Source organism: Lethenteron reissneri, chromosome 47 (genome assembly GCF_015708825.2).
Source record: "Lethenteron reissneri isolate LAM-NWPU_2019-01 chromosome 47, ASM1570882v1, whole genome shotgun sequence".
NCBI classification, from domain to species: domain Eukaryota; kingdom Metazoa; phylum Chordata; class Hyperoartia; order Petromyzontiformes; family Petromyzontidae; genus Lethenteron; species Lethenteron reissneri.
The window spans coordinates 3,555,053-3,626,697 of NC_083825.1; the positions used below are offsets into that span (position 1 = coordinate 3,555,053).

The window sequence follows — 71,645 nt, forward strand, 5'->3', positions numbered from 1 at the left end:
TAGTGGTAGGGGTGCTGTAGTGGTAGGGGTTCTAAAGTGGTAGGGGTTCTGTAGTTGTAGGGGTTCTAAAGTGGTAGGGGTTCAGTAGTGGTAGGGGTCTGTAGTGGTAGGGGTTCTAAAGTGGTAGGGGTTCTAAAGTGGTAGGGGTTCTGTAGTGGTAGGGGTTCTAAAGTGGTAGGGGTTCTAAAGTGGTAGGGGTTCTAAAGTGGTAGGGGTTCTAAAGTGGTAGGGGTTCTAAAGTGGTAGGGGTTCTGTAGTGGTAGGGATTCTAAAGTGGTAGGGGTTCTAAAGTGGTAGGGGTTCTAAAGTGGTAGGGGTTCTAAAGTGGTAGGGGTTCAGTAGTGGTAGGGGTCTGTAGTGGTAGGGGTTCTAAAGTGGTAGGGGTTCTAAAGTGGTAGGGGTTCTGTAGTGGTAGGGGTTCTAAAGTGGTAGGGGTTCTAAAGTGGTAGGGGCTCTAAAGTGGTAGGGGTTCTAAAGTGGTAGGGGTTCTAAAGTGGTAGGGGTGCTGTAGTGGTAGGGGTTCTAAAGTGGTAGGGGTTCTAAAGTGGTAGGGGTTCTGTAGTGGTAGGGGTTCTAAAGTGGTAGGGGTTCTAAAGTGGTAGGGGTTCTAAAGTGGTAGGAGTTCTGTAGTGGTAGGGGTTCTGTAGTGGTAGGGGTTCTGTAGTGGTAGGGGTTCTAAAGTGGTAGGGGTTCTGTAGTGGTAGGGGTTCTAAAGTGGTAGGGGTTCTAAAGTGGTAGGGGTTCTGTAGTGGTAGGGGTTCTAAAGTGGTAGGGGTTCTAAAGTGGTAGGGGTTCTAAAGTGGTAGGGGTTCTAAAGTGGTAGGGGTTCTGTAGTGGTAGGGGTTCTGTAGTGGTAGGGGTTCTAAAGTGGTAGGGGTTCTAAAGTGGTAGGGGTTCTAAAGTGGTAGGGGTTCTGTAGTGGTAGGGGTTCTAAAGTGGTAGGGGTTCTGTAGTGGTAGGGGTTCTAAAGTGGTAGGAGTTCTAAAGTGGTAGGGGTTCTGTAGTGGTAGGGGTTCTAAAGTGGTAGGGGTTCTAAAGTGGTAGGGGTTCTAAAGTGGTAGGGGTTCTAAAGTGGTAGGGGTTCTGTAGTGGTAGGGGTTCTGTAGTGGTAGGGGTTCTAAAGTGGTAGGGGTTCTAAAGTGGTAGGGGTTCTAAAGTGGTAGGGGTTCTAAAGTGGTAGGGGTTCTAAAATGGTAGGGGCTCTAAAGTGGTAGGGGTTTTAAAGTGGTAGGGGTTCTAAAGTGGTAGGGGTTCTAAAGTGGTAGGGGTTCTAAAGTAGATCTTTGTCTTTGTGGTAGGGAATTCTGTATGTGTGTGTGTGGTAGGGCTTCTATAGTGGTATGGGTGTGTGGTAGGGGTTCTATGTATGTGATAGGGGGTCTATGGTGGTAGGGGTTCTGTAGTCGTATATGGGTGTGGTAGGGGTTCTGTAGTGGTTGGGGTTCTACAGTAGTCTGGGATCTGTGTCTTTGTGGTAGGAGTTCTGTGTGTGTGGTAGGGGTTCTGTGTGTGTGGTAGGAGTTCGGTAGTTGAAGGGGTTATGTGGTGGTATAGATTCTATAGTGTTAGGGGTTCTATAATGGTAGGGGTTCTGCGTGTGTTATCGGCGTAAGGCACTACCATGAGTAACAAGGCACATAACAATACAATTTTATTGTACTGCACCTAATATTTGTCCCGTTACAATCACATTAACGTCCCCAGCTACGACCAGGCCTACCTCAACCCCTTTCACCACCCCAACCCCTATCACCACCCCAACCCCTATCACCACCCCAACCCCTATCACCACCCCAACCCCTATCACCACCCCAACCCCTATCACCACCCCAACCCCTATCACTACCCCAACTTCTATCACCACCCCAACCCCTATCACTACCCCAACCCCTATAACTACCCCAACCCCTATCACTACCCCAACCCCTATCACTACCCCAACCCCTATCACCACCCCAACCCCTATCACAACCCCTATCACTACCCCAACCCCTATCACCACCCCAACCCCTATCACAACCCCTATCACTACCCCAACCCCTATCACTACCCCAACCCCTATCACCACCCCAACCCCTATCACAACCCCTATCACTACCCCAACCCCTATCACTACCCCAACCCCTATCACCACCCCAACCCCTATCACCACCCCAACCCCTATCACCACCCCAACCCCTATCACTACCCCAACCCCTATCACTACCCCAACCCCTATCACTACCCCAACCCCTATCACTGCCCCAACCCCTATCACTGCACCAACTCCTATTACTATCCCAACCCCTATCACCGCCCCAACCCCTATCACTACCCCAACCCCTATCACTACCCCAACCCCTATCACTGCCCCAACCCCTATCACTGCACCAACTCCTATTACTATCCCAACCCCTATCACCACCCCAACCCCTATCACTACCCCAACCCCTATCACTACCCCAACCCCTATCACCACCCCAACCCCTATCACTACCCCAACCCCTATCACTACCCCAACCCCCATCACTACCCCAACCCCTATCACTACCCCAACCCCTATCACCACCCTATCACCACCCCAACCCCTATCACTACCCCAACCCCGATCACTACCCCTATCACTACCCCAACCCCTATAACTACCCCAACCCCTATCACTACCCCAAACCCTATCACTACCCCAACCCCTATCACCACCCCAACCACTATCACCACCCCAACCCCTATCACTACCCCAACCCCTATCACTACCCCAACCCCTATCACCACCCCAACCACTATCACCACCCCAACCCCTATCACCACCCCAACCCCTATCACTACCCCAACCACTATCACCACCCAACCACTATCACAACCCCAACCCCTATCACTACCCAACCCCTATCACTACCCCAACCCCTATCACTACCCCAACCCCTATCACCACCCCAACCCCTATCACTACCCCAACCCCTATCACCACCCCAACCCCTATCACCACCCCAACCCCTATCACCACCACAACCCCTATCACTACCCCAACCCCTATCACTACCCCAACCCCTATCACCACCCCAACCCCTATCACTACCCCAACCCCTATCACCACCCCAACCCCTATCACCACCCCAACCCCTATCACTACCCCAACCCCTATCACCACCCCAACCCCTATCACTACCCCAACCCCTATCACTACCCCAACCCCTATCACTACCCCAACCCATATCACTACCCCAACCCCTATCACCACCCCAACCCCTATCACTACCACAACCACTATCACTACCCCAACCCCTATCACTACCCCAACCCCTATCACTACCCCAACCCATATCACTACCCCAACCCCTATCACCACCCCAACCCCTATCACTACCCCAACCCCTATCACCACCCCAACCCCTATCACCACCCCAACCCCTATCACCACCCCCAACCCCTATCACTACCCCAACCCCTATCACTACCCCAACCCCTATCACTATCCAACCCCTATCACTGCCCCAACCCCTATCACTGCACCAACTCCTATTACTATCCCAACCCCTATCACCGCCCCAACCCCTATCACTACCCCAACCCCTATCACTACCCCAACCCCTATCACTGCCCCAACCCCTATCACTACCCCAACCCCTATCACTACCCCAACCCCTATCACCACCCCAACCCCTATCACTACCCCAACCCCTATCACTACCCCAACCCCCATCACTACCCCAACCCCTATCACTACCCCAACCCCTATCACCACCCCAACCCCTATCACTACCCCAACCCGATCACTACCCTATCACTACCCCAACCCCTATAACTACCCCAACCCCTATCACTACCCCAACCCCTATCACTACCCCAACCCCTATCACTACCCCAACCCCTATCACTACCCCAAACCCTATCACTACCCCAACCCCTATCACCACCCCAACCACTATCACCACCCCAACCCCTATCACTACCCCAACCACTATCACCACCCCAACCCCTATCACTACACCAACCACTATCACCACCCCAACCACTATCACAACCCCAACCCCTATCACTACCCAACCCCTATCACTACCCCCAACCCCTATCACTACCCCAACCCCTATCACCACCCCAACCCCTATCACTACCCCAACCCCTATCACCACCCCAACCCCTATCACCACCCCAACCCCTATCACCACCCCAACCCCTATCACTACCCCAACCCCTATCACTACCCCAACCCCTATCACCACCCCAACCCCTATCACTACCCCAACCCCTATCACCACCCCAACCCCTATCACCACCCCAACCCCTATCACTACCCCAACCCCTATCACCACCCCAACCCCTATCACTACCCCAACCCCTATCACTACCCCAACCCCTATCACTACCCCAACCCATATCACTACCCCAACCCCTATCACCACCCCAACCCCTATCACTACCACAACCCCTATCACCACCCCAACCACTATCACCACCCCAACCCCTATCACCACCCCAACCCCTATCACTACCCCAACCACTATCACCACCCCAACCACTATCACAACCCCAACCCCTATCACTACCCAACCCCTATCACTACCCCAACCCCTATCACTACCCCAACCCCTATCACCACCCCAACCCCTATCACTACCCCAACCCCTATCACCACCCAACCCCTATCACCACCCCAACCCCTATCACCACCACAACCCCTATCACTACCCCAACCCCTATCACTACCCCAACCCCTATCACCACCCCAACCCCTATCACTACCCCAACCCCTATCACCACCCCAACCCCTATCACCACCCCAACCCCTATCACTACCCCAACCCCTATCACCACCCCCAACCCTATCACTACCCCAACCCCTATCACTACCCCAACCCCTATCACTACCCCAACCCATATCACTACCCCAACCCCTATCACCACCCCAACCCCTATCACTACCACAACCACTATCACTACCCCAACCCCTATCACTACCCCAACCCCTATCACTACCCCAACCCATATCACTACCCCAACCCCTATCACCACCCCAACCCCTATCACTACCCCAACCCCTATCCACCCAACCCCTATCACCACCCCAACCCCTATCACCACCCCCAACCCCTATCACTACCCCAACCCCTATCACTACCCCAACCCCTATCACTATCCAACCCCTATCACTGCCCCAACCCCTATCACTGCACCAACTCCTATTACTATCCCAACCCCTATCACCGCCCCAACCCCTATCACTACCCCAACCCCTATCACTACCCCAACCCCTATCACTGCCCCAACCCCTATCACTACCCCAACCCCTATCACTACCCCAACCCCTATCACCACCCCAACCCCTACCACTGCCCCAACCCCTATCACTACCCCAACCCCCATCACTACCCCAACCCCTATCACTACCCCAACCCCTATCACCACCCCAACCCCTATCACTACCCCAACCCCGATCACTACCCCTATCACTACCCCAACCCCTATAACTACCCCAACCCCTATCACTACCCCAACCCCTATCACTACCCCAACCCCTATCACTACCCCAACCCCTATCACTACCCCAAACCCTATCACTACCCCAACCCCTATCACCACCCCAACCACTATCACCACTCCAACCCCTATCACTACCCCAACCACTATCACCACCCCAACCCCTATCACTACACCAACCACTATCACCACCCCAACCACTATCACAACCCCAACCCCTATCACTACCCAACCCCTATCACTACCCCAACCCCTATCACTACCCCAACCCCTATCACCACCCCAACCCCTATCACTACCCCAACCCCTATCACCACCCCAACCCCTATCACCACCCCAACCCCTATCACCACCCCAACCCCTATCACTACCCCAACCCCTATCACTACCCCAACCCCTATCACCACCCCAACCCCTATCACTACCCCAACCCCTATCACCACCCCAACCCCTATCACCACCCCAACCCCTATCACTACCCCAACCCCTATCACCACCCCAACCCCTATCACTACCCCAACCCCTATCACTACCCCAACCCCTATCACTACCCCAACCCATATCACTACCCCAACCCCTATCACCACCCCAACCCCTATCACTACCACAACCACTATCACTACCCCAACCCCTATCACCACTCCAACCCCTATCACCACCCCAACCCCTATCACTACTCCAGCCCCTATCACTACTCCAGCCCCTATCACTACCCCAACCCCTATCACTACTCCAGCCCCTATCACTACTCCAGCCCCTATCACTACCCCAACCCCTATTTATTTTGCACTCAAGGTGGAAGCCATACGCAGTGTGCCTATCCATTCATTCGCGAAGGGGGGTGGGGGGGGGGTCTTCATATGTAGGATAATTATACCGTACCTCGCGGAACTCATTCACAAATCCTGACTCGGAGGCCTTATCCATTCATTCACGGCGAGGTTCATTGAGAGAAGACTCCAGCCGCGGGCTCATTCACAATGCGGCTCATTGACTCAGACGCGGCCTTGGGCTTGCCGTGGGGGTCACGGACAAAGATCCCCCGTGTAGCCTTAACAGACTGTGGGGGCAAGTGCTGTTAACGAGTAGCACCTATGAAGGCCGGAACGGCACACGAGAGGGGGGGGGGTGGATGGCCAGCACCACGCCCGGCCGCCTTTGTTTCCCCAGTGGCGATGTGAACTCATCGTACCAGCTAATAATTTGAGGCTGAGTCGACGTAGAGGAGACCCAGAACCGCTTCAGAACATCATTCACCGGTGTTGGTCGTGAGCGGGAATCGAACTCAGTTTCGCAGGTAGTCATAGTGCAGCGCGAGGCAACCGCTGCACCACCGCTCCCTCCACCACCACCACCGCTCCCCTCTCCACCACCACCACCACCACCGCTCCCCTCTCCTCGACTCCACCACGACCGCCGTGGCTCTACGTGGCGCTGGCGGGGCCCAGGGGCGACCCCACGCGGCGAGACTTGGCAGCCGTGTCCGAGGCCCCCCTCGCACTCCAGAAGTCGTTTTTGTTCTCCACCAAGACACGCGAATGATCGGTATTTTGTGTTTATTGTCATTTTTTTTTGCAGTGAACCATTGCACCGTGACGTTACAGAGGGCGGGAGGTGAACGCGCGTTCGCCGTTTGTTGTAGAGGTTCGGAGCCAGCGGCCGCCCCGGTTATTACCGCGGGCGTACGAATCCATGCCGGTGACGCGAATCAGAGGGCCCGAATTGGGCAAAGGAGAAAACGACACCGCAAATGACTCAATTGGGATCACACGCGAAGACACAAACAGCAGCAATCGCCGCCCCCCTACTGACAGAACCATGGCCCAGGTCGCCCTACCGTACCTCGCAGCCCTTGTCTCGCATTATGTCCCCTGTATCACTTGATACAGCAATCGTGCTGTGACGGTTCCACCTGAAGACGGAAGCATGTGTTGCCTCCGAAACGTCGTGATTTTTATTTTATTTTTATTTTACTTTCATTAATTTTAATTTTTTACCTACGTGACTTTACCGAAAAAAACCTAAGAATATGTCCCCTCTCGCCCACTGCGCTCTCAATATCCCTACGCCTCACTGTCCCCCCCCACCTCATTGCACACAATCCACCGTTCCCTGACTTGTCCCCTCGCACCGGAGCGAACTTCCCCTCCACGTCAAGCAACGAGCACCCTACCTGTCCAGTTTCCGCGTCTCCCTGGCCCATCCTTCCCTCCTCCATCCAGTGGCGGATTACCCGGGGGCCGTCCATAAATGACGTCACGCGATTTTGGACGATTTTTGACCCCCCCCCCCCCCCTTCGTCACACGACGTCACAAAAAGTCAGAGCCCCCGTCAAATATGACGTCACAAAGCTCTGCCCCCCCCCCCCCAAAAAAATATAAAACATGATTCAAATCGCTTTAAACTATTGTCATTGTAGTGCGTATTTGAAAATGGCGCTGCACTCTGATGCTGTAGGAGTAAACATTTATTAAAAAGTCGATTTAATTAAGTAGAACGTGTTGTCTATCATTATTTAAAGTTGCGCATTTTGATGTGACGTCATATTTCTCAACCCCCCTCGTCACACATCGTCATAAATGTCTGACCCCCCCCCCCTAGGTGCGTGACGTCATTTATGGACGGCCCCCGAGTAGCACAAGCAGCTACACATGTAGTAGCTACGGGCCCCGCACTTTCAAGTGCCCCCGCGCTAAATGCTTTCAAGCTATCAATTCCGGTTCAGTGATTCTGCACTTGCTCTATTACTATAGTACTATACCGCCTTCAACTTGTATGAACGACCGGGTGTTTAAGGTTAGAGATTTGTCGTATTATCTGGCTGTATAGCAAATGAAAAAATACAATTACTTTACTGTGCAAGTAAAAAATGTGTTTTAATATTTTTTTTATATTTTTAATGCCCCTTTAACACATTCCTGCGGAGGGAGCTGGTAGGAACGTTGGGTTGCTCGGTCAATGGCCAGGGTCAACGGCGGCGTGGTGTATTCCGCAAATATGGCCGACTGTGAGGGCGGGCACAAGCCGGCGTGAGTAGGTTAAACGTTGAGTTTTATAAGGGCACCACGGGGTGACCAGCCCCTCCCCACCCAGCCTCACTCTCTCCACACAGCCCCTCCCCACCCCTCCCACCCACCCTCCCCTCTCCACCCAGCCCCTCCCCACGCAGCCCCACCCCCCACCCACCCTCCCCACCCAGCCCCTCCCCACCCTCCCCTCCCCAACCAGCCCCTCCCCACCCTCCACCTAGCCCCACCCCTCCCATTTTTGGATGCACGACGGACGGACGGACACAATAATCCCCTGTGGGCTGGTGTAACCAGGAGGTTCCTACCAGTATAGCATATGCTACAGGCCCTGCACTAGCTTAATCCGGCACTGCCCCCATCCCGAGGTACCCACCGTAATTCCCATAGCCACTAACCTCCCTCCCCATACCCCATCCCTATTCACCGTATCACCTTTAACTACCCTCATTGTACCACTCATAGCCCTTGTAATGCACTTTGGATAAAGGCGCTATATAAATAAAAAGATAAATGGAACCTCCTCTATCCTGGTCTCGTTAAACAACGTGAACTTGACCTTGCCCGTAACATCTGGCGCCTGTTCACGCAAGCCTGATGAGACCCCGCATGTGGAAACCGGTCCCAAGTTTTGCTTGCACTGCACTAATGCGGACTGAAATGGTGCACTCCCAAAGGCCGTCTTTAAAGGGGTAGGCACGCGAAGCAGATCTATTGTCTGCGTACTTATCCAGAAACTAAGGTTGTGAAACACGAACCGGTGTCAACAGGCAATCCATATTCTTAGGTTTTTTCGGTAAAGTCACGTAGGTAAAACATCAAAATTAATAAAAATAAAATAAAGATCACGACGTTTCGGAGGCAACACAAGTCTCCGTCATCAGGTGGGACCGTCACAGCCAGATTAGCTGCATCAAGTGAGGCAATGATTCAAGATGTAATCCCTTAAAAGCGAGTTGAGGGGGGAGGAGAGGGGGGGGGAGCTCATCAGAATGTGGTAGCCAATGAATGGAACGTATCGGGAGGGAGGGGGTGGGGCCAAAAGGGTGGGCGACGGCGTGGAAGCGATTGTGCGCAAGAGACAAACTGCTGCACACGCCAACGCATTGGACAGAGAGGGGGGAGGGGGAAGCCTGATACACATGATAGGCAATCCGTTTTCAGAACCGTTTATCGCCTCCAAAAGTCAGGAAATCGGCAATCGATTCCAGTGGAATTCTAGTGACGAACGCGAATGTACATTTTTTTTAACCTTGAATTCATTTGATTTCATTATGAGCTGTTACTTCGTTGACCCACAAAAATAAAAATAAATTCGTGACGAATCTGGGACCCCTTGAGCTGCTTGGGTCCCACCCAAGTTCGCCTTCCTTTTCCTGTGCCGAGCGCCGCCATTGAAGCCTGGGGCAGGGTTGCCACCTGTCCTGTATTTCCAGGGATTGTCTTCTTCTTGAGGGTAGGTCGCCGTTTATCCTGGAAAATCTGTCATAAGTTTTCGTGGGAAGTTATAACCACCCCCTACCTGGTGTGTTTTTTTTGTTGCTCAATAATCATGCGGCACTTGAAGAGCCAACGCCATCGGAGGGTAATTCTCCTCTCTTCTGGCATTGCCCGAGTCTCCTCTTTGCGCGCGATTGCTGGCAATGCGTTCAGGAGCGAGATGCCAATGTCTGGGTCTGCTGGCCAAGACGAGAGGGGCTTCGGGAGGCAAGGGTGAGCTCGCGTGGATTTTGCCGTCCCTCCTCTGGTGAAGGAGCGCAAGACCACAGTGGCGTATCGCAATACGGTCCCTCGCTTGTGGAAATTCCATTTTGGGAAGATGGGTTTGAGGAGTTTGGAGATGGACTGTGGAGAGACTGTGCAAGTGCGGGGACATATTGTGAAAATTAAAAAATAATCATGGCGATGGATGTGGATTTTTAAAGATTGATTCTGGAAAAAAAATACCACAGGGCAGAGCGCACGAGCCCGACGCCAGCTCGCACAGGAAGCCCCGAGCGATATTTCATCTCAACGCACCGCGCCACTTTGGCAGTGGGCTCTGCGCTGGGAGCGTAGATCTCTCCGCGGCCCGGACGCTGAAGAGGGACCTGGGGCGCAGTCCAAGTGAGCCCTGGCTGAATTTCACTGCCAGATATTTCAAGGGTCAGCATAACCCCCCCGACAGCCAAGCATCACGCGTCACAACGCACGCAGCCGGTTACTCCTTTTGGCTTCGGTTGCGCAGCCGTTGGGCGGCTTTTGAATTGTTCGCGTCGAGGTTGGCCGGCGGTGGCAGCGGACGGCTCCAGGAGCAGCCCGTTGAACGACGGGAGTTGAACAAACATCACCATACAAGGGCCACGGAGCTTGGGCGATTGCTGGTGCGGGTTCGGGCCTCTCTTCCCGCTTGTCCGCGGGCTTTACGCAAGAAATAAAAAATATCGATGGCGTTTTGCTCTGCGCCGCCCACGCATCACATGATATACGTGTGCCGTAAATATCTGTTGTTATAAGAAGAGCATCCGACATTCTGCCAGCGAATGATTGAAGCGGGCAGCGGTGTGCCCTGTGCGAGACAGACTTGCACAGAGACCACAGATTTACATAAAGAAACGCATCCACTTAAATACAAGAGGAAGTTTCATCAGCAATGTGTATGGAGGACGTTTACGAGGCAGTTGTTGGATCGGTGGATGTTTGCAGGATTAACAAGTAAACCCGTAAAAACAAAGTTTTTCACTATAAATCCTTTATATGCGTGGCATCGGGGCGGCTAAAGTCCTCTCGTCCTCTGGCTTGAGATGGCTTCCACCTATGGGTCAGATGATTGTCTGGCAGCATTAAACAATTGTTAATTAAATATTTATTTATTTTTCCCTAAACAGTGTAAAATTTGGGAAATTTTTTTTTCACGAAAAGGCATTGTCATGCACAACGAGTCTGTGTGCAAAATGTCAGCTCGATTGGATCACGGGAAGTGGGTTAAAAAACGACCGAAAGATTTGCACGGTCCTAAGCAAGCAAGTGAACTTAATATAAAGGATTTAAAAAGGTAAGGGTACAGCCCCGCAATTGCTCACTCATGCCACTGCTGGAGGCAGGTTCCTCCACGACAGCGACGGTATGTTGGCCTACTCTTCCACGTTGACCAGACGTGTTGGAAGGTGGGCCTCGCCACACGTTAACCCACCGCACGCGACCTGCCGATTCATCTGCGACAAACCCATTTACGCTGCTGGGCAGGGGACGGAGAAGCAGCGGATCGGCATCTCGGACGCTTGAGCCGAATGATCGTTTATCCAACGCCGGCTGCAACGAGGCCAGGCGTGGCTCACAACCCGAAGGTCACGACCTCAAATCAAATCTCGCACCACGAATGAGGAGATGTGTCAGACGAGATGCCCGCCAAGCACGGCGTGTACGCCATGGGGCGAAGTAAACTGCACAAACGAGGTAAGGAACAACATCGAGTGGCGGTGGGGGTGTGAACCTATCCCAGGAAACTTTTTTTATGTTACCAGGTACTACCAGGTAAGGCCCACTGAGCTATGTAGAGCTTTTCAGAAGAGACCTGGCTACACGAATTATAGCTCAACGAAGTGGATTATCACGTGGAAATGTATCGCAGCTAAATACTCTAAATGCGTGATGTTGATGTGTGTGAAGGGAAAAATCGGAGGACTCGGGAGAATAATCCACGCGATCATGGGGACAACATGCAAACTCCAAATATACAGCAGGGTTGGAACGGAACCCACGACCTCCTGGATACGAGGCGAGGTAGTTAACATCTCGCCACCGTGGCCCCCCAAAAATAACGACGATGCCTACACGGAGCCTTCTTGCTGTACACTCTTCAAGAGTTTCGGGACATTTTTAGTTGCAAGATGTATACTTGTGGTGTTATTATATCGCGGATATATCGCGAGTGTGATGCACTCCACACAGCGGATACTTTACTTTCTCAATCAGGAACGAGAGCGTTTGCGAGTTGCGTCTCTGTCGACGGGGGTGGGGGAAGAGTGGGTGTGACGCGCCGTGGCTGTGACGATGGAGATGCGGGAGGTCCCAGCGTAAACACAGAGGGGGCAATTGCCCCGCATTGACGATCCGCATTGGAACGAGCGTACAAAACATCAGCCACATTTATTAAAAACACCACTTTCATTTCAGCCCATTTCACCGCTGCGAAATTTTTAATTTATTTCTTTAAATTCCAATATAATATTTTTTTCCTTCTCATCACCTTCCCTTGCCTTTAAACGCATATTATGCAGAGCACGAGATTGATTTCTGACAAGTAGTACGTTCGCACAGATCGATACGCAACAATAGTTTAACAGAGACAACAGACTTTGTACACGAGGGTTCCTCTAAGACATCACACGGCAGGCGAAGGCTGACACGACCCAGAATGTGCAAATAATCGGTCGGGACAACTCCGCTGGTCCCTTGAAACAGCATGCACGCCGTGCGGCACATGGTACCGCCGAATCACCGAGGCATTACACCGGGCACACGGCCATCCTGGCGCGTCTACACTAGCACGGCACGCATAGGTACGCACGGCCACCACTTGCGGGATTTACAACCAACGCCTTGAAACCGTTTCGGAGCTAAATCATTTACGGAATTAAAATCGCCGCTGGTTGCCAAGTTGATAAGTCACACGAGCAGAACCATGGGCCAACATTGCCTCAACGTTGGCTCAACGTTCCGCGTTAACTGGGTAGCAAGAAGGGGGAGGAAGCATTCGCAGAGCCGACTGCACGTCCGGCGACGCCAGCGATTTCCACGCTCCCCCGGCGCTTTCTAAGCCCACACTACCGAGCATGGAGGGGGGGGGGTGGCGGCATCCACGCTCCGCTCCGCTGGCACGAACCGCAAAGGCGGCGACGGTTTTCTCAAGAGAGAGAGATGTGTCTGCCTGGCACTGCCCCCCGCACTGCTCGCCGATTGCTCCCCAGTAAACACGGGACATTGGGCCCAACGTCCCGTGTTTTCTGGGTCCCCCCTCCCGACCCTAGCCCCCCGCCTACTCCCGACCGCCACGGATTTTATTCGAGCTTCTTGTCTTTCTGCGCCGTCTTGCCCGTGTAGTGCTCCTTGTACTGCGAATCGGTGCCCAGCAGCCGGTCCCACCACGTGAAGGTGGAGGCGTAGTTGCCCACGAAGTTCATGTGGTGGAAGTCGTGGAAGCGAGCGCCAGCGTAGAAGGGGATCATGTGCAGGGGGTTGAGCGGGATCTCGTAGCCGCTGCCACAGGGGATGGGAGAGCAAGCGACAGGCACCCACGGTTACAAGCACAGCAATAATAATAATCATGATACTACTCGCAGTGAGGAGTCGTGTTGATGGAGGAGCCGCCGCCCACCGCGACGCCCGTGGCGTGGCACTTCTCACGAGATAAGCGACTTGCATCGCATCGGAACACATTTAAACGAAACTATTGTTTATTTTACCAGGTACGGCCCACTCAGGTGTAGAGCTCTTTTTCAGAAGCAAACCTGGCAATCACAAATGATAGCTCAACGAGGTGGCTTATCACGTGGAAATTTATAGCAGCCAAATACTCGAAACGCATGTGTCTTAAATGTGGGGGGAACAACCAGAGGACCCGGAGATAAATACACGCAACCACAGGGAGAATGTACAAACTCCAATATACAACAGGCATTAGGGTCTGGATCGAACCCACGGTCTCCTGCACACCCGGCAAGGTAGTTGACATCTCGCCACCGTGGTGCCCTGAAGATCACCCCCAGCTGCAGCTGGACCTGTGTGGCACGAGGCGACTCGGCACCTGGCCTGCAAACTGGGCATCAGTCTGGTAATAGGGGGGCGATGGCTGCTAGTGTATACGTGCGTGTAATACCACTAGAGTTCTTTGCGTTTTTCCTTTCAAACGTGCTAAATTTGTACGTACGTAGAACTTCATTCGCACCATACGTAGCCAAAAGTGCTCATGGGGAGGTACGGATTTTGGAACCATGCACTGCGAAGCAGACGGTGCGTAAGTACTGTTTCGGAAAATGCACCCGCAGGATTAACTAGGGCGGCCACGGGGCTCGAAACGCACAACCAAGACGGGTATCCAGCAAAAGCAGCGGCAAAGTCGGCCAAGGAAAACCGAGACAAATTTGGCCGTGCGTTCTCCCCGCTTATTATTTTGGCAAAATAATCCACGGAGCCAGCTGGTGCTCGCTGCTGGCGAGCCCCCGCAGTAGCCTTGCGCAAGCTCGTGGAGCCCACGCCAGCTGGACCGAGAGCCAAGGTTCGTGGGGCAGGCCCCGACGCCCAGCACCCAGGCCAAACAACAATAATCACAACAGTAAAATATCTAGAGTTTCACTCTCGGTGAGAGAGTGAGGATGATTGAGAGCTGCGTGTGAAACCGCAGAGAATTGAGAAAGGCAGCCTCTCTAGAGCCGGCGCCAATGATTGCCCAAGCTCCGTGATTTTATATTGGTATATTACTTAGTGCTTTATACACGTGGTAGGAAACCGGAGTGCCCTGAGAAAACCCGCACGTCAGAAGTGAGGGGCAACACTCAATCCCTGTACAGATGGAACAGATTGTAATACACCTACTTGCTGTGCTGCCACCATACGGTGGACGATGGCGGCCTCGATATCCCGAGGTCTAGGCAGGGAAGTAATTACAAATCTGTGCGCGATCCACCAATTCTCACTGCCACCGCAGCGCTGCACGACAGGCCACGTTCAGCAGCAGCACCCAGCAATACCAGCACTCCCGATTCATTCATTCCCCGTGTGTCATCGCCCACGGCCCGCTCTCGGTGTGTGCGTGCTCACCGTAATTACTGCCAGTGTTTGTATTCTGCCACAAGCTGACATGAGCATATACATTCCTCAGAGTCCTGCAATTACCCCAGCCGAACGCGTGATCTATTCTGTATGTGTCTTGTGTCTGTGTGTTGTATGTGTATGGTGTATGTTTTGTGTGTTTGTTGTATGTGTGTGTGTTGTGCATGTTGTGCATGTTGTGCATGTTTTGAGGTGTATGTGTGCGTTGTGTACGTGGTGTGTTGTGTGCATTGCGTTTTCCAGCTCTCCGAGTGAGCTTCACTCCCACATCATGTGACGCTGGGCCGGCCCGCAGCGCTTGGCCACGCAAAAGGAAAAACGAAACAAAAATTCCGAAGAGAGCGGAGAACAAGCAGGCGGGCGGGCGTGCACAGCAGGGCGAGTTTATTTGTGCGCGCAAATGAAATTCACAAACGGCCGAGTCGGAGCCAAGCACTCGGGCACGGCCTGCGGATGCAGGTGTGCGTACGTCTGCGTTTACCGTCTGCGCGTGAATTTGTGTGTGCACGTGCTTAGGTCTACGCTGTACGTCTGCACGTACACGCGCGCCTCTCCGTGCGTACATCTGTGTGCGCGGTACGTCTGTGCGTAGCATCTGTGCGCGTGGGGTCTCGTGTGCGTGTGTGCGCGCCAAACCTGTGCACGTCAATGGTCTCCATGAGGCGGAACGTGACCCAGGCCCAGAGCAGCACCAGGTGGTTGCAGAAGATCATGATGCCGATGAAGAAGCCCATGCCCAGGATGACCGTCTCGGCCGGGTGAGCGTACTCCGCCTGCATCCCGAACGGGGACTGCACGGCCACACGCAGGGAGACACACACGCGCGGGGTTAGGGGTATGGTTAGGGATAGAGTCGGGTCAGCGATGCAGAGTTAGAGTTAGGAATGCAGGGTTAGGGGTATAGACACGGGGTTAAGCGCAGCGCCGCGTGGTAGTGATGTGGGGTCAGGGATGCGGGTAGGGTTAGTGATGGGGTCTTCTGATTCTCACCGAGGAAGGGACTGCTTGACTCGCGCCTGAAATTTGGCGATTTGGACGAGGGGGTTGGGAGATCACGTCAAGACTTGTGAAACAACAAAAGCCACTTGGGCTGTTAAGTGGCTGTAAACATTCAGTGCAGCAAGTGGGCTTGTGAACCCACTGAGTGTAAGTTATCCCCTCGCGTGGATTTTCTGTGGGCAACCCGATGCTCCTCCCACGTGGAATACCAACATTCCTTTAAAAGGAATTGGCCAAACCCCCCTTTCCCCCCCCCACAGCGCAGGACACCTCCTGAAATGTCGTCTTGAGACTCGGCGAGGTCTTTTCTGGGTTAAATTACATAACTCGCATTCCATTACAGGGTCTCGCGCGAAAAGAGACTCAAGCCCTTCACCCAGCAAAAGCCTCGGCAAGTCTCAACACCCTTATTCAGGAGGACTCCTGGCTACTTTGGGATGTCTGAACAATTCCCATTACCGCACCGGCCGTTGAAAATTCAGTTACGAAACAACAACAAAAAACCGTCCACCCAAACGATTTTACAGCAAACCACGCTGACGCAAGTAATTGCCCGATGGCCCTGACAAAACCTGCTCTGCTCAAGCGACGAACCTCGACCCGCCACCAGATAAGGTTTCTCAAGGTCGCGCCATAAACGAGGCCACGCTGGTGGCACTGCGCAGTGACCTAACCCTAAGCGCGTATCTATGTGACCACCTCTCTCAATCACTGCCGTGGCAATGACCCCACAAACTCATGCTCTCGCTCACTCTGCTGAGTCGCTGCGATTCGAATGACTTTGCTAGTTCGAGATGAAGGTGCAGCCCTGCAATTGCCCGCTTATGCCACGGCTGGCGGAAGGGCTACAACTTGTAGAGCGAGGTTGTAGGGGTGTAATTGGTCTGCTCTTCCATGCCGACCGAGCGTTTTGGAATAGGTGGGGTTACCCACATTTTACCCCAACGCACGCAATCTGCCGATCGATTTAACTGCAGTGAACCCATCTACACTGCTGCTGGGTGGACAGAGGCGGTGGTGGGAGGATTTTAGAAACCTGCCCGCCATTGTTTCAGCTACTGTGCCCAGAGAAGGAACAGAACCGCTGACCTCTGCATTTTAAGTCCAGTGTGCTGACCATCACGCAATGGCAGCACGCACACAGAGAGTACCAGACCAGACTGATACAAACACACAGAGCCTTGCTGCTCCCTAGTTAACTTCGACATTCTGGACCCACTGCAAAGGACTGCACTACGGCTCCCAACACCACACGCACAGCAAAAAACACACGCACACACAGGATGATACAAGGTTAACACACACAGCACGCCACACATACACTACAGACACACGAAGGACAAACATATCACTCAAACACAGTGGGCAAACACCGAGTTCTTGGATGGCGACCAAGCTCCGGAATTCCCGCGTTTATGCATTCCCCTCGCGCGAGGACTCATTCGCTTTCCCAGCAGCAGCAGCAGAAGCTGCCCAGTGTCGGCCCGCTAGACAACCCTCAGTGAACACGAGTGCAACTCAACATGCCCACACGTTTCACACACACCAAGAACAAAAGTCCCACTTACAGCCTTTTCAAAGTTGCTGGGGCAAGTGCCGTTGAGCGAGCGCCTTTGAAGGCTGGCACGGCGCACGAGGGGGTGGGTGGTGTGGCCAGCACCACGCCTGGCCGCCGTCGTCTCCCCAGTGGCGATGTTTACACACCGCGTATCACGACGATTTGAGGCCAACGACGTTGGCAGTGAGCGGGAATCGAACGAGGGTCACCACGCCGGGTTTGTAGCGCGGTGCGCCAACCGCTACACTGGCACTCCCCACAAATACAAAGATCCCCCGTAAAGCCTTAACAGACTGTTGAGGAAAGTGCTGTCAGAAAGCACCTATGAAGGCCAGCACGGTACACGAGGGGGTAGGTGACTAGCACCACGCCCACACACACACACAAACACACGTAGTGCCAAGCAGGCTGGTAATACTCTTTGGTTCTTTCGGTAAAGTCACGTAGATAGAAAATTAATAGATAACTACGTTTCGATCACAACACAAGCAACCGCCATCAGGTGAGGAGACAAAGACAGCAGGAGAACCGCTGACGCTGTGTTTGTCTCACCTGACGACGGTTGCTTGTGGAGCGATCAAAACGTCGTGATCTATTAATTTTCTACCTACGTGACTTTACCGAAAGAACCAAACAGTATGGATTCCTGCAAGTCACGAAAGCTTCAAATCAAGATCAGGCTAGTAATGTCTGGGGTTTGGCCGTCTGTGCGTGGGGGGAGGGCGGGTGATGGGGGATAGGGCGGGGGGGTAGTCCTCACCTGGAACTGGTGGTGAACCTTGTGGATGTACTTGTAGATGCTCTTGTGGTGCAGTAGGCGGTGCAGGAAGTAGTGCCACGTGTCCTCCACCACGGCGCAGCCCAGGCACTGGGCAATCACCACGTACCTGCACAACCACACGCACATGGGCGGCAGGGTGGCACAGCGACATCACTCGTGCCTCACAGCAACAAGGGACCGAGTTCAGCTCTCGACTCGGGCACCCTTCTGCGTCGAGTTTGTATGTTCTCCCCTTTTTCTCCGGGTTCTCTGGTATCATATCATAGACTAAATGATCATGCAATGTAAACATCCCAATGCTTAAAACTTGACCCGCAAATTACTCAAAGGGGATTACACAGAGCAGTAACATCGGCACCTTGCTGGACCCCCTCCTTTGAGTTATGCCACGTAAACAATATCAACTCCTTTTCAGGAGGACCCTGACAAGTTTTTGCGGTTGGGCGAGAAGATTGCTACGCGTCTTTCAAACGAGTAAATTGCGGTGTCATTTTTTTTGCCCCCACAGAATTGGATCGTTACGCCAGTACACAGTGGCTAGATCTTGTGAATAATTTTAATGTTCACTGAAGTAGATGACACATAGTATTTAATTGTTAATACACCTTGCTGTAATAACCAGTGCGGCCTGCCAGGTCTCAACTGAAAATGTCCGCAACAAGCGGCAAACGCGCCACCACTGGGGCATGGCGCCGCCAAGGTTGTACATTGACAATTTATCGATTGGAGGCCTCGGTAAACCACAGGGGAGCGGGAAGGCAGCTAGAATGGGATGGCAACAATTGCCCAAGTTCTGTGGTCATATATTGTGATGTTTGGGAGAAAAAAAAACTCCATTAATCAGTGTTCATTCATTTTAATCATTGGTGCTGTGAAGTGCTTCGTAAGATAAATTTCTGCAGAAATAATAAACGATAATTACGATTTTTACTTTTAAGTTGACATTGAGGACTAGGTAAATTCGAGACATATCGTGACACGAAACACAGAAACGTGGATCTGAGAGTGCTGGGCAGTTCACACGGGATGCAAAGTACCGCCAACTCTACTTGGGTGCAACAGAAGTGGGCGATGAGCTACAAAGTTTCTCCTACGGGGTTGTGAGGGACAAGCAAAAACCGCTTTGTTCAGCAGAGTTGGCAAGGACATGCAGCCAAGGTGGTGACAAGAAGGATGGTCACTCTCTCAAGTCTGTCGAAGGACAGACGGACGGGAAAGTTATCTGAGAGCCATGACAATAGATGCGCTGGTAGCAGGGACAGAGGCGAGGCAGCGAAGCGATGACACGAGAGGCGCGAGAGACAGACATTGCTGCAGCACAAAGCAGGGTTGACAGCTGCGATTCGGAGACGATTCGGCACTTAAGTACAAGTGTCCGAGATGGATGCAGGGTGTTTCGTAGATATCATTGGGGAACAAAAGGTAGTGCTGGGTGGGACACATGCAGGATGAGGGGAGGGCCGATTGCTGAGACAGCCATTGGAGCAGTCTCCCCTAGTCCGGAGACCACAGGGAAGCCATAAGAGAAAATGGTGGGAGACCGTTAGGGCAGATCTACGCGTCTCTGTGCGAGTCAATAGGTTCCTGTATGACCATGTAGGTTTCTATTTGAGTCTATATGGCAGAAGATGGTGGGAGACTCTTGGGGCAGTTCTTGGAGGTTGCTGCGATTCTACGGTACAGCAGCTGTGGGATTCTGGCGGAGGGGAGAGCGCGTTGGCAACGAGGTGTGGAGGCGTCATCGCTGGCTTTGGCCGACGTCTTGATTTTCATCTGGAGTTATTACCCTTTAAGGTGAAGCAGTGCCCCCTACCGGAACACTGCGTCCCTAACTCCCACAACAACCCCCGTGTTGAAAGAGCGAGAGGCGCGTGTGTGCAAGGCGCGACACGCACCAGCGCGGCATGGCGTCCCACTCGTAGGGGATGCTGAAGAACTCTGTGAAGTAGTAGGTCCCGCAGATCATCGGCAGCTGGATGAAGAAGTGGTTGAAGAGCAGCGTCTTGAAGCACTTCCACTGCTTCTCCATGGTCTCCGGTTTGTCCTGCGGGCGAGACGGCGCGTGTCACACCTCTCCGCACGGCCACGCTCGCTCAAATGAGACACATGCGTTTCCCCACCCCCCGCCCTCGGTAATGAACTCTGAACAATGATCACTGCTGCTGCTGCAGCCAGAGTATGTAAGTTGAACTTCTTAAACACCGTACGTAGCCAACCGAGCTCATCAGAGGTGCGTATCTCGGGGAGCACCCAGTTGCAGTCAAGGTTGATTAATGAGTTTAACACATAGCAGGCTTTCGCGACCAATATTATTCATAATCAACGTTTTTGGGTTTAGATCGCGTTATTTATACATGTGTCGTAACCCTCCACCACCTGACAAGGCCAATCAGTAAAAAGTGTCACGTTGACAAAAGACAAATAGTTCACTGCTTTAGCCCACCGGTGTGTTGAAGCGTGAAACCACAACATTTACAATTTGAGTAGCACGACGTTTCGCTGGTAATTGCATCCAGCATCATCGGGCAATTCGCCAGAATGGTGAGGCTCTGCTCTGGCTCCCGGTCTTATATAGAGCAGCAGCAGGGTGACGTCATCATTAACTCATCAGGTGCACCGATTTGAGGCGGAGGGGGGGTTATTGTGATTATGAAAGGTTGATTAATGATCCGGCACTCACCCAATTCACTCTGGTCACCTGCTCACCGGTAGTGAGTCACCTTCTATCGTTTAGACCAGGGGTCGGGAACCTTTTTGACTGGGAGAGCCATAAAAGCCAAATATTTCTAAATATATTTCATTGAGAGCCATATAGTATTTTTAACGTATGGTTTTGCTGATGGCCTTGTAGTCTGGTTCATACGTGGTGAGGTTGAGCTTCATGCAGGCGTGACCCGTGAAATTTATCTTCAAAACTAATTTCTGTTTACTTTAAAATGACACAATAGTATTATTAAGCAATATCACAAGTATTTTAAAATCAGTTCCAAACTGATTTTTTTATTATTAATTTTTTTTCAACTCAAAATTGTCTGGGAGCCATATGCCGTCACTGGAAGAGCCATATATGGCTCGCGAGCCATAGGTTCCCGACCGCTGGTTTAGACCACGGTTACCGTCCCCTTCAACTTGACTCGGCGATTCCTCCACTCATGTTGAGGACTGTCTACCAGGTGGTTTTGTCTCATCGACGAACTCGCCCAAACACCTACCCACCCACCACACTGGAGGTTACATCTCTTTTATTTTTGCTGGAAATCTAATATTATTCATCGTCACCAGTCAGGGTCTGGATGCAGGCCACCCCATGGCGTCTCCATCTCACGCAGAACTGAGATGTCACAACCCATCTCTTGCATAACACTCTATACTATATATGCTTGCACTATTTGACTGGCATTTCGATGAATTGTCACCGAATTCAGGAATCGATTACTTTCTATCATGGGTTTTTCCATCTACTTGTATTGTTTCATATTTGGTCTGGTTTGTACTTTTGCGCACACCATTTTTAAACACTCAAAAGTGGTTTCCTGCTCGAATGAACCTCTTCTGATTTACAACCATGAGCCAGCGGTGGACATTCCACGTTGCTATGGCAGGGGGCAAGTCTGTCTATTAGGACAACTTGAATTCCCTTCACACAAAGTGGGGCCCCCTATTTTATCGACCCCGGAGTTATGATGGGCCAAGTAAAACCCGAACATGAGCATATCAGCTGACACAATATTTACGTAAACCTTGCGAAATTATCAATGACCGCTTCACATGCCTAGTGATATTATCGCATGTGCCACTGGCGATTCGACTAATTTTAGAAAAATGAATTAAAGCGATTAATTGACAATTGTTAAAGTAATCAGATATTAAAAAACAATTAATCGATAATGTATGGACTTCTATCGCACCGTACGTAGTCAACTGTGCAAATCGGAGGTGCGGTTAAACATTTCATATACAGGTAGTCCCCGAGTTACGATGGTCCGACTTACGATATTTCGATCTTACGATGGCGATACGACAAAATTGTAAAATATTTAAAATTTCGTGCGGCAGGCAAACGCAGCAGCGCACGAGGTACGATACTGTACGTGAGGACGCTGCCAGGATGTACGCATCTCCCGCCTTGTGTGATGCAGACAGGATTGTTTCCTGAAAATACTTTCTATTAAATCGCAGTTCATATAGGTAGGCTAAGAATTTACTTTTTTTTTACTTTACATTTTACTGTGCAATACAGTATTGTAATTAATAAATACAGTATATAGTTCATACAGTACGGTACTATAAATTGCTCTGTTTTGCTAAATTATCACCATTCTTTAAGACTCCTGGGTAGGCTAGGCCATCTTCGACTTACGATATTTTTGACTTACGATGGGGTCATCGTAACGCATCTCCATCGTAATGAGAGGACTACCTGTACTGCGTGTGGCTGGTAGAGGTCACGTAAACCATACCTGCCAACCCATACACGGTTTACCCGTATTCTTGTACGGGGAAATTGAGTTCAGGTCAATACGACCATACATCCGTTTCAATCCGGGCAAAAAAAAAAAAATCATGTTTGTCTATTTGTGTGTTTCTCCCTTGTGATGGGACTTTGTAGGATGAACGTTGATATTTATAATGACTAATGAGGTCTGAATTGGTCTGTAATAATGCAGGCACTGATAAGGGGTGGACAGGTATGAGATTGATGTTATCTCGAGTTTAAGAATACGAATATATACAGCGGCCTTAAAACTATACTCAATGGCAAGGCCACATTCTTATACGGGTGAAGCGATGGCGCCGTGGTTATAGGGGCCGTCCATAAATGACGTCACGCGATTTTAGAGGATTTTTGACCCCCCCTCGTTACACGGCTCACAACAAGTCAACCCCCCCCTCAAATATGACGTCAGAAAGCTCTGCCACCCCCCCCCCCAAAACCATATTTCCATTTTGAAAATAAACCATGCTTCAAATCGCTTTAAACTATTGTCATTGTAGTGCGCATTTAATGTGGCGCTGCACTCTGATGTTGTAGGAGTGTTGTTATAACAATTAGTGTTGTTATAACAATTCTATATTTATTTAAAGTTGCGCATTTTGATGTGACGTCACATTTCTCAATCCCCACCCCTCCTCGTGACACATCGTTACAAATGTATGATCCCCCCCCTCCCCCCTAGGTGCGTGACGTCATTTATGGACGGCCCCTAAGAGCCTTTTAAGACCCGGGGGGGAGGGGGGGTAATGAATTGGCAATGATATCTGGGTGAGATGCAATGCGAGTCCAGACGTGAGGACCGCTAGGCTATCGTGCTGATCGATGATCCAGGAAATCGACCAATTTGCTGGCGGTTCAAATCCGCCAGCGTAATCAATCGCTTTACATCGATTTCGAATTCCCTCCCCATCGATCTTATATCCGTGCCGAATTTTAAAACACAACACGCTATGTTTAAATGTCCACAGCGCAACCCACGTGATTCACCTTGACATCGACTCTAATCAAGTTTAATGTTTTACCAGGTAAGGAGCCCCCCCCCCCCCCCCCCACTGAGCTATACATCGTTTTTTGTTGTTAAAGAAGCGACCTGTCCGTCACAAATGAAAGCTCCAAGAATTGGCTTCCCGTCATCGTGTGGACATTTAAAGCAGCCGAATTCTGCATGTGGTGGGTGGAAAAACGCGGTGGGATAGAGACATCGCAAACTCCAAATATACAGCAGCAGCAGGCGTCAGGGTTGAGATTGAACCCACGACCTCCTGTACACCAGGCGAGGTAGTCAACATCTCCTAGCCACCATGATGATGATGACAGAGAGACACGCAAACTCCAAATATACAACAGCAGGCGACAGGGTTGAGATTGAACCCACAACCTCCTGAACACCAGGCGAGGTAGTTAACATCTCCGAGCCACCGTGATGATGATGAAAGAGAAACACACAAACTCCAAATATACAGTAGACGGTCAGGGTCGGGATCGAACACACGACCTCCTGAACACCAGGCGAGGTAGTCAACATCTCCTCGCCAGTGGTGATGATGATGATGAGAGAGACACGCAAACTCCAAATATACAGCAGGTGTCAGGGTCGGGCTCGAACCCACGACCTCCTGTATACCAGGCGAGGTAGTTAACATCTCCTAGCCACCGTGATGATGAGAGACACACAGACTACAAATATACAGCAGCAGCAGGGTTGGTGATCAACCACGACCTCCTGAACACCAGGCGAGGTAGTCAACATCTCATAGCCACTGCGGCATGGGGTGGTGGTGGGGGGGGGGAGCAGAGAGAGAAACAGGTGCAGGAGAGGACCCGTTCATCTCACCGCCTGGATCTTGTACTTCTGCATGGCCGGGATGAACTGGAAGATGAAGCCGGGCAGGCAGAAGGAGAAGTAGACCAACTCATGGACCAGCAGGGACCCCCACGTAGCCACCTGGAACTTGGTGAAGCGCTCCAGCATGTGGCTCCAGAACATGCGCATGGGCGTCTGCAGAGGATTTTCTGGCAGCAGCGAATCCACGTACTGCACGGCCAGCGACGCGGACGCGATAATGCTGCTGTAGTTGTTGGCCTCCATTGCTTTCTTTGTTGTATTCCGGACGCTTCGATTGTCCGACGGTTTAATAACACCCTGAATCAGTAAAGTCCCCGGCCTCCCCCCCCCCCTCCTTCGACGCTTCTGCCTGCGGTCAACGGCGGCTGATGCCAATGGACTACCCACCCCCAACCGCCCACCCGCGCCTTTTATAGCGAGTCGGGTTTCCCCAGGCCACGCCCATCGCGTGACGTCACGCAGGCTCACGCGAAGGCGAGCTCGGCGCTCATTGGCTGGCGCGGTCGTGCGACTCGCCTTGCAGGGCCGCGCGCTGCCCCCGCGGCCAATGGGATTGCGAGCGCGCGTGGTCACGTGGGCGTTGCTAACAGCCCGTCTCTCCCCCCCCCCCCCGCGGGTTGTGAGGGAGGGGGTACCTTAGCAACCGGCTTCGTCAGCCATTAGTGGTTGCGTCACACTAAAATAAATAAACAATTGCAGGGACTCCTCTACTTACGAACGCGGTCGGTTCCTTTCGATTCCAAATGTGTACGGCGTGTACACTAAACACGGGGAATGGATTTAAGAGTTGCATAATCTGCTGTAGATGTAGATTCCACTGGTTCTTCACGTGCTGTAGATGTAGATTCCACTGGTTCTTCACGTTCTGCAGATGTAGATGCCACTGGTTCTTCATGTTCTGCAGATGTAGATACCACTGGTTTTTTTCATAATCTGTAGATGTAGATGCCACTGATTCTTCATGTTCTGCAGATGTAGATGCCACTGGTTCTTCACGTTCTGTAGATGTAGATGCCACTGGTTCTCCACGTTCTGCAGATATAGATGCCATTGGTTCTTCATGTTCTGCAGATGCCACTGGTTCTTCATGTTCTGCAGATGTAGATGCCACTGGTTCTTCACGTTCTGTAGATGCCACCTGGTTCTTCATGTTCTGCAGATGTAGATGCCACTGGTTCTTCATATTCTGTAGATGCCACTGGTTCTTCATGTTCTGTAGATGTAGATGACACTGGTTCTTCATGTTCTGTAGATGTAGATGCCACTGGTTCTTCATGTTCTGCAGATGTAGATGCCACTGGTTTTTTCATGATCTGTAGATGTAGATGCCACTGGTTATTCACGTTCTGTAGATGTAGATGCCACTGGTTCTTCATGTTCTGTAGATGGAGATGCCACTGGTTCTTCACGTTCTGCAGATGTAGATGCCACTGGTTCTTCATGCTCTGTAGATGTAGATGTTACTGGTTCTTCATGTTCTGTAGATGCATATGCCACTGGTTCTCCACGTTCTGCAGATGTAGATGCCACTGGTTCCTCATGTTCTGCAGATGTAGATGCCACTGGTTCTTCACGTTCTGTAGATGTAGATGCCACTGGTTCTCCACGTTCTGCAGATGTAGATGCCACTGGTTCTTCATGTTCTGCAGATGTAGATGCCACCACCGCCATCTATTGCGCGGCAGTTGAATTTATGAGTCTCGGTCCCGAACAGGCAACTGGACATACGGTCAGGTTTGTTCGTATCTCTAAAAATGTGTAAGTCAATTGTTTGTAAGTAGATGAGTCCCCGTACTTTTTTCACCCAGCAGCATTTATACATAGTATACAGTGTACAAGTCATATCAATTAATGCTGTAACCTATCAGTCATACATCACGTTACTTCAGTAATGCGGCTTCTGCGTTGGCTCAACCACAATACCACTGCGTTTTAAAATATATAATAGACGTTTTGGGCGAAGGCCCTTCATGCTACGAACGGATGTTGCCAGAAACGTCGAATGCGTTGACTTTCTTATTTAAAACAGTCATTTCAACACTATTACCTCCCAGTATTTCCACAGAGTAATATCCCTTAATTACCATGACCAACCGGTTCTACAATATGAATTAAATACTTATGGTGATTATCCAGCATAACTGCATGTCATTTCAATAAATGCCACAAAAATTAGTGCTACGTAACAACACTCCTTATTTGGTTGAAAACATCTTAACACGTAGAGGATCGCAAAGCTTAGGCAGTCGGTTGGTATCGTCGGCCCGAACGCCCGGCTTGCTGCTGCTGCTTTCCTGCTTTTCTATAATTCCTCCTCGTGCCTCTTGAGTCGTCCTCTCTCCGAGTTACAAGTTGACATCGCCAGTATAAAGCACACCATCACCACGAGCCATGACCAATCCATCACTCGGTGAAGAGGTCCAAGCTGCTGCCACCTCTTCATTATTTTGCAATGCAAAACACCCATTAGCTGCACGTGAAATACTGTAGGTGATGTCAATAATTCATGGGTGGTTCGTGGTTGCAGAGATATAGCGATTTCAAATCGGGTCCATCTTTTTCAAACACCCCGTATATACCGTAGCTCCTCTTGCCTGGGCACATTTCAGTTTCATTGATTAGGTATAGCCCTGTGAGCCATTCGGCTCTTGAATCGGGTGCAACCGCAACAAACAAAAAACAAAAACATGAACAAGAAAACATCTTAAAGTGACTATGTGCAAACAGAAAATCCAAGAAAAGACAGCAAAATATTGCAGACTCGAACGTGTAACACCGCAAGGAGTACTCCGTATCAGTTGACCGAAGGGGGGGGGGGGGGGGGTGGGGAGGCCCAGGACCGGTTCAGATAAAAATCGCCATTGGTGTAGGTGGCCGTATTCTTGGTTCTTTCGGTAAAGTCACGTAGATAGAAAATAAAAAAACTAAAATGAAAGCAAAAAGACCCACGACGTTTCGATCGCAACACAAGCGATCGAAACGTCGTGATTTTTTTGCTTTTATTTTTAATTCAATTTTATTAGTTTTATTTTCTACCTACGTGACTTTACCGAAAGAACCGAGAATGTGAATTCCTGCAAGTCACGAAAGTTTTACGGCAAAATTTGCAGTCGATAGCAGTCGACACGGTCACGTGAAAGCCCCAACGCAGAAGGTCCCCTGGGTTTGATATCCCACGAACCTCACGGCAGAGGTGTGGACTCGAGTCATGTGACTTGGACTCGAGTCAGACTCGAGTCATGAATTTGATGACTTCAGACTCGACTTGGACTTGCATAACAATGACTTTGTCCCACCTCTGCCTCACGGCCCCCACCCTCGACCCCATCCGCTGCACAAATCACGGCAGTGGATGCCGACAGCAGCCTCACGATGCTCACAAAGGGGCCGTCCATAAATGACGTCACGCGGTTTTGGACGATTTTTGACCCCCCCACCCCCTTCGTCACACGGCGTCACAAAAAATCAGACCCCCCCCCCCCTCAAATATGACGTCACAAAGCTCTGCCCCCCCCCCCCCCAAATAAAACATGCTTCAAATCGCTTGAAACTATTGTAATTGTAGAGTGCGTATTTAATGTGCCGCTGCACTCTGATGTTGTAGGAGAACACATTTATTAAAAAGTCTATTTAATTAAGCAGAACGTGTTGCCTATATTCATTTAAAGTTGTGCATTTTGATGTGACGTCACATTTCTCAAACCCCCCTCGTCACACATCGTCACAATTGTCTGACCCCCCTCCCCCCCTCCCTAGGTGCGTGACGTCATTTATGGACGGCCCCTACCCGAAAATAATTACCACACTTGGAAACTACACCACCCCACCACCGCATTGCTTAAGACTTTAAAATTAGCCCGGAGAGAAATGCGATGACCCCCTTCTCCCGGTCTAATTCTGTCTTCACGATGCAAGAGCGCTCTACTGGCCGAGCCGGGTAACTCAGCCTCCTCCCTCATCCTCTTCCTCATCCTCACCACCCTCCTCACCACCCTCCTCCTCCTCCACGGTTCACCATCACTGTGAGTCCCAGCCGCGTCCGTCGGAGCACAAGACGAGTTTCCTACCCCTCCCCTCTCATCTCCTCTGCACGAGTTCGCCGGCTGCCTCGGTGGGTGCTTTGTGTGGGGTGCCGTGACCGGTTGGCCTGTCACTGGCTGCTGGGGTTTCGTTACAGGGTGTCTCTCCTCTCGTGGCCGGTGGCCTTAATGGTGTTGCGTCGAAAGTCGCTTCTTCTGTGTGGCGTGACTTGTGGTGGTGGTGGTGGTCATCGTATTGTGTACGGGCCTTCTTCTACTTCATGCATGGTGTGTCTCGTCTTATGGTGGCGTCGTGTGTAGCGCCCTTTCGTTAAGGTGTGGATGATGGTGGTAGTGTTGTAGTGGGGAGCGGTGGGGGTGGTGGTGAGCGCACCGCGCTACGAACCCGGCGTCCCGAGTTCGATTCCCGATCACAGCCAACACCGATTAGCTGAACGGGTCCTGGGCCTCTCCTAGGTCGACTCGGCCTCAAATTAGTACCTGGGTGCGATGTGTAAGCATCGCCGGCAGGGGGAGACAAAGGCGGCCCTACTTGATGCTGACCACCCACCCCGACCTCGTGCGCCGTTCCGACCTTCATAGGTGCTCCTCGCGAACAGCACTTGCCCCAACAGTATGTTGAAGGCTATACGGGGGATCTTTGTCTTTGTTATGGACGTATCATCTGCAGCGCCTCCCAGTGAGTTGCTGCTCATTCACTCGCCGGTCAGCCATCGTCGAAACGTCGCGTTCATTTGACAGTCGAGTGCATGGGCCACGTGCGGGGTGGAAATAAGTATAACCCGTAAAAACAAAGTTTTTCACTATAAATCCTTTATATGCGTGGCGGCTAGAGTCCTCTCGTCCTCTGGCTTGAGATGGCTGCCACCTATGGGTCAGATGATTGCATTGCACCATTAAGCAATTGGTAATTAAATATAATATTTTTGTCCTAAAAAGTGTAACATTTCTTTAAAAAAATTTCACGAACATTAATTGTCACGCACAACGAGTCTGTGTGGGAAATGTCAGCTCGATTGGATCACGGGAAGTGGGTTAAAAAACGACCGAAAGATTGGCACGGTCGTAAGCAAGCAAGCGAACTTAATATAAAGGATTTAAAAATAACAATCCATGGAAAGATAATTTAATAAGGTCGGGGCAGTGCCCCACTTAAACGACCACCGCCTTATAATTCTAAATATAAACACGTGAAACTTAAAAAATAACCGTGTTAAAGTATTTTTTTCTTTCAAAAAAAACTTAAACCAATCGGCTCATGTTATTCGTATTTGTGAAGTCGTATTTTGCCATTTTTAATCCATTCTGTTAAAATCCATTGGTAAAGAACGTGAGGATGGGACATGCGGTGTGAAGAGCCCTTGACACCCACCGTCCAATATGTGGTCTGACAACCCGTGGCACCCATCACCTGATAGTAATCGACAACTTTACCGATGATCGGCTCAGTTACTCAACTAAAAGTATAACATGAATGTAGTTGAGGGGTGGGGGAAGGTAAAACAAAATCTCACTTCAGTTCCCACGTGTGCCACTGAACGGGTGGTGATGGGCGTGGCTTGGTGACATCTTCAACATCTTAAGGCGCGTCACACTCGCCGTGGTTTTCAGGGGGTTTCCAGCATTCGGGAGGCAGAATGTCAGGGCGGCCACCATTTTTAAAGGGATCTGAGTGAGTAATTGACCACAAGAAAGTGATTGCTTACATTTTTTTCGTTGATTAATTGGCTTAATCTTGATTTGAATTGAACTAAAACATGAACTATATATATTTTTTTTACCAAATAAGGCCCACTGAGCTATATAGCTATTTTTTAAGCCACTTGACCACAAATTATAGCTCAACGAAGTGGCTTATCACGTGGATATTTAAATCAGCCAAATACTCCGAACGCACGTTTATTCTAAATGTGAAGGGAACAATCTGAGGCCCCGTAGAAAAATCCACGCGACCACGGGGAGAGAGACACCGCGAACTCCAAATATACAGAAGCAGGCGTCAGGGTCGGGATCAACCCCTCGACCTCCCGTGTACGAGGCGAGGTAGTTAACATCTCGCCACCGTGGCACCCGACTTGACTAATCTTAGATTGACTAATCGTAGAGAACGTTCTGGACTCCCGCCCCCAGGTCGCCGCATCTCTGCCGGGGCACGATGGCTGCAGGAGTGGTGCGTGTGGTGCAGAGGCTGAGGGAAACCCTGGAGGAGCACACAGACTCCATCGGTCAGTGGTCACTCTGGGTCACGCGGGGTCACGCGGGGTCACTTGGCCTCAACGGTAACTCTCAGTCACTCGGAGTCACCCAGGGTCACTGGGTCATGCAGGGTCAGATGGTGACTGGGTCACAGGGTCGCACAGGGTCAATGGTTACCACTGTTCGGTTGTCAATTGGATCATTACCCTAGACTTTTCCGCAGAAGAAAATGTGACATTCATATTTGGTGAGAACATTACTGTGGGAAGGAAGTGATGGAACCCAGTTATACTGGTAGGAACCTCCTGGTTACACCAGCCCACAGGGGATTATTGTGTCCGTCCGTCATGCATCCAAAAATGGGAGGGGTGGGGCTGGGTGGAGAGGGGCTGGTCACCCCGTGGTGCCCTTATAAAACTCAACATTTAATCTACTCACACCGGCTTGTTTCCGTCCTCACAGTCGGGCATATTTGCGGAATACACCACGCCGCCGTTAACCCTGGCCATTGACCGAGCAACTCAACGTTCCTACCAACTCCCTCCGCAGGAATGTGTTTATGGGAAGGAAGAGATGGAACCCAGTGATTTGGGTTGCCGCTTTCTTAGCGCAGTACAAACTTAACGATCTGCACGTGCAATTTGCACGTAATTTGCATCAACCATAAAACATTCGATGCCTGAGCGTGAGAATAAATGTTCGCAAAGATTACTTGAAAAAGTTCTTGCCAACAGTTTGCTCAAAATAAACCTGCACAAAAGCCTTTCTACAAATTGCAATCTTGCTATCGTAAATATTTATAACGAACACGGCTGTCAGTTACACATGGAATAGCTTTTACACGAGAATTTATTTAATACAAGCAAAACTCTGGACCGGTTTCGACATTCAGTGTCTCATCAGCAAGAGTCAGGCTGGTTTCAACCAATGCTGATGAACTGCCAAATATTTGCAAACCCCGACCCTCTGTTAGATATGGGTCCTTGAATTGATGTAGTGGCAAAACTCGACTGCCAGAGGGCAGCAGAGCCTCAGGATTTGCAGCTCAAATTCACGCGGCACCTGCCGTGTGACATCCATCTAAACACAATTCACTTAAAGATTCAATATTATAAAAAAAATGGTATTGTTTCCTTTGTGCTGTGTGTACTGCCTATTTCGTCAGCACTGTCTTGTCGATTGTTTTTACACCGTACTGTGGCGAAGTCTGCAGTGGTTGTCCTATGGGGTAACTCGCCCCCGTCGTAGGAACGTGGAATGTCCACAACTAGATCTGGGATATTAACAGGAGATGAGCACCCCCTCAATGCTCAATTACTGAGCATGCCAGTGGGTCAGTGTGTCTGTGTGTTTCCGTGTAGACCTGCCTGTGTGTGAGTCGGTGAGCGTGTCTTTGGGGCCGTCCATAAATGACGTCACGCACCTGGGGGGGGGGGGGTCAGACATTTGTGACGTGTGACGAGGGGGGGGGGGTGTTTGAGAAATTTGACGTCACATCAAAATGCGCAACTTTAAATAAATATAGACAACACGTTCTACTTAATTAAATAGACTTTTTAATAAATGTTTTTTCTTACAACATCAGAGTGCAGCGCCACATTAAATACGCACTACAATCACAATAGTTTAAAGCGATTTGAAGCATGTTTTATTTTAAAAATGGAAATATTTTTGTGGGGGTGGGGGGCAGAGCTTTATGACGTCATATTTGAGGGGGGTCTGACTTTTTGTGACGCCGTGTGACGAGGTGGGAGGGTAAAAAATAGTCCAAAATCGCGTGACGTCATTTATGGACGGCCCCTTTGTGTCTGCGTGTTCAGCGTAGCAGTTAGCGCGCTGCGCTACGAAGCCGGCAACCCACGTTCGATTCCTGATCACAGCCACCGACAGTTACGATTATCTGAACTGGTCCTGTGCCTCCCCTAGGTCGACTCAGCCTCAAATGAGTACCTAATGCGGTGTATAAACATCTCCACCAGAGAGACAAAGGCGGCTGGGGTTGGTGCTGGCCACCCACCCCCTCGTGTGCCGTGCCGGCCTTCGTAGGTGCTACTCGCTAACAGCTCTTGCCCCAACAGCCTGTTAAGGCTATACGGCGGATCTTTGTCTTTGTAGACCTGTCTGCGTGTGAGATGACGAACGTGCCCGTGGCGGTGAACGTGATGCTGGCGGAAGTCGCGGACGACGTCCGGGTCGCATCTCTGGCCGACAACATCCTCAAGTCGCTGCCCAGCAACTTCCTCAGCACCTTCTCCCACCTGCATGGTACAAGGAGAGCCTCAAGACTCTTTCAGGAGGGTCCTGCTAAATGTTTGTAATTTGGGGGGGGGGGGGAGCGGGGACGATGCCGCTGCTATGTATGATCCCAATTGAGTAATTTTCAGGTCATGTTTTCAGCTCTTTGGATATTTTTTTTGCCAATTCCAGTGACATTGTACGTCTTATTTTTTTGGTGGCTATGGGAAGAAACGGGAGAACCCAGAGGAAAACTCATGCGGAACTCGGAGAGAGAGATAATGTACAAACCCCACCCAGAAAGGTGGTGCACCTCGCCCGTTTTGCGGATTATACTTCACTTCGTAAAGTAAGGCGTACCTCGATCTTGTGCTCAGTGCCAATGAAGTTACGCCAATTTGGGAACACAAGAGCAAAGACTAAAGATCCCTCTTATATCCTGAAGAGACTTTTGGGGGAAGTTCTGTTAGCGAGCACCAATGTTGGTCAGCATGGCACACGAGGGGCTGGGTGGCTAACACCACGTCCGCCCAGTGGCAATGTTTACATATTGCACAAGGGACTCATTTAAGGCTGAGTCGACCTAGGGGAGGCCCAGGACCGATACATATAATCGTCACTGGTGTTGGCCGTGAGCGAGAATCGAATTCGGGTCGCCGGGTTCGTAGCGCAGCGCCGCTAACCACGGCGCCGCCGCTCCCCACAAATCTGGTATCACACGCGCACGCTCGCTCGTGCCAGACCACGTGACGGGGGAATAGGCGCCCGCCGCAACCCGCAACCCGGGGAGAATACGGCAATCGTTTTGTCCGCGCGGCAGTTTGACCCGCGTTTCGCGAGAGTAAGACTCGCTTGGGGTCGTGGCATCCCCGGCGTCTCGTGCGTTATAACCCAAAGAGCGCGCAAAGGGCGCAGCACGACCGCCCCGCATCCTTCCCCCCTCCCGACAACGCGCCCACGCGTGCGTGCCCTTTCCTCTTCCTCTCCCCCGGCGACGGTGCTGCGATTCCTATGCGTTGCCGCTTCCTGTTCTCGGAATAAAGATATATATAAAAAATAAAACCTCTGGCCAATTCGATAGGAGTAATGAAAATCTGCTGGTGTTCAGGTTGTTTGTTTAAGAGTCAAAGTGCATGGTCCGTGATGAATTGTGGAGCCGTGCATTTCCCAGTTTGTTACGGGCGATGGGGGCTAGGGCGGCGGGCGGGGGTGACGATGGTTGTGAGCAGAGTTGCGTAGCGCACTGGTCGCCGGTTCGACTCCATCTCTTGGCACGGAAGTTGAAGCAACGCGGCAACTTTCCTAAATCCCCCCGCCATGAATGGGTGCCCCGCAGTTAAACCGATCGGTAGGTCGTATGTTCTGGGGTAAAGTGTGGGGAACGAGAGCACTTCGAGTGCGTGATTATACTTTTTAAGTCGGCGGTGTCGAAGGCGATGCTGATGATGCTTTGTTTTATTTTCCCATTTTGTCAGAGCTGCACCTGCAGGGCAACCGACTCAAGTCGCTGCCGGATGCGGTGGCCTCCCTGACCGAACTGCACTTCATCGATGTCTCCAGGAACTGCTTTGTGACCTTCCCGGAGAGCCTCACCGCCACGCCGAGCCTACGCACCATCGACCTGTCCCACAACTCCCTGCAGGGTGAGCTCGCTCGCTTCCCGCGTCTCTCCCCACGTACCTCCTCGCGAACTCTCCCCGCGAACTCTCCCCGCGAACTCTCCCCGCGAACTCTCCCCGCGAACTCTCCCCACAAACTCTCCCCATGATCTCTGTCTTTATAAAAGGTCTGTCTTTCCGACGTCTGTCTTTCCGACAGACCTGTTCTTCACCTGAGGATGGCTGCTTGTGTTGTGGCCGAAACGTCGTGAGAATTGTATTTTATTATGTTTTATTTTTATTATTGTATTATTTCCCTTTTACGTGACTTTACCGAAAGAACCAAGAAGAGCAACAACACTGTTCCACTGCTGTGTAAACCTGGAATGACCCTCCTGGAAAAGAGACTTGAGACTCGGCAAGGCTTTCCTGAGTAGATAATCCTAAATAAGGAAATGTACGTGCATGCAACCCACCACACGGACAAAAAGATAATGGCCCTCCCGTTTAGCCTTTAACAGACTGTTTGGGCAAGTGCTGTTAACGAGCACCTATGAAGGCCGACACGGAACTTTAAGGGGGTGGGTGGCCAGCACCACGCGCGATACTCATTTGAGACTGAGTCGACCTAAGGGAAGCCCAGAACCGGTTCAGATAATTGTCACTGGTGTTGACTGTGAGCGGGAATGGAACCCAGGTCGCCGGATTCGTAGCGCAGCGTGCTAACCGCTGCACCACCGCTCCCTGCACAGGCAAAAGAGAAAGACAAAGATCCCCCATATAGCCTTAACAGACTGTAGGGGCAAGTCGTGTCAGCGAGCACCTATAAAGGCCGGCACAGCACACAAAGGGGTGGGTGGCCAATACCACGCCCGGCCGCCTTTGTCTCCCTAGTGGCGATGTTTACACATCGTACCAGGTACTCATTTGAGGCTGAGTTGACCTAGGGGAGCCCCAGGACCAGTTCAGATAACCGTCACGGGTGTTGGCTGTGAGCGGGATTCAAACTTGGGTCACCGGGTTCGTAGCGCTGTGCGCTAACTGCTGCACTAGGCACACACACGCACACACGCGCACACACACGCGCACAACAATAAAACGACCTCCAATTGGCAGTGAACCTCGCCTGCATATCATTCAGCTGTGTTAGTGGCTAAGAGATGGGATAGTTTAGCGAATTATTTTGTTTTATTGCAGACTCCCGCTTTTCCCAAGGCAATTCAGACTCTTAATCTCGTGTGTGCATCTGCCATCTCGCGCAGCAATCATTATCATCGTCATCGTCATTCTGAGATGCCCCCTGCCATCGCTGTGCGTTTCAAGAAGGCAAGAGCTGGTGGCGGTGTTGGTGGTGGTCAATGGAGTGGACAGTCACGCTGCACAAACTGCAATCTACCCGAAATCCAACCGCACTTCAACTGCAATCCACCTGCAGTCCAAACGAAAATTAAGAGAAATCCAACCGCAATCCACCTGCAATTCACCCGCAGTGCAATTTTTCAATCCACTTGCAAAATCCAACCGCAAACCACCCACAATCCAACTGCCATCCAACTGCCATCCAACTGCCATCCAACTGCCATCCAACTGCCATCCAACTGCCATCCACTCGTAATCCAACCTAAATCGAACCGCGATCCACCCGCAATCCAAATCGCGTGAAGAAATGTAACCTTCCCCATAATGCTTAGGCGGGCACGGTTTCAGCCGTGCGATTTTGATGAAATCGTCACAATCATGTCGGGGTAACGCTTCTTCCCCAGAACCCATTCTCTTTCCCCGACGACTTGCTTTACCCGAAATGCTAATGAAGTGAGCCCGGATTAGATGGGAAATATTAAAACCTTTTTCCGTGTTCGCTGCCTTCATCAGTGTCCAGCAGCTGTGTCCCTGGGCTTTTGATGCTCTTGGTTCTTCGGGGCGAATGTTAATTTGAGTGCCACCACCTGGCAGATTGTGCGAGGCGTCGTGAGCCGTGCGGTGCTCGTGATGTGTTTTGTGGTGCCGCGTTGCGCGTATTTGCGGCGTGAGCGAGAAACTGGTAGGTGCTTGTTTGCGGTGCGAGCGAGCGTGCGTTTGTGTGTGCGTGCCAACGAGCGTGCGTGTACGTGTCATTCAAGATTGCCAGAGAAGAAAGGGACGCCTTTTGTAAGAGTCGCTCGGTGTCTGCCGCACAGCGCCGGCTTGGTGGCCAAAACCAATGCTCCGGCGGTGTTGGCTGCCGACCACTCGACTCGTGGTTTTGGCCACTAGCACCACAAATCCACGTAGCCCAGCAGCAGCTCGCAGTCCGAATGTTGCAGAGACTGACTCAGCTTATCATCCCCCTGTGTGGCCAGTAACATTGAGTACCGCTTTGTGGGCGAGTCAACAGCAGTTGGCCCACGGAGAGGCTCTCCCACCGCCATGTGAATGTGGAGTGTCCACCACTGGCTCGGCGGCTGTGAAGGAGAGATGAGCAGCGCCTCAATGCTCATTTGAGCCAGAAATAACTTGGGACTTTAAAAAACAAAATTGTATTTGAGAAGCGGCCCAAAGGGGTGTTAAATGGTTGAAAGCAGCAATCCTGATGTCACGATTGGCTCTGTAGCCGGCCGGCTTGCCGTGAAGCCCGGAGGACAGAACCCGGCGATGCTGGCTGCGTGGATGAGGCCGTGGCAAGGCTCCGCGTTGTAATTCAGGTCACGTGCACCTTTTTGCCGAAATCTTGGAACAAAGCCCTAATCCGTCTCTGCTGTGCGGCGGTTAGCCAGTGGCTGCCTCTGAACACCGAGAGATCACGCGGAGATGCAACAGGTCCTGGCCAAACATCCGCGTGCTGAAAAATCACCTGCAAGTGACTCGGTTGTTATTACGTGGCCGACAACGCGTGTGGAGGACCGTAGGATTCCGGCGATCGTTGGCGTCGGCACGCTGCCTGGCCACCGCTGCTGCCTCCCCGCTCGCCTTTGGTTCCCCGCGCCTCCGAGTCGTTCCCTCTCTTCCAGAGTGAGCGAATACCCGGCCGTGATGGTGGCGCGTTAACAAGTTGAAATAATTATAATCAAGATTATTATATGATTAGAACATTGCTCGCTCCCCTCCTGCGAAAACCTGGCAGTACCCTCCTTTCAAAACAGAGTCTTGAGGCCCCGGCGTGGCTTTGCTTGGTAAACGAGCAGAAACACATTCCTGCGGAGGGAGCTGGTAGGAACGTTAGGTTGATCGGTCAATGGCCAGGGTCAACGGCGGCGTGGTGTATTACGCAAATATGCCTGACTGTGAAGGCGGGCACAAGCCGGAGTGAGTAGGTTAAACGTTGAGTTTTATAAGGGCACCACGGGGTGACCAGTCCCTCCCCACCCAGCCCCACCCCTTCCACCCTCCATCCAGCCCCACCCTCCCCACCCAGCCCCTCCCCACCCAGCCCCTCCCCACCCTCTCCTCCCCACCCAACCCCACCCTCCCCACCCAGCCCCTCCCCACCCAGCCCCTCCCCACTCTCCCCTCCCCACCCAGCCCCTTCCTACCCTCCCCACCCAGTCCCTTCCTACCCTCCCCCTCCCTCCCCACCCTCCCCTCTCCACCCAGCCCCACGCCTCCCATTTTTGGATGCACGACAGACGGACACAATAATCCCCTGTGGGCTGGTGGAACCAGTGGGTTCCTACCAGTATAACGACAACATCAACAAAACCAACACCACCACCAACACCACCACCAACACCACCACCAACACCACCACCAACACCACCACAGAAGTTTCAATTTCCCTCCTCCCTCTGCAGCCCGACCTCCCTCCTTAAACCGCAAATCGGCAGGTCGCCCCGCGTGCAGTGGGCAAAGCCAGCGAGCCGCCACGCGTCTTCCCCTGCGGGCATCGTTGGGTGGGTGGGTGGTGGAGTGGCGCGTGGGAGTGGGGGGTCACACATGAAAGGCGTCGAGGCCGGGCGAGAGACGCGGGGCGAGCGAGAGATAAAAGCCGTCGAGGGCTCTCTCGCGTCGTCAGGATGAATGTGACCCCTCGCTCGCAACTTCATTAGCGTCGACGCGCGGGTTAGCGGAGCCGGCTTCAGACGGCCCGGACGTTTGATTGAAGCTGGAAGAGCCCCCCCCCCCCCCCCCAGCGTGAGCTGTCTGTCCAACCCCCGCCGCACTCCGCGAGCTGGGGTTGGCAGTGGTGGAAAATTACGCGGCGAGTCGCACGCGGGTAGATAGTGGAAACGATCACGCGTATTCTCCCGGTGTCAGGTCGAGTCAGTGCTCGGGGACTCTCTTTGTTGTCCCGTGCGTACGGCTTTTCTTATTCTTCTTCTCCTTGCTTGTGGCGTTTGGAAAAAAACAGCAGCAGCAGCTGCTGCTGCAGGCTATGGTCGCGTGTCTAATGTTTTGAGCCATTCCACGACATCATCCGGGGTGGTAGCGGAGTGGAGAAGTCCGCTGGTTCCACCAGATGATGTGTATTGCATCAAAATCTGAATATTTATCCTGGAGGAATCCTATGAGCTATAAAGCTATTTTTCACAGATGTCCAGTCGGGGCGGGTCACAACGTAACAACAACAAACGATACAAAAAACACGCATCGGGCAGTCAAGCCTGATGGGTCACACCTCACCACAGCATGAGGTCCCTGATCCTTCGATTTATGGAGGAAATATCCTGAAGTCCTCCTCCTCCACGTGTTGTCATCATTGTCGTTGTTGTTGGGGATGCGACGGTTAGTTGGGGCAGCAAAGACGACCCAGGGCTGTTCCTCCATCGGCATTTCAGCGACATGTTCTTGTTTGGGACGACGCTGACGACGCTGACGCTGCTGCTACTGCTGACGCTGCTGCCATTGCTGCCGCTGCTACCGCTGCTGCTGCTGCTGCTGCCGTTGCTACCGCTGCTGCTGCTGCTGCCGCTGCTGCTGCCCCCACGCCTCTCACGCGACGGGGCCGCGCCGTGCTCTTCGGCCGACACAGGAGGCGAGGATGCATGCCTGTCGCTGAAAAAATTATCATCTTGGATGTATGTTGAACTTCTTTCGCAGCGTGCGTGGCCAACCGTGCGAATCGGAGGTGAAGGGGAAGGACAACAAACTAAACACAAAAAGCAGTTTTATAGAAATGTGAAGCGACTGGAGATGCGACGTAAATTAAAAGTATTGTCATGTAAAATATATATATACTTGTAAAAAAAAAATGCAGCAGGAGTGTATTGTGTATACAAAGGAAGGATAAATTATACTCGCATAGTTGTCAAATTCACAGCTGTGGCTGCGATTGACGTTGATAATAATAATTTGCATTTATAAGGCGCAATTCATCCAGGGATCACAGTGTGCCACGTCCGTGGCCGAACTGTGAGTTTTAGGTGCCACTCCGTGACGGTCAATTCGAGGCATTCGCCGCGGGACACAAGGGTTCGGAATAATGGAGCGGGCGGCAGAAATGGACGATGATTCATCGGATGATTACGATTCCCCGCGAATATTTTCTCCCTCTCTCTTTCTCTTTTGTTCAGCTTTGAAAGGATGTCGACGGAACGACTCCCCCGCGCTCCGCGTGCAATCACGCGGAGCGACAGATCCGGGGGCCGGTCACTCCGAGTTGCGCGGAGGATCTGCGCGGCTGCGTGCTGTGCGATCAGGAGTGGAGATTTGCGTAGTTGGGTCCGTTGGGGGGGCGGGGGGGGGGGATCAATCGAGGTTATTGGCAGCAGCGGCAGCAGCAACACCGTGATGTACTTTCTCACATGGTGCGCGTGTGGGTGGCTTGACGAGTGGGATGCAGACGGCCGTCTTCGTGATGCCCTTGGCGCAGTGATCATGGCCCAAATGGCGAATTGCGCGAGCCAGTTGATTTGACGGCGCGGCGGGATGGTGCGGTGTGGTGGGTTTAGCGTGTGATTGTGTGGTGGAGCGGTGTGTAGTGCAGTGTGCTGGAGTGTGTGGCGGTGCAGTGTGTGAGTGAGTGATGTTGTGTGGTGGTGCGGTGTGTAGTGCAGTGTGTGAGTGTGGCGTGGCAGTGTGATAGTGAGTGATGTTGTGTGGTGGTGCGGTGTGTAGTGCAGTGTGTGAGTGTGGCGGTGCAGTGTGATAGTGAGTGATGTTGTGTGGTGGTGCGGTGTGTAGTGCAGTGTGTGAGTGTGGCAGTGCAGTGTGTGAGTGTGGCGGTGCAGTGTGATAGTGAGTGATGTTGTGTGGTGGAGCGGTGCGTAGTGCAGTGTGTGAGTGTGGCGGTGCAGTGTGATAGTGAGTGATGTTGTGTGGTGGTGCGGTGTGTAGTGCAGTGTGTGACGTGGTGCGTGATGCTGTGTATCGTGCACTTTGACAGGCCGCTATGTTAGATATGGATAGGGCAGAGAGAGAGAAATATGAATTCTGCAGGTCATTCCAGCGTGCATGTGGGAAGAGGCCGTAATTAACCGGGAACCCCCGCAGAGCAAACACTTCAAGGAATCGCTCTGAGCCTCATGCAGTATTTATAATGCAATTAGAACTATTTCAGCCGCTGCGATTGTGTTTTGGTCCACCATCGAGGCAAAAAAAAACTCCCGTCCGCCACTCGGTGGGACGTCGCAGCGTAACGGTCAGCGCGATGCAATGCAGAGGTTCGGCCGGTTCGACTCCCATCTCTTGGCGCGGCAGTCGAAGCAACGGGAGGGATGGCGGGGGCTGCTGGCTTTCTTAAAATCCCCCGCTCCTTTTCCCCACATCGCCCCTGTTCACCCAGCAGCGTGCATGGGGTGCGCGACAGGCAGTCGATCGGCACGTAGCGTGTGGTGGGCTACAGTGTGGCTGCTCACAACGTCTACCCAATCAATCAAGCACTCTTTATTCCGCGTGCCAATATCGCCCTCAATAAAGTGGGCGTCGGTGCACATTGGAGGGGAACGCGAACGGTGGTACCGGGGGGCACGGAGCAACAGGAAAGAAAAACAGAAACCCGTCACGACCTCGGCGGCCAACACCGACTGAGCAGAGTCAATTGCAACTGCGCGCAACGAATAGCATAAAGAAAGGTGAAGTCATAAGTCAAAATAAAAAAATGAAAAGTAAAAAGGCAGCCGAGGCGCATCTCCAACCTTTACGAGAGTGGGGAACGATCCTGGAATTTCAGGCATCTCGAATAGGGCCTTAAAATACTAGTTTTGGGGTCTTAAGGCGGGGGCGCGGTGGGAGCGGGGATGGGGGGAGTTGATCACCCTCATCCCCCCCCCCCCCACCCAGAATCAGCCGCTGTCCAGCGTGGAAGAGTCTTCCAGAACATTGATCGCTATATGGGGGGCTCCCAAGAGCGGGCCTCGAGTGGAGGCCCTTCAGGCCAAGCAGTGGCACGAGCGGGCAATTGTCAATTGCAGGGGCTGGCGCCTGTGCCTCTGTACGCCCCACGTCTGTGCCACTGTACGCCCCACGTCGCGATGATTTCCTCGCCACCGCAGCAGCCGCCGCCGCGGCCGCCTCGATCCGTCCGCGCGGTCCGAGCGAGAAAGTTTCGCGCGGGAGGATTATTCAAATGGTCGCATTGTAGCCGCGAACAGAAGCGAGGGGTCGTTCGTCATCGCGAAAGGTCGCGTGCGAGATTTGGCGTCACGGAGCGAAACGTGCGCTGGGCACACAACTCGTCGATACGCCGTTCGCTCCATTTCCCTTCCTCCAAGTGACTGCTTATCACTTGTATTATGTTCTAAACGCAGTGGCTGAGCGCAGGCGACAAAAATCCTCCCCCCCACCCCCCATCCTGCACCCCTAACGCGAAACGGCCGGCAACAAACAGCACCCGTGAAAGTTGTAAACACCACAGATGAGAGGGTTAAGCGTTTTTTCTGGAATTAAGCGAGATTCATATTATTGGTTATTTCGGTAAAGTAACATAGAAGGGAAACAATAAAATAAAAAATAAAAAAAATATTGCTTTATATATTTTTATTATTTTTAATTTATTAGTATTTTTATTATTTTTTTATTGTTTCCCTTCTACGTGACTTTACCGAAAGAACCAATGATATGAATCCCTGCAGTCACAAAAGCTTTAAATAAAAATTTGAGCGAGACTATTATTACTACAAGGGCCTGGGAGAGGTAGAAGATGGGAAACGGGAATTCCAAAGTTGGGGGCTGTGCGAGGAAAGAAGTGAGGTGACCTGCAGTGTGGTGAGCAGGTGAGCAGGTGGGTGAGTGAGTGAGTCGTTGTGACTTACCGTGCGGTTGTATGTGTGTAGGTTGAAGTTCTCTCGCACTGTAGGTAGCCAACCTTGCTAATCTGTGGGTCTCTGTGGGTCTCTGTGTGTGTCTCTATGGATGTTGGTGTCTGCGGGTCTTTGTGTGTATGTGTGTATGTTGAAGTTCTCTCGCACTCTAGGTAGCCAACCTTGCTAATCTGTGGGTCTCTGTGGGTCTCTGTGGGTCTCTGTGTGTGTCTCTAATGGATGTTGGTGTCTGCGGGTCTTTGTGTGTATGTGCGTATGTTGAAGTTCTCTCGCACTCTAGGTAGCCAACCTTGCTAATCTGTGGGTCTCTGTGGGTCTCTGTGGGTCTCTGTGTGTGTCTCTATGGATGTTGGTGTCTGCGGGTCTTTGTGTGTATGCGTATATGTTGAACTTCTTCGCAACGTAGGTGCGGGGGAAGTATGTATAACACATTTAAAATCATACATTGAGATTTTGATTATTTTGCTGCGATAACTTTCCACACGATCAGCCGCTTTGTTGAGCTATCTTACGTGGCCAGGCCACTTCTGAAAAACAAGTTAATACCTCAGTGGGTCTTACCTAGTAATAAAAAACTATATTTTAGTTTTATTTGTGTATTTTTAAGTGATTTGTTTACCTTTCCTATACGTTGCACTCCTACCGTGTCTTTGTATTGTTTGTTGTCGTAACGTTCTGACCCGCCTCTACTGGATATCTGTGAAAAAGAGCTTCATAACTCATCGGATTCCTCCAGTATAAGTGCAGATCCTGATTCTAAACTACCAAGCAAGTGGAAATCACTCAGAAAACGAAAACTTAATCAACAAATCAAGAAATGGCACGTAAACAAACGGCACCACCACCACCAACAACAACAACAAACGTCATCACAACAGGAGAAGCGAGCTTGTGAAGTCGACATCGCAAGAAGACACAGGACCACCTTGCCCGGCGCGTCATCGCTCGTGCCTCTCCCGCACTTAATTATCGCGAGTGAATCTCCTCCATCTCGCCGTGAGTGGAAATTCCGGAGTCTTCGTTTTTTCTTCCCCCTTCTTTGACCCAGGACGCAGAAGCCAAATATCGTCACAACATCAAATTGAATTGCCGCGTGGCGGGACGATTGTGCTGACTGGACGGCTGCCGCCGTGGATTATGGGAGTTTTATGGCTTTGTCTCTGCCGCGTGACACAAACTGACACCGTTAATAAATAAGCTTCGTGACAAATTAAATTATAAACACGGCCCTGCCAGGATCGTGTTTACATCAGCGGTTCGTGATGCTCGCGCGCGCACAAAGGCAAAAGATCCCCCACGCCCGTATAGCCTTCGGCAGGCTGTTGGGGCAAGTGCTGTTTAGTGAGCACCTATCAAGGCCGGCAGGGCACACGAGAGGGGGTGGGTGCCCGCCTATTGTGTATCCCCAGTGCCGTTGTTTACACACCGCACCGGCTACTCATTTATGGCTGAGCCGACCTAAGGGAGGTCCAGTAACCGGTTCGAACGTTCCTCACTGTTATCGGTCGTGAGCGGGAATGGAACTCGGTTTGCCGGGGTTCGTAGTAGCAACGCGTCTTGGCACTCACTCACCCTCCCTCCCGCTCGCTCACCCTCCCGCTCGCTCACCCTCCCGCTCACTCACTCACCCTCCCTCCCTCCCGCTCGCTCGCCCTCCCGCTCACTCACCCTCCCTCCCGCTCGCTCACCCTCCCTCCCGCTCGCTCACTCTCCCGCTCACTCACTCACCCTCCCTCCCTCCCGCTCGCTCGCCCTCCCGCTCACTCACCCTCCCTCCCGCTCACTCACCCTCCCGCTTCCCAAAGCGCGTGCGTGCGGTGCTAATCTGGCATTGCGTTGTGCGCGCGCGCTCGTTATCGCGCTGTGAGCGATAAATCTTGATTACATTTGTTTACAAGTGAAATACTTCTGCTGCCCGAATGAATTACTTTCACGTACAAATGCCAGTTTGTTGTTGTTGTTGTTGCTGCCTGCAGGCCTCGTTAAGCGAGGGGTGGGTGGGGTGGAGCTGCGTTGGGATGAGTGCCTTTTTGTTGGGAGTTGGCAGCCGTTGTTTTATATAGAGCGTGTCCATAAAGTATGTTTTATAGATACCATTAATGGTATATATATGGCATTTTATATATACCATTATATACCATCGGATTGTCTTTGTATGTCAATGTCAGTTAATTACGACATTGTCATCATCAGCCCTTTGGTCGATCCACTGCTGGATGAAGGCCTCCCCCAAGCCCTCGCCACCTCTCCGTACCCCCACGCACCAGTCTCTCTTTTTAATATATTCCAATAAACTAGTGTGGGACTTTAGGGACACCAGCCGGCCATCAACGGTGTGAGAATGCCTTGCGCCCGGGGCCATCGTTATCCATTGCCGCCGCGTCAAATGTGGGCCCACCGCACAGTTACAGGCTACGCTGATTGTATTTCGACGCCGCGCAGGAGGAGGAGGTGGTGGAGGAGGAGGAGGGGGTGGTGGAGGAGGAGGAGGGGGTGGTGGAGGAGGAGGAGGAGGGGGTGGTGGAGGAGGAGGAGGGGGTGGTGGAGAAGCCACGCGTCGAGGGGTGCCGCTGGTGGCTTGGTGGCTTCGCAGCGCGTCCCTCCGCGCGTCCCTCCGCGTGTCTGCCCGCAGCCGCTCGCTGTAAACCTGATTTAGGGCGAGATTCATTTTGCCGCTGTGGATTTCCGCGCGATGGCTCGAGCCACCTCGATTGAGCGATCATTTGTGATGGCCAGTTCGCTTCTGAACAAACAAACAAAACCAATAGCTTGGTTGGGCTTTACCTGGTACAATTACAAAACATTGTTTCTCTTTATTGTTATTTTTTAAGTGATTCGTTTACCTTTCATATGCACTCTTATTGTGTTTTTGTATTGTTTGTTGTAACGTTCTGACCCGCCCCTCCTGGAGATCTGTGAAAACGAGCTTTATAGCTTATCGGATTCCTCCAGTATAAAGACGGTCACTGCATCGCGCACTTTCGGATGTGTTTACGTGGCCGTCTGGAACGCTCTTCCTTCCGATGTTAGGAAACCACTTGCGCTATGCAGTTTGAAATCATCTCGATTGAAAACGAAATTCTTTTTAAAAAATGCGTTTTGTGTATAGTTTGTTGTCCTTCCCCCGCACCTCCGATTCGCGCGGTTTGCTACGTACGGTACGAAAGAAGTTTGGTCAACGCATTAATATTCTGAAGACGTCCGTCCAATCTCTCTCCCGCAGAGCTCCCCGCCGAGAAGCTCGCGGCCATGCCCTCCCTCGCGTCGCTGATCGTCACCGCGAACCCCCTGACGCAAGACGCCGTGGACTCGCTGAGCCTGCTGACGGACACCCTGCGAGTGACGCTGGCCCCTCCGGAGGAGCGCAACGGCCACGGCGGCTGTGGCAGCGATCGAGAAACGAGCGTCACGGGTGACGAGGCCGCTCGTGACGAGGCTCGCTGTGCCGCTGATGTCGTTGCCGATGACCGGTGCCTTTCCCAGAGTGACCGCCCCCACCTCCCACTGCCTCCCCCACCACCACCCCCACCCCCCCTACCACCCATTCGCCCCAGGCTGGAGTGAATGGTCCTCCTCGGCCAGGCGGTCGGCAACCTGCAGCTGCAGAGACGCATGCGGCTCTTGAAGGGCTGCAGTGCGGCTCTTGGCACTCGAAAAAAATGTGTTATTTTGGTTGGCGATCCCTTACCATGGACATCCAGTTCACCATGGACGTCCAGTTCACCATGGACGTCCAGTTCACCATGGTAGTTCAGTTCACCATGGTAGTCCAGTTCACCATGGTAGTCTAGTTCACCATGGTAGTTCAGTTCACCATGGTAGTCCAGTTCACCATGGACGTCCAGTTCACCATGGGAGTCCAGTTCACCATGACGTCCAGTTCACCATGACGTCCAATTCACCATGGTAGTCCAGTTCACCATGGAAGTTCAGTTCACCATGGACGTCCAGTTCACCATGAAAGTCCAGCTCACCATGGAAGTCCAGTTCACCATGGAAGTCCAGTTCACCATGGAAGTCCAGTTCACCATGGACGTCCAGTTTACCGTGGGCAGGGATCGGCAACCTGCGGATCGGGAGCGGCATGCGGCTCGTTGAGTGACTACTTCGTGGCCTTCTTCTTGGTTCTTTCGGTAAAGTCACGTAGAAGGGAAGTAATAAAATAATATAAATAAAACATAATAAAATAATTCTCACGACGTTTCGGCCACAACGCAAGCAGCCGTTCTCAGGTGAAGACCAGGTCTGTTGGGGAGACAGCGTCTGAAAGACAGACCTAGACTTCACCTGAGGACGGCTGCTTGCGTTGTGGCCGAAACGTCGTCAAAATTATTTTATTATGTTTTATTTTTTTATTACTTCCCTTCTACGTGACTTTACCGAACGAACCAAGAAGATGAATCCCTGCAGTCACGAAAACTTTAAATCGAAAAATGCTTCGTGACCGTTATTTATTAAGGAGCCACCGTCTCCGATTCACCAACAATAAATTGCGGCTTTTGAAATATCGGCGTTTTTACCGAATTCGAAAAAAATGGCTCCTCGTTGTTGTTGTTGTGGTTTACCGACCCCTGTCCTCAACGCGGCCTCGATGTCACCCCCGTTACAGTCAGAGGCCATTCCAGTCACAGACGGCTGTGTCGGGGTGCGTAAAACGACAGCGCGCGTGATGTGTCTGTGCGTCCGCGTGTGTTCGGTCCGGCCTTCATTGGTGCTCGCTAGCAGCACTTGCCCCGACAGTCTATTAAGGCTATACGGGGGATCTTTGTCTTTGTTTGCGTGTGCACGTGGCGGTTCGCGCGCTATTCTACGAACCCGGCGACCCGAGTTTGATTGCCGCTCACGAATAACTGCAATAATGATAATAATAGCGGCGAATACTTGAACTGGATCTGGACCTCTTCTAGATCGACTCGGCCTTAAAAAAGTATCTGTTACGGTGCATAAACATCCGTACTGGGGAAACAAAGGCGGCTGGGCGTGGTGGTGACCACAGCGCCCCCCCCCCGTCTTGTGCTGCACTGGCGTTAATAGGTGCTCGCTAACAGCACTTTCCCCAACAGTCTGTATAAGGTTACGTGGATGAATCTTTGTGCGTGTATGTATTTATATATGCCGGTCATCTCAGTCAACCCGTAGCACCTGGGTCTGTCCTGTGACCTCGTGCCAGCGAGCCATCGACATTTCACGTGGAATCAAAGTGCACTCAGCCTGGCACAAGCGCCGTGGCGACGTCACCGCAACTTCGTGGCTCATTCTGTTGTTGGAGTTTGTGTGCGTGTGTGTGCGTGCGCTTTGTGTTGGGGGAAGCGCTGTTAGCGAGTAGCAGCACCTATGAAGGCCGGCACGGCACACGAGGGGGTGGGTGGCCAGCACCACGCCCTGCCACGAGTGTGGGGGAGCGGTGTCACAGCGGTTAGCGCGCTGCGCTGCTCTGCGGACCCGGCGACTCGAGCTCAATTCCCGCTCACGGTCAACACCAGTGACGAGAATCTTGGACCGCTGCTGGGCGCCCCCCCCACCCCCCTAGGTCGATTCGGCGTGGAATAGACAGAGGCGGCCGGACGTGTTGGTGGCGGCCACCCATCTCCTCCGCGCGTAGTGGCCGGCCTTCACTAGGTGCTCGCTACTCGCTAACGGCACTTGCCCCAAGAATCTACTGAAGGCTACACACGGGCGGGGGTCTTCGTGCCCTCTGAGCCAACTTTCCGTGTGTTTGCTGTGTTGTTTTGTTGTTGACGCTCGGGTTAAAAGTCCCCGTTATCCTCCTCCCGCTGACACGCGCTCGGCCCGGTGTCTGTCGCACAGAGCGGCGGCTGCAGAGTCGCCTGCATAAATCATTCAGCTGAGAAATGCACGATAAGATATATATTTAAAAAAAACACCCATCCGGATCGGTTGGGTATTCATGAGCTGTTTTATGTATGTTTTGAAACGGGGCAGATGTGAGTGAGCTCTAGGGAGATGAGCAGAAGCAGAGGGGGTGGTGGGTGCGATGTTTAAACATGAGGTCACCTCCTACCCCACCCCCCCATCACCACTCGCATGAGTCCGAGACAGATCTAGAAACTTCCAATGTGGGGAGGAGGGGATCAGTCCCGACATCTTAAGATTAATGAAGAGAGCCCTATATTACTTTTTTTTTATTAAAAACTCGATGAGAAATGTTATCTAATAAATAGCAATCAAATACCGATTATATGTTTTTGTTCGTTCGGTAAAGTCACGTAGATAGAAAAATTATAATAATAAAGTTAATTTTTTAAAAAAAAAATTAAAATAATTAACAACCTTTATTGTTTTTATTATTTTATTCACTTTATTTATTACTATTATTATATCTACGTGACTTTACCGAAAGAACCAAAGCATATGAATTCCTGCAGTCGCGAAAGTTTTAAGTTAAAATACCGATTGTCACGGCCTCCGGATCCACCACGGCCACCAGCCTAGCGACCAAGAGGAAGACGTCGGGACACCCAGGAGGAGCCAGCTAGCGGGAGACTGAAAGCAACATCTTGGAGGACCTGGCGGAGGAGGAATGAAAAGAATCGAGGGCAAAGGGACGAGTGTATCTGTTCGTGTGCGTGTGTGTGGCCGTCAACACCGCGCTCAACTTGAAACCTTCACGGACGCCTCTGGCAGCCGTGAGGCCGTCTCAGACGTGGCGTCGTGGGCATCGACGAGGCCATGGCTGGAATACATTGTCCACGGCCGATGAGGCCAGGGGGGGCGGGACACTTGTACGTGCGCGCGTCTGTGTCGTGTGAAGATAGTCGGGGGGGAGGGGAGGCAAGGGGCGGTGGGGGGGGTACGTCGCCACTGAGTGCCACCGTGGAGAGAGAGTCGGTGAGTGGGCTGAGCGTGGAGGCGGAGTGACTTACTAAGTGGAGCAGGCGCGCACTCACTCACTCACCCCCCTCTACCCCCATACACGCGGCCGTGCGCGCGTTGATAGCCACGCGCGGTCAATACTGTCGAGGGTGGGGGGAGGCTTATTGCCCGGCATGCAGATTTGAAGATCGCTCACGGTCACCGATCCGTTTTGAGAGGGAGCCTCTCGCTCCCAATATCAATTCACAATAAAGTGTGTTTGCGTTATTTCGCGTGAACGTGACGACTTCACCGTACTCTATTTAAGACGTGAAACGGGAAGACGTCTTCACGTTTCTGGCAATCGCCTGGTGATGCTGGGTTTTTGTTGTTGTTGTAGTCACCGGCGAAGCGTCGTTAACTCAAATTGGCAAATGTTGTTCGTGGGCTTACTGTCCAACACAACCGGCGGTGCTGAAGTAGCCACTAAAATTGGCACGTTTTGTTCCAAGTGACAAACCTTACTGATTGACTGTGCCGGGGTGGAGGTCGAGTGACCGATACGAGAGAGCAAATGTAAAGCCCAATCTCGGCACGTCCGTCATGAGCACGTGGCGATGTGTGGCCGCTTGCCACCGCTGCCAACGCAGAACCACAATTTTTAGTTTTTATTTATTCTTGTGTCAGGAATGGCTCGTCGGCTTGGGTGACCGGATGGCTCTCGGGTGTCGAAAGCAAAGCTTCGAGGCAGCGCGCGCTCAGGGTCAACGCCGTTGCTTATCTATTCACGATAAAAAGTCTATATTTCACCTGGATAGATATCTTGAGACGGGACGTCTCGTTTGCACGAGTGCCCAGGGGCTGCAAGCGAAGCGTGCGCCGCGAACGCACAGCGGGGGCTCGTATTCGCAATCATGTTTCGTCGATGTTTCAACTTGGCACCGCGTGCGCCGTTGTGTTGCTCCAACGCGTTAACCACCGGAGTGTCACTGCGGTTACTCGGGTGTCAAGGACGGGAACAAGACGGCCAGGGCACAGCGCTCATGGGCATCGCACGTTGATGATGAGGTAGCGATGGCCGGATCGAGGAGTGTGTACCCTTCCAGCTGTAACGGTTGCAGATGTCTTTGCCAGTGTGCGGGGTTTTTTATTAAAGTGCACCGTGTGTTTGAGAGTTCGTCCCGTGTTGAAGCAGCTCCTGGGTTTGAGCGAGAGACCCTGGAGTTTGCGTGGATCTCTTCCCGTGCACGCGTGGATTTTTCTTCGGGTCCTCGGATTTGCCCCTCCGCATTTAGTATTTGACTGATATACGTTTCCACAATGATGATCGGCCACTTCGTTGAACTATCATTTGTGGCCAGGTCGCTTCTAACACAAAATAGCTATATTAGCTCAGTGAGCCTTACCTGGAAACATAAATAGAGGTGAATAGGTAGGTAAATAGAGAGTGTGTCTGCCAAGGTTTTATTGACTCGAGGGACACAGCCATTGCTACGGTTGTGGGCCCGAAGAGCATCATACAAATTTGTGGGTAGTCAAACCGCAGCTGTTAAATTTCGATTTAAAGCTTTCGTGACTGCAGGGATTCATCTTCTTGGTTCTTTCGGTAAAGTCACGTAGAAGGGAAATAATAAAATAATAATAAATATTTTAAAATGTTTTCTTTTTATTATTTTATTATTTCCCTTCTACGTGACTTTACCGAAAGAACATAGAAGAGGCAGCTGTTGAGTTAAGTTATGGATTTGATTTCGTTTTCAGCCGCCCGTGATTGAACTGGGTTTTTTAATTAACTCCATGGAACCCCCCCCCCCCCCACATCATCGTAACTTAATTTGCTTAAATTCCGGCGCTAAGAATTTTAAGAACATATCGCGTTTACTGCCTATGCGACGAACATGGCTCAACAGGAGGGGCGCGTGGGTCGGCGAGACGCCTGTAGCGTCGTGGGTTAGAGATGGGCACTCATTTCTACAAGGAATGACATTCTTAAAATAGATATAACGGAGAATGGGCCACCCTTCTAACGGGATCGTTGTTGATTAATACGCACGTGATTGATGCATCGGTACATCAATGTTGATGATTACAGTCACGATACTTGGCATCGAATTGTCTTTGTGTGTCAGTTATTTACGACTTTGCCATCTCAATTTAAAGCTTTCGTGACTGCAGGGATTCATCTTCTTGGTTCTTTCGGTAAAGTCACCTAGAATGGAAATAATAAAATAATAAAAATGAAACATAATAAACTAATTCTCACAACGCTGTCTTCTCGACACACCTGTTCTTCACCTGAGGACGGCTGCTTGCGTTGTGGCAGAAACGTCGTGAGAATTATTTTATTATGTTTTATTTTTATTATTTTATTATTTCCCTTCTACGTGACTTTACCGAAAGAACCAAGAAGACTTTGCCATCATCAGCCCTTTTGTCGATCCACTGCTGGATGAAGGCCTCCCCAAGCCCTCGCCACCTCTCCGTACCCCCACGCATCTCTCTCTTTCTCCACTGCCCCGCACACGGCATCAATATCGAGCCCTGGCCGCTACGCTGCACGTGGCCTGCAACCCAACAGCGAGGGTTGGTGTATCAGACACACACGCAGAGATTCGTGAGAACTCCATCCCTGCCCCCGTGGGAATTGAGGTCGCCATCTCCTGGATTGCAAGGGCAGAGTGACGTGAACCCTCACTGCTCGTGCACGCCTCCTCCTCGTTGCCGTGGCCCTGACGAGGTGATGGCTATGACGAGGTGATGGCTATGATGAGGTGATGGTCCTAACGAGGTGATGGCGCTGACCGAGGTGGTGGCGAGTGGCGGGCGAGACGAGTTGTGTTTGCTGCGGCTCGACTGCGGTGGCTGCTCCTGGCGGCGGCCGCGTCTCCGTGATGCCTGATGAGTTGGGGGAGAGGGTGGACGGAGGGCGTGGTGGTTGGTGGTCGTGGTGGTGGTCGTGGTGGTCGTGGTGGTGGTGGTCGTGGTGGTGGTGGTCGTGGTGGTCGTGGTGGTGGTGGTCGTGGTGGTGGTGGTCGTGGTGGTGGCGATGCGTGATGATTCACGGGAGCTGCCTGAGTGCGACTTACGGAACCCGTGCCCAGAGCGTACGCAAGCGGCGGAAGACAGATGCGCGTTGTTACTCTGGTTGTTGTTGTTGTTTGTTGTTGATGGGTTCGGCTTGGGAGGAGGAATAGGAGGAGCAGCTGTCGCTGCCCAGGGCTACTAAGGGAGGGAGCGAGGGAAGGGAGGGGAGGGATGAATGGAGCGAGGGTAGGGGAGGGAGCTGACCGCCCGAGTGGTTTCTCCTCCGCGTTGGTTGCTGAGTGCCGACGGAGCGGAGGCTGCGGGTGACCAAGATCCGCGAGCCGAGTTGCGGCGTCAATTTTGCCAATTTCCACCCCACACCCCAATTGCTGCCAGCGGCGCTCGGGAGATTGGCCGTGGAGAGCGAGAGAGACAGCGAGAGAGTGAGCGAGAGAGTGAGCGAGAGAGTGAGCGAGAGGTGGGGGTTTACATAAAGCAAAGTTTAAAAAAAATGTTTACGAAATAATGAACGAAGCAAAGTGCCGACTGCACCGAGCATCTTCTTGTTTCCACTGATCGTAAAAAAATAGAGAGAGAGCGATCCTTGAGACACTCATGCGCAGTCTGGGACAAGTGGCACAGGCCATCTCCTCGCTAATCCGTGTACCTTCTCCACTGGCACATCCGAGCCGTGCCCGAGCTGTGTACCGATCCCAGCCCGACGTGGCGCAAATTGTTGGGGTTTGGTCAAATAAAATAAAGTTGTTTATAGTTTATATTACTTATCTCAGCAGGAAGCGCCTAATAATCTGCGAGGCTCTATTTCGATGAGCGCGGTTGGCTACGTACGGTGCGAATGAAGTTCAACATACGCACACATTGTCACTCACCCCACTCACATTAAAAGACAAAGATCCCCCGTATAGCCTTAACAGACTGTTGGAGCAAGTGCCGTTAGCGAGCACCTATGAAGGCCGGCACGGCATACGAGGGGGTGGGTGGCCAACACCACGCCCGACCGCCTTTGTCTCCCCAATGGCGATGCATACACACTGCACCAGGCACTCAATTAAGGCTGAGTCGACATAGGGGAGGCCCAGAACCGATACAGATAATTGTCACTGGTGTTGGCCGTGAACGGGAAGCGCCCTACCGCTCCCCACACACTCACCCACCCCCGATTAGCACAGTTGGCTACGTACGGTGCAAAAGAAATTCAACAGACAGTACATGCACTTCATGGGAGTACTGCGAGTGTACAGATGTTATACAGTTCAGTAAGAATAAATGCATTATGCAAATGATTAATATTAATTGAAATATATAATAATTCAAATGTGTAGAAATGCAAATGTATAACAATAATTCAAATGTAAAAAATGCAAATGTATAATTAAAGTGTATATTAATTCAAATTTAATAACAATTGAAATGCATAATAATAATTCAAATAGAACAATAATTAAAATGTACGATTCAAATGTAATGACAATTCAAATGTAATGACGATTCAAATGTAATGACGATTCAAATGTATAATTGCGGCATTGCATCCTCGGATCCACCGTTGCGCAAAGCATGCAGATCAGGAGACAAAACACACAGAGCCCAGGGTCCCAACGATCGCAGCAAAAGAGACGGAAGAGAGGAGGAGGGGGGGGGTGTTTCAAAAGCGGACTTGAATAGACCGCCTCCAATTGCCACCCCCTTCCCCCGATGTCACTTGGCGAGACGTTCCATTTTGCTTGTGTGGCACGCGAGCGAAAGCACAGATCACGACACAGCTACGAATCTTAGCGATGGCAACAAGAGGCTGCACGCGCTCAAAGAAGGTTGCCACCGTGAGCCTCATTCGCAAGCATCAGAATATTTACACTCGACGAGATCCGACGAGCCACGAGTTTCTATTTCTCTCGCAGGCGTCGAGTTTGCTGTGCCGCCGGTGCTCTGCTCGTTGTCGTTGTCTCGGCGGCGGCGCGGGGGGCCTTTGATCTCATAGCCCTGGGGGTCGTGGCTCTACCCTGTACGGGGTTCATTAGTGGTGACCGTGGCGGGGGGGGTAATGCGATGTTATTCGGGACGAATCGTAGCGGCCTCCTGTTAGTTGGCAGCGGCGGCCAAAAAAAAACCCTGAAACGCGATTCTTTGCGCTGGCGGTCCCGATGCGCGCGTGGTTTTTTTCACGGTAAGAATCTGGTTCCTTTTTTCACGGTAAGAATCTGGTTCCACTGTGAACGTTTTGCTGCGTCTCCCCCCTCCCCCCCCAAAAAAAACGTGGCGCGCTTGGGCTAACGCAGACGCAGACTAAGCACCCCCACCACCTGTGCAGCAAAGGGCTTTCTGCAAAAAAACAAAAACAAAGATCCCCTGTATAGCCTTAACAGACTGTTGGGGGCAAGGGTTGTTAGCGAGCATCTATGAAGGCCGGCACGGCACACTAGGGGGGGTGGGTGACCAGCGACACGTCCGACCGCCTTTGTCTCCCTAGTTGCGATATTTACGCATCGCCACCAAGTACCCATTTGAGGCTGTGTCTACCTAGAAGAGGCCCAGGACCTTTTCAGATAATCGTCGCTGGTGTCGGCCGTGAGCGGCAATCGAACTCGGGCCACCGGGTTCGTAGCGCAGCGCGCTAACCGCTGCACTACCGCTGCACTACCGCTACACTACCGCTGCACTACCGCTGCACTACCGGTGCACTACCGCTACCCCCCCAACACGCACAGGAGGCAATAATGCGACAAATAATAATGACTTATTCATCACCGCGATCAGAGAGCATCATCATCACGACCACAGGCGGCTTCCAGGGGAAAAAATACAATCCTACTCTTAGGTTTTTTCGGTAAAGTCACGTAAGCAAAAAAAGAAATACATTTAAAATTAATAAAAGTAATAGAAATAAAAAAGAAAGCATGATTTACTATTTAATTTATTATTTACTATTTTATTTATATTATTACTTGTATTAATTTAACATTTATTTATTTTTTTACCTACGTGACTTTACCGAAAAAACCTCAGAGTGTGAATCCTTGCAGTCACGAAAGCTTCAAATCTAGAATGAATACAATCCCAGCCGCCACCACCGCTGCGCCGCGGTGGTGGCGGCTGGGATAACGGGGAATGCGGGTGCACCTCCTCCTCCTCCTCATCATCACGACCGCCGCCACCGGCAGATCCCGCGGTCGGCCTCTTCGGCGGCACGAACAGCGAACACTGGGAGGACCCCCACCCCCTACCGCCCCCCAACCCCCCACCCCCTACTGCCCCCCCTACCGCCCCCACCCCTACGCCCCCCTCAACCCCCCACCCCCTACCGCCCCCCCTACAGCCCCCCACTCCCTACGCCCCCCCCAACCCCCACCCCCTACGCCCCCCCCACCCTCCACCCCCTACGCCCCCCCCAACCCCCACTCCCTACCGCCTCCCCTACCGCCCCCCTACAGCCCCCCACTCCCTACGCCCCCCCCAACCCCCACCCCCTACGCCCCCCCACCTTCCACCCCCTACGCCCCCCCCAACCCCCACTCCCTACCGCCCCCCCTACCGCCCCCACCCCTACACCCCCCTCAACCCCACACCCTCTACCGCCCTCCCTACCGCCCCCCACCCCCTGCACCCCCCCCAACCCCCACCCCCTACCGCCCCCTACCGCCCCCCACTCCCTACGCCCCCTCCCCCAACCCCCACCCGCTACGCCCCCCCCAACCCCCACCCCCTACCGCCCCCCACTCCCTACGCCCCCTCCCCCAACCCCCACCCCCTACCGACCCCCTACCGCCCCCCACCCCCCCCCCCCCCGTGTCACTCAACATCTCCCAACACGAAGCCCCGCAATGCACGCGTTATGGATTCTGCGCAGGTCCCCGGATGAAAGGCAACTCGCTAAGCGGACAGGTGGCGGATCAGCGGTAGAGCGGGCGGCTCGCAGTCGGCGAACGGGTGACGAGTTCAACTCCTGGTTGAGGTGGCGGGCGGGGCGGGTGACTCAGCCCATCATCTCTCCGTGGTCGATAACGTGAGCACTGCGCTGTTGGAAAGAGCAACGGTGGTTGTCTTGTGGCGTGACTCTCCCTTTCCATAGGAATGTGGAATGTATGTTCCGTGCCAAGGTGGTCTTTGACTCGGAACAATTACCACCGCTGCTGTACAGAGCACAAACTCTGTCTAAGTTGGAATCCTGCTGCTGTCATCACAGCTGGCTGGGGTGGAGCTCCCAGCTCCTAGCGCCCGCACGGCTGCAGTGGACCCAGCAGCTCACGGATTCACTCCACTCACTGGCTCGCTCACTGCCGGCCAGCCTCCTCCTCCTCATCACTCTTCTATCGCTACTACCACTACTACTGCCATGGCTACTGTTGCCGTGAGCGTCACCCGTGTCGAGGAGACTCACGGACACTGCCTGTTTCGTCTCGACCACGCTATGTTCACTCATCCACTCACCCACTCGCTCAATCGCCCACTCGCTCAGCCACTCGCCCAATCACCCACTCGCCCGCTCGCCCACTCGCCCGCTCGCCCACTCGCCCGCTCGCTCACTCGCCCACTCGCTCACTCACCCACTCGCCCGCTCGCCCACTCACCCACTCACCCACTCGCCCACTCAATCACCCACTCGCCCACTCGCTCACTCGCCCACTCGCCCACTCACCCATTCACCCACGCGCTCTCACCACACTGCAAGGTCACCTCACTGCTCTCTCTGCTTCTTCCCTCGCACCACGCGTCACTTTGGAATCCTCCCCTCCCATCATCGTCGTCTCCATCTCCCAAACTCCTTACACCAACAACAATAATACAAACGAACAATAACCTCGCTCAGTGCAGCACACGCGTTAACTCCGAGCTATTCCAACCCGTGCTGTTTGTTGCTGGCCGTTGTGCTATGCCGGGCCGTTGGTGGGGGAGGGAGGGGGTGCAGGGGGAAATGTGCTCGGCCAATCGTGTCAAAGGTTAACCGTCGCCGAGTTAATTCGCCACACCCCGTAGCACAACTGGATTACAATTGAAAGAAACGACTGCTTACAATCAGAATTGGTTTAGGTGTGAGCGGTGGGGGGGGGGACCCATGGGTCACGGCATTGGTGGGGGGGGGGGTGTAATGGAGGCGACGTAATTACGCATGGGAGAAAGGGAGCCGCTGGACGGATGGGATGCGGCTGGGGTTGGGCTTCGCGATTAGGGTCGGGACTACAGGGGGATCGGTGGCCCGCATCGGTGCGATGGTTCTAGCACACCGCGGCAGTAACAATGGGGCAAGCTTCTTGATCAACCCGCTCCCCTTGGCCCGTGTCTCCCATAGCTACGACTAAGGTCGGTTTCCCGAAACGTCGCTTTTAAGGCCACACGCTGGTGTTAATTGACGAACCGAGTTGAGTTGCTTTAGTTGGCTGTCCTGCTCAGCAGCAGCGGACTCGCCAAATCAGCTGACTCGCTCGCAGTTTCTCGTTGGACTCAGATGATGATACCTGATGCACAAATTGAAAGTAATTAGAACACATTCCTGCAGAGGGAGCTGGTAGGAACGTTGGGTTGCTCGGTCAATGGCCAGGGTCAACGGCGGCGTGGTGTATTCCGCAAATATGGCCGACTGTGAGGGCGGGCACAAGCCGGCGTGAGTAGGTGAAACGTTGAGTTTTATAAGGGCACCACGGGGTGACCAGCCCTTCCCCACCCAGCGCCACCCCTCACCCAGCCCCACCCTCCCCAACCAGCCCCTCCCCACCCACTACTATTATTACTATGATTATTAACATTGTTATTACTATTGCAGTGACATAGATCCGGTCACTTAGTAGCATAGCGCTGGCTGCTGGCAGCGAAGGGGATCTGCGGCGTGTAGCAGCCCTGGCTGACAGCAGGCCACGTGATAGACCCGAGAGGGATCTAGGGGAAAGGTCACGAAAGGGAACACGTCGAGAACCCGCTCGTAGGTTCCAGAAGGGGGGCGTGGCCGGGGGCGGAGCCAGGCCTCGCTGGCAGAATAAGAAGGGCCCAGGGAGGGGACCTCGGGGCTGTCGTTTGGAGTGGGATCCCCGTCGTTGCTGCTGAAGATCGTGAACATTTGTGTCCTGCACGGAGGTGTCAGGAACATTTGTGTCCTGCAGAGAGGTCTCATGAACATTTGTGTCCTGCAGAGAGGTCTCATGAACATTTGTGTCCTGCAGAGAGGTCTCATGAACATTTGTGTCCTGCAGAGAGGTCTCATGAACATTTGTGTCCTGCACGGAGGTCTCAGGAACATTTGTGTCCTGCACGGAGGTCTCATCAACATTTGTGTCCTGCAGAGAGGTCTCATGAACATTTGTGTCCTGCACGGAGGTCTCAGGAACATTCGTGTCCTGCACGGAGGTCTCAGGAACATTCGTGTCCTGCAGAGAGGTCTGATGAACATTTGTGTCCTGCACGGAGGTCTCATCAACATTCACGTCCTGCAGAGAGGTCTCAACAACATTCGTGTCCTGCACGGAGGTGTCATGAACATTTGTGTCCTGCAGAGAGGTCTCATGAACATTTGTGTCCTGCAGAGAGGTCTCAACAACATTCGTGTCCTGCACGGAGGTCTCATCAACATTCGTGTCCTGCAGAGAGGTCTCATGAACATTTGTGTCCTGCAGAGAGGTCTCAACAACATTCGTGTCCTGCACGGAGGTCTCATCAACATTCACATCTTGCAAGGAAGGTCCACGTGCTCGGCAGGGATGATACCGAGCTCGAGTGTGGCCCACGCTGGGTAATGTCCAACGATTCCAAATGCTTTGAAATTTTAATTTGGCTTAATGAGCGTGAATGTGAATGTCATCCCGCCCCCCGTCCGCTGCAGGTGCAATTTGCACGAGAGATTTCAAAATGGGGCTCTGGAAAGGAACAAAAAATGAATACAATGAAAATCGAAATCAATTGTTTAAGCCGCGCTTATTAGGGGAGATGAAAGCACGTTGCCCCTGCCAACTGGTATGATGAGCCTTCTCGAATGAAGGCGCTGCATTCGGAGGGGGGGGCGGGTTTGGATAAATAGTTGTGTCCCTTACCCCCCCCCCCCCTCTTGAGCCACTCGTGAGTGGCGAAGCAGGGAAGTCGTGGGGATGATACTGGCGCTGCTGCAGTGGACGAAGCCTCTTACGCCTCGGATACACCACCGTGTGGAGAATATTCCATCCCCCACGTGGATGGAGAATATTCAATTCCATCATGTAGATGTAGAACATTCCATCCCTCACGTGTATGGAGAATATTCAATCTCTCACGTGGATGGAGAATATTCAATTCCCCACGTAGATGGGGAATATTTAATCCCTCACGTGGATGGAGAATATTCAATCCTTCACGTGGATAGAGAATATTCAATCCTCGCCTGAATGGAAAATATTCAATCCCCGCCTGGATGCAGAATATTCAATCCCAAAACGGGAATGGAGAATATTAAATCCCCAACGTGGATGGATAATAGTTAATCCTCGCCTGTGTTGGAGAATATTCAATCCCCACGTGAAATGTATATGGAAAATGTTATGTTTTGTGCGTGGTAAATATTTAACCACGCGTGGAGAATTTTCAATGACATCACCATCATCATCAGCAAATGGTCAATCTACTGCTGGATGAAGGCCCCCCTCCCCAAGGCGCCGCCCCCCCCCCCCTCGCGATCCTGCAATTTGTGGCAGCACCTGCCACACGAGGAGCCGATGTAATTTATGTTTAAGTTTACACGAAGAATATTCAATTCCACGGCCAGCCGATTCGATTCCACCTGGAGAAAATTACATTCCACATGGAGAGAAATTCAATAGGACTTGGAGGCTTAGGGAACATTCAGTTCTAATGATAACACAATAATATATTCAATTCTATACGTGGGTAGCTGTTCCCACTGCTCTACAGAAATGGCAGCGATGTTGCGATGGTCAGATAGCGATGGTGGAGGATGTTAGAAGAGGGTGCTTGATGATGATTATCATGAAGAGGATGCGGAGGTGGTGGTCACGGAAAAGGTGATGTTGGTGGTCTTCTTCTTCTTGGTTCTTTCGGTAAAGTCACGTAGAAGGGAAAAATAAAATAATAAAAATAAAACATAATAAAATAATTCTCACGACGTTTCGGCCACAACGCAAGCAGCCGTCCTCGGGGAGACAGTGTCAGCGTCTCCCCGACAGACCTGTTCTTCACCTGAGGACGGCTGCTTGCGTTGTGGCCGAAACGTCGTGAGAATAATTTTATTATGTTGTATTATTTTATTATTTCCCTTCTACGTGACTTTACCGAAAGAACCAAGAAGATGAATCCCTGCAGTCACGAAAGCTTTAAATCGAAATTTGGTCTTCTTCTTCTTCCGTAACGGCTGCTGATGTAGATGCAAGGGCACCGACTGCAATTTCACATTCAGACAACGGCGCTAGGAGCGGCGGAGTAGTGCATCATCATCATCATCGCTGTGATGTCTCCTTCGTATTTGTGGATCGGGCATCGTTGGTGGCGATGGGGGAGAATGATGGTAATCATGAAGAGGTGGTGACGGAAGAGAATGATGATTATGATGATATGGTGGTGATGGTGGTGGTGATGGTGGTGGTGATGGAGGAGAAGAAGGAGGGGGAGGAGGAGGGGGAGGGGGATTTTTATTTGTCGCTGCTCTTCGTGATCACGGGACGAGCGGAAGAGGCCATCAGCTGCCTCCGTTGTGACGCGATCCGAGGGCCTCTCTCCACGGTCAGAAGCTAAGAGCCCCAAAAGCGGCCGCTTGAAAAGGTCCCCTTACCCCCCCCACACCCCCGCCCCGCCCCCTCCCCGCCAGGTCACTCGCTGTTGATGTCCTGCTAATGGAGGCTGACATTTGAATGCGCGAATTCCAATTTTTGGGACTCATTTTGCTATGAGAGTGGTTTCATTGTGGGGTTGGGTGAGAGTGATGGGGGGTGAGAGCGATGCGGACAGGTGAGAGTGATGGGGAGGGGGGGGGTGAGAGTGATGGGGCGGGAGGGGTGAGAGTGATGTGGGGAGCTGAGAGTGATGGGGTGGGAGGGATGAGAGTGATGCGAGCTAGGGATGGCGACTACAATGTTATCCTTTATCTTACCTGCGTGATGTACACGATGCCGTGGTGCAATGGTTCGCAGCCTGGACTTGCAACCCAGGGGATCTCTTCACGCGGCAGCTGCACAGATGGGCAGGATTCATCAGCAGCGTGGTGGCCACGTGGCCGTCTCTAATCCAGCACCGTGGAGGCAGCAGCAAGGGTCGGTGGATCACCGCACTGATCGATAACACTGGTCAACACACTTTTTCTGGTACAAGGTATTCCAAGGGTTTTAATGTAATTTTGGGGTGCCGATTCCAAATCTGGCATCAGTTTTTGTCTATCACATCAGGTTTTTGAGATATCAAATAATGCATTTTCAATAAAAACTGAAGAAAAAATATTAAATAAATGTTGATATCTACATAAGATGATATTATAAACACACTATCCTAAAAATACAGCACTATATTTTAACACTAAATCAGTCACTGACTCGCAACAACTTGCAATCATAAGTTAATTTCGGGTAAAATCAATGAAAATGGGGTATGCCGATAGCATAAAAATGAGATGTGATAGAGCAAATCTGAGATCAGATTTGGAATCAGCACCCTGAAATTAGTCTAAAACAGCTGCAAAAGTCCAGGCCAGAAAAAATTGATTTTGTTGTTGTTGACCAGTGTAATAGAGGGGGGAGGTTTGGGTTAGATCGTGTAAATATATAAATGCGTCGTTAAACCCGCCACCACCCGACACGGCGAACCAGTAATGTTTGTCCCGTAAACAGAACGTGGCAAATTGGTTCACGGCTTCAGCCTGCCGGTGTGTTGGAGAGTAAATCCACGCAACGTTTCACAATTTGAGGACCGCGAAATGTCGCCGGGAACTACATCGAGTAGCATCATCGGGCGATTTAGCCAGAATTGATTATGCTGCGTCTTCGCCGTTCATCGTACACGCACACTCTATATGTATATTGAAATAGTCAATGTTGCGCCTTGTATTAAAGATGCACAATTTGAATAAAAGTGCACGCCTCCCAAGATTGGAATTGCACCGCTGATGATAGACGATGTGGTTGCGTACACAGCTGATGTGTGCAGCGCTGTCTGTGTGTGTCTGTGTGTGTGTCTGTGTGTGTGTGTCAATCCAAGCTGGATTGTGTGAGGAGATCACAAATCCTTCAAAGATGTGGACATAGTCCCATCGGTGAGCTCCTCCGGCAGGCAAGGCTGCGTTGCCCAATCACCGCATGCCCAAACAGCTTTTGTTCGGCCGGATCGAGGGGGCTGAACGGGCGCAGCACGGGCGAGAAAAGAGATGGAGTGATGTGGTACAGGAGGACGTGGAGCTGAGTGGACTTGCCGATGACTGGTACCAGCGGCGTCAAGATCGGCCTCTGTGGAGGAGGCTCGTGAAGGACGTTACTGGGCAGTTGGAGGCGGTCGCCCTCCAACAACAACGGATGGCGGAGGAGCGACGCTCACAACAACGAGCGGAGCACCGGGTGGATAAAGCACAGCAAGTTGGCACAGTAGGGGGCACAGGTGGTGTATCAGCCAGTCGTCTCAGTCAGTCGACCCGTGGCACCTGGGTCTGCCCCATGACCTCCTGCCAGCGGGCGTTCGACACTTCACGTGGCCTCACGATGCACATGGCCTGGGACAAGCATCGTGGTGACGTCACCGCCACTTAGTGGCGAATGGCGGTTGTTGTTGTTGTTGTGTGTATTGTGTGTGTGTCTTCGTGTGTGTCATCACCCTCCGCCCCCTCCCAGCCCCCCCCCCCGCTCCCCTAACTCCGCACCCACGCGGCGGTGTTTGTCAGTACGGGGAGAGGGTGGCGTAGTCGTCACCGCGCCGCGCTACGAACCAGGCCAGCCAGTGGTTGCCAGCCATCGTCCCCCCCCCCCCTACTCTCCCACCCCCCACTCCCCACTCTCCCACCCCCCACTCCCCCACTCTCCCCCCCCACCCAAGCCCGCTTTACTTATCTCTAGACGGCGTGCAACGACGACCTGTGCTGACCTGCGGTGTGACGTCACTCGTGCGTGACATCTCATCCCTGACGAGTGGAGCCGCTCAAGGCGGACGGGACTTCCTCGCCTCGACTCGGCTCACTTTGAACGTCGAGAGCAGCGGGGGAGGGAGGGGGGAGGGAGGGGGTGGAGGGGGGATTGGGAGGGGGTGGAGGGGGGAGGGAGGGGGTGGAGGGGGGAGGGAGGGGGTGGAGGGGGGAGGGAGGGGGTGGAGGGAGGAGGGAGGGGGTGGAGGGGGGATTGGGAGGGGGGTGGAGGGAGGAGGGAGGGGGTGGAGGGGGGGAGGGAGGGGGTGGAGGGGGGATTGGGAGGGGGTGGAGGGGGAGGGAGGGGTGAGGGAGGGGGAGGGGTGGAGGGGGGGGAGGGGAGGGAGGGGGTGGAGGGGAGATTGGGAGGGAGGGGGTGGAGGGGGAGGGAGGGGGTGGAGGGGGGATTGGGAGGGAGGGGGTGGAGGGGGGAGGGAGGGGGTGGAGGGGGGAGGGAGGGGGTGGAGGGAGGAGGGAGGGGGTGGAGGGGGGATTGGGAGGGGGTGGAGGGAGGAGGAGGGAGGGGGTGGAGGGGGGAGGGAGGGGGTGGAGGGGGGATTGGGAGGGGGTGGAGGGGGGAGGGAGGGGGTGGAGGGAGGAGGGAGGGGGTGGAGGGGGGAGGGAGGGGGTGGAGGGGAGATTGGGAGGGAGGGGGTGGAGGGGAGGGAGGGGGTGGAGGGGAGATTGGGAGGGGGTGGAGGGTGGAGGGGGTAGAGGGGGAAGGGAGGGAGTGGAGGGGGAGGAAGGGGAGGGGTGGAGGGGGTGGAGGGGGTGGAGGGGGTGGAGGGGGGATGGAGGGGGAGGGAGGGGGAGGAGGGGGGGATTGGGAGGGGGAGGAGGGGGCCACGGTGATGGCCGAGAGAGAGGAGAGACGGAGCTTCGTGACCCGAGGCGGTCACTCAACTCAGATTCCCACAAATATCTGATGGCGAATCCCCACGAGGAGGGAGAGTTGTCGGTGGGGGAAGGGGTGGTGAAGGGCTCGTAGAAGACACCGGCTAACGGCGGCCACTTTCATTCTCTCACCGGCGCCCGGGCAGCCACGTGACGACATGTCCGTGATGAGACGGAGATGCGGGCGGCGAGGTGCAGCGAGAACGAGTGGGGACAGCGGCGGGGGGGGGGGGGGGCGATCATCTCCAACACGAGACGAGCCCACGCACAGAGAGAGAGAAGCTCACGCAATCGCAGTCACACACTCACACAGAGACAGACTCAGCCTTACATGAGTGCCGTGTGCTCGCTGACAGCACTTGCCAACAGCGCCCGAACAGTCTGTGCAGGCTATACGGGGGATATTTATCTTTACATGACGTGCCACAGACAAAGATCCCCCGTATAGCCTCGACACACTTTGGCTTTTGGGGCAAGTGCTGTTAGCGAGCACCGATGAGCACACGAGGGGGGGGGGGGGTGTGGCCAGAACCACGCCCCGACCATCTTTGTCACCCTAGTGGCGATGTTTACACACCGCCACACACACCCACACACGCTATGAGGGGCACAGTACTCGGACCCAAGCCTGGTGATTGCTATTCCTTGCTGTGCCACGATTTGTGAAATTACGTCTCATTACACAGCATTTAGACTCGATTACCCCCCTGCCCCCCCTCCTGTAGGCGCGCGAGATGAAAATTGGCTCGGCGCAAAGCCGTGGCGGCGGCGGAGGCGTTTCCAGCAATTTAATGATGTGGCGGTCGCTAGCCCCCGAAATCCCTCCCTCGATAATGCTAACGGCCGGGCTAGCATCATCAATCGCCCCCCCGCTGCTAAGCGAACCGCTGCTAAGTTCCTCACCCATGGTGTGGGAGCCGTCGCCCGAGGGTTCCACTCCACCGCGGGTCCGCGTAGCAGGCATGGTTAATTACGTACGCGCACACCCACACACACAGCTCTGTACGGCACTCACTCTTGCGCTTCTCTGCGCCGCGCTGGCCGCTCACGTTACAATCGCGCACCTGGGGTACGCCGATTACGCACGCCGCGAGCTTACGCACACACAGTACCACACGCGTTCCCACACGCAACCCGCGCGCTCAGCTCCGCGCAGCGCTCACTCACGTGGCGAACCACTGTGCACACAGCGCACCCACACGCTCACACTGCACGACAAGATCACGCGAGACCACGCTTCGCTATTAATGATTTATTATATGCCACCTGCGAATTGATGTTGAATCAGTGAGTCGACGAGGCTGGCCTATTCCACTAAACCTGTACCTATTCCCTATTTATCGGCTATGATTCTAATTCCCCTTCTTACTCACTGTTAAGTGTCCACGGCGGTCCGCTGATCCTTGTGTTAACCGCGTGCCTCGGTGCGTCGCACGGACGTCCGGGTCGCTGGCTCGAGCTGTGTCTGGTCGCCTGGCGCTGGAGTAAGAGAGCGATTTCCCCTCTGCGCTCCTCTATTTATCCTCCCTACCTCCCAAAGGGGATGCTGCGCTGAACAATGGGCTCGTGCACCCCAAGCCCGCGCACGGCAGTCCCCAGGCGCTGTGATATGCTAATCAGTGTGCTGCGTGCAAGGCGTAAATCCTAATTACTCCCTTACCCTTCCTACCAATGGGGCTTGCGCGCTCAAGCGCAATTATCCCAACCCTCCATGACTATGCGCAACAGCCCCTGTGACCCCGCTATTCATGCTGTCCCGTGCCTCCCCTGCTTGCCCCGTCGACTCGTGGGGGTGTGTGTGGGGGGAAATGCGCCTCAACCGCGGTGGCCGAATGCCCCACGCCGCGACCACACCATATTAAGGCCGGCAGCAGCGCCGCGGTACCACGTAGCACGGGGGAGGTCATCCAATTCCCTGATCGCCGGAAACCGTGAGAATTAATCCCGATAAGGGTCTCTCGGATAAAAACCGGTCGATCAGGTAACCTTCCATTCCAGCTCTATGGGGGGGGGGGGGGGGGGGATGCGTGCGGGTGTGTGCTTATGTGGGGCGGGTGATTGGGGGCAGTGCGGTGGGGGAAGCCGGGCGGCTCCCTGGCTCGGCAGAGCGGCCCCGTCGCTGTGGCACCACATAGCCCCCCGGGGTGCCAGTCCCCGTCCCGGGTTGACTTGAGCACCTCGCCTGGGTTGCCCCACGAGGTATCGCCGCGGGGTCCGCGGGATTCGCCCGGCCCTTGTGGTTGGCCTCGGGGGTGGCGGCTCCGTCTCCTGGGGCTCCGGCGGGGGTCTCCTCCTCCATTCCAACGGCTCCCCTCGGCCTCTGGCACCTGCGGGCTGGGGAACAAACTCAGAGGCGGTGGGGTTTAAGGGTCGCCGTCCTCGTCGCCCCCGGCCCCGCCCGGGGCCCCTCGGAGCCCGGGGCTCCGTGGGGCCCATGTACTGCGCGAGGCCCCCGGGCACGGGGGGTGGGGGGACCCCGGGGTTTCGGGGTACTTGGACGGCGGGGCTCCCCCCCTCGGGGGCTGCTCGCCACGGCTTCAGTCGGCGGATGTTGACCACCATCTCCCGGCCCCTCTCTCCTCCCTGAATCAGCACCGTCCATGGTGAGATCTGCCGTCTCACAATCCAGGGTCCTCGCCAGTAGGTGGTCAGCTTCCCCACCTGTCCGGCACCGACGCGGGGAGTGTACAGCCACACCTCGGAGCCCGCAGTGTAGAAGGGGGGCTCCATACGGGGTCGGGCGCCCTGCTCTTGCCGCTGGTGCGCGGCCTCTCCGTGCGGGCAGGCTCGGCCCCTGGCCCCTCGCAGGGTCTCCAGCAAGTGCTCCACGGGGTGGCTCCCTTCCTCCCGTTGCGGCGGAGGAACACCGAACAGCAGATCTGCGGGCAGGCGAGACTCGCGACCAAACATCATTAGGAACGGGGTCTGTCCTGTAGAGGTGTGAACGGCGGTGGTGTAGGCGAACAGGGCATAGGGAAGGTGTTCGTCCCAGTCCTGTTGATTCGCGGCCGCCATGCGTTTAAGCTTCCCGGCCAGAGTCTGGTTCATCCTCTCTACCATCCCGTTCGCCTGGGGGTGATACGCCGTGGTTCGGTCCTTCTGGATCCCGAACTCTCGGCACAGCGCCTGAAATAATTCGGCCTCGAATTCACTACCCTGGTCGGTAATGACTCGTTCGGGGATCCCGCACTTAAGTACATAGTTTTCCACGAAGGCCCGGGCCACTACAAGGGCTGTTTTATCTGGGATAGCCACCGCCACGGGGTAGCGGGTGAAGTATTCCACCGCTACGAGAATATATCGGTTGCCCCGGTGGGATCGTGGAAAGGGCCCCTGCAGGTCGATTCCGACCAACTGATTCGTCCGACTGACTCGGAACGGCCTCAGGGGTACCTGGTACCTCGCCGGCTTTTGCCCACACTGCTGACAGGCCCGGCAGCCCTGCACCCAGGCGGCCACATCTTGTGCCAATTTGGGCCAGAGATACTGGCGACGCAGGGTCTCCCGGGTGCGCCGTTCCCCATCATGGCCCCCGAGTGGGTGGTCATGCACCAGCCGTAGCAGCTGGGGTCGCACCTGGGCAGGAACACAGATGCCCCCCGGCTGGCCGGCCTCGGTTAACTCCCGTACCACTCCGTTCCGCACACACAACCGGGCATACAAACCGCTCCAGGGTCCTGGTAGGGCGCTCTTTTCCTCCCGCAGTGCCGCCTCCACTGCCGCCAGATCCGGATCTCGCTGCTGGGTCTGTCTCAGCTGCTCGTCGTTTAGGCCCGGGAAGGCGCAGCCGACGTCCTCCTGGATCCGTCCGATCGGGTCCCGAGCCGCGGGTCCCGCGCTTGCCGGGCGGTCGACGGGATCCTCAGTGCCACCTGTGAGGGTTTCTGTGGCGCACACTGCACTCTCCCTCGCTGGGGGGGGGTCAGTGGCCGCGGCCTCTCGGGGGTCCGTTGCCTGCCGGCAGCGTCCCGCCGTGAAACACGGGCAGGCCTCCTCCGCCCTCGTCTCGGCGTACACCGTGGGTCGCCTCGATAAGGCGTCCGCGTTTGCATGCGTCCGGCCAGCCCGATACTCGATTTGCAGGTTGTACTCCTGCAACTGCGCCAACCACCGGGCCATCTGCCCCCGCGGCTCCTTGAATGTAAGAAGAAACTGCAGAGCATAATGGTCAGTGCGTACGCGACATCTCCTGCCGTACAAATACGGTCGGAACTGTTTGCATGCGAAAATCACGGCGTACAACTCTTGGCGGGTCACGCAATAGTTCAGCTCGGCCCCACTCAAGGTCCGGCTGGCGTACGCGATGACTCGTTCCGCCCCATCCTGTACCTGTGACAACACCGCGCCCAGCCCGCTGCTGCAGGCGTCGGTGTCCAAAATAAAATCGGTGGTAAAATCGGGGAAAGCGAGGGTGGGGGCGTGGGTGAGGTGGTCTTTGAGAGTGGTGAAGGCCGTCTGGCAGGCCCCCGTCCACTGGTAGGGGTGCTTAGGGGAGGTGAGTTGGGTGAGGGGGCGTGCAATCTCGCTGAATCCCTTTACAAATCGACGATAATAGGTGGCGAGCCCCAAAAATGATCTGATCTCCGTCAGATTCCTTGGCCGTGGCCACTCCACTACGGCGCGTACCTTCTCCGGATCGGTGCGCACGCCTGCCGCGCTGACGCGATGCCCGAGGTACCCCACCTCGCGTTGTGCGATGTAACACTTACGTGGCTTGAGCTTGAGATGAGCCGCTCGCAGCCGCTGGAACACCTCTCGAAGCCTGGACCAATGCTCAGACAAAGATCTACTGAACACTATCACATCGTCCAAGTAAATCAGGCACTGTTCCCACTGCAAGCCCCGCATCACCAACTCCATCAACCGCTGGAACGTCGCGGGCGCGTTAGTGAGTCCGAACGGCAACACTCGAAACTCAAACAGGCCCATCGGGGTGGTGAATGCTGTTTTTGGCCGATCCTCCTCCGTCATCTCCACCTGCCAGTAACCGGACGCCAGATCGAGGGTGGAAAAATACCGCGCTCCTGCGAGACTGTCGAAGGTGTCGTCGATGCGAGGTATGGGGAAGGCATCGCCGAGCGTGACTGCGTTTAGTTTACGGTAATCGACGCAGAATCGGGTTGACCCATCCTTTTTCGTTACTAGTACCACCGGGGCTGACCAGGGGCTCGCCGAGGGCTGAATTATGTTATCGCGAAGCATGTCCCCAACTGCCTCTTTGATTTGGACGCGTTCGGGTGCGCCCACTCGGTACGCAGGGAGTTTGATGGGTCGGGCTGCACCGGTGTCAATTTGATGCTTAACAAGGTCGGTCCGACCCACGTCCGAGTCGTGTTCGCTGAACACGTCGGCATACTCCCGCAGTAACTCGCGCAGCCGATCGGCCTCTCCCTTAGGTAAGTCCGCCCATGGTACATGTAACGCGTCGAGCAGGGGAACGACCTCGGCTCGGGGAGTCGGGCCGACTCGCCAGGCCAGGTCCTGCTCACCCTCAGGACGACCGGGGTCCTCAGCCCAGAGTGCGAACACCGAGTCGTTAGAGTGGCGTGCGTGCAGGGGGTGTACTGTGGCTATCGGGGTGCGCCGTCGCAGTATCGCGGGGGTATTGTGGGGGTTAAACATCCGCATAAACAATCGGTCCCCATCTGCGTTTACCAACGTGGCGGATCCCACAACCCCATACCGTTTTGCCAACTCCGGGTGAGGAGTTAGCATTACCTCCCCTGATGGTCGGAGCGCGGGGTCGGTGGGGGATGTTGCCACCGGCACCAGCATCTCGGTGAGCGGGCCGATGGTGACTGCCGTCGTCAGGATAGCGGCCACAGGTGCAAAGCGGCGGCGCGTCGGTTCTCGTCCCAGGAACGGTATCCGCTCGCCGTTGCTCTCCATGGTGGCGCATCGCTGGCGGGGTTGCACGTTGAGTCCCAGCCGTTCTAAGAGGTCGGTACCTGCGATACACTCGTGACACAACGCACTCGACACGTAGAACTCCTGGGTGCACACCTGACTGCCTATGCGGACCTCTAGGGTGGCTCTCCCCAGCAGCCCCATTCCGGCTCCGCTCGCCGTGTGCAGCGCGCGGTCCGGTGCCTGCAGGTGACGCACGTCGACCCCGATCGCGCTGCAGTGCGCTGCGCTCACGAGCGAGGCCACCGCCCCCGTGTCCAGCAGGATTCGGGTACGCACTCCGTTTACCTCCCCTTCCACCAGCGACGTGGCCCCCGTGATCCCCGCCACCAGCTCCCGCAGCCAGTCGCCAGGAGTCACCGTTTCCGTGGGCGTTGTTGCTGGAACCTGTGTGGAGATCACTCGCTCGCCATTATTCTCATTATCGTCCATTTGTATCGGGACCGCGTCGATTGCACCCCTAGTTGGTCCGCTCTCTAGGGGGCGTTGGAGTTTAACCCCCGCGTCTGTCTCGCTCGGGTGATTTCAGGACAGTCCCTCACTAGATGCCCTCGGCGATCGCACATATAACATGCCCGGGGAGGGGGGGCGGTTCCGTAGCGGGTCCCCTGTCCGCTCCCTCCCCCCCCATTACGCCGCTGTCCACCCTCCGCCTCTAGTCGGGCTACCCTCCCAGATAACCCTCCCACCGTGGCGCGTAGGTCCCCCATT

The 71,645-nt window shown here is 53.3% G+C and overlaps 2 protein-coding genes across 3 annotated transcripts; one reads left to right on the forward strand and one right to left on the reverse strand.

Annotated features, from left to right (window-relative positions):
* Positions 1-12,590: 12,590 nt before the first annotated feature.
* LOC133354378 (methylsterol monooxygenase 1-like) lies at positions 12,591-25,342 on the reverse strand. Its single transcript, XM_061571177.1, has 5 exons — positions 24,959-25,342; positions 20,525-20,673; positions 18,609-18,735; positions 15,928-16,082; positions 12,591-13,719 (listed from the first exon to the last, which is right to left on the reverse strand). Exons 1-5 carry the CDS (start codon positions 25,211-25,213, stop codon positions 13,521-13,523), a joined length of 885 nt encoding a protein of 294 aa, XP_061427161.1. The 5' UTR covers positions 25,214-25,342; the 3' UTR covers positions 12,591-13,520.
* A 3,507-nt stretch (positions 25,343-28,849) lies between these two features.
* Positions 28,850-47,336, forward strand: LOC133354385 (leucine-rich repeat-containing protein 20-like). Of its 2 annotated transcripts, none has more exons than XM_061571188.1 (5): positions 28,850-29,081; positions 31,141-31,235; positions 33,322-33,471; positions 34,917-35,084; positions 46,437-47,336. In XM_061571188.1, exons 2-5 carry the CDS (start codon positions 31,166-31,168, stop codon positions 46,775-46,777), a joined length of 729 nt encoding a protein of 242 aa, XP_061427172.1. In that variant the 5' UTR covers positions 28,850-29,081; positions 31,141-31,165; the 3' UTR covers positions 46,778-47,336. The 2 variants fall into 2 exon arrangements, with proteins under 2 accessions (XP_061427172.1, XP_061427173.1); XM_061571189.1 differs by having other exon boundaries at positions 28,878-28,992.
* The last annotated feature ends 24,309 nt before the right edge of the window (positions 47,337-71,645 follow it).

Excerpts from the sequence above, each read along its gene's own strand:
- LOC133354385 (XM_061571188.1), top strand. The coding sequence starts at position 31,166 with ATGGCTGCAGGAGTGGTGCGTGTGGTGCAGAGGCTGAGGGAAACCCTG. Across the intron at positions 33,472-34,916 it reads CACCTTCTCCCACCTGCATG|AGCTGCACCTGCAGGGCAAC; the intron begins GTACAAGGAGAG and ends CCATTTTGTCAG. Across the intron at positions 35,085-46,436 it reads GTCCCACAACTCCCTGCAGG|AGCTCCCCGCCGAGAAGCTC; the intron begins GTGAGCTCGCTC and ends TCTCTCCCGCAG.
- LOC133354378 (XM_061571177.1), bottom strand. The coding sequence starts at position 25,213 with ATGGAGGCCAACAACTACAGCAGCATTATCGCGTCCGCGTCGCTGGCC. Across the intron at positions 20,674-24,958 it reads AGAAGTACAAGATCCAGGCG|GACAAACCGGAGACCATGGA; the intron begins GTGAGATGAACG and ends TCTCGCCCGCAG. Across the intron at positions 13,720-15,927 it reads GAGACCATTGACGTGCACAG|CGGCTACGAGATCCCGCTCA; the intron begins GTTTGGCGCGCA and ends CCCCTGTGGCAG.